Source organism: Delphinus delphis, chromosome 2, assembly GCF_949987515.2.
Source record: "Delphinus delphis chromosome 2, mDelDel1.2, whole genome shotgun sequence".
Lineage (NCBI taxonomy): Eukaryota > Metazoa > Chordata > Mammalia > Artiodactyla > Delphinidae > Delphinus > Delphinus delphis.
In genome coordinates, this window is record NC_082684.1 from 59,934,280 (window position 1) to 59,996,208 (window position 61,929).

Consider the following 61,929-nt stretch of genomic DNA (forward strand, 5'->3'; position numbering starts at 1 on the left):
GAGGATCAAGTGTATGGTGATGGATAGAAACCAGACTTTCGGTGGTAAGCACTTTGTTGTGCATAAAGTCGACAAATTATAATGCTGCACACATGAGATTTATGTAATGTTATAAACCAATGTTACATCAATAAATACACACACACACACACCAATAGAAAAACGTAAAATTACAATTAACTATCAAATATTGGTAGGAATTTGGGGGAAGGAAGGGGAAGTAACTGAATTAAATCTTCATCTTTTATAAAAGGAAGGAAATAGTGTTTAATCAATCAAGGAGTGTAGGTAAAAGCATATAATTTAAAGTTACCTAAAGAACAAACAACAAAATAGTTCAAATGTTTGTTTCTGGGGGCAGGCCTAACAATGGGAGGCAAGGAATGAAAAACTGTTGCTTTTCATCAAAAGTACTTTTGTACTACATTTTTTTGCTGCCATGTTCATGTAATACTCTAAGAAAAAAAAGTAATGAATTTCTACTAGATGCTTCTTGCTTAAAGGCTAGATTTTAGAGAGAATATTCCTGTATATAAACTGAATACCATGGGAAAAAAAACCCTGTATCCTTCAAGTGAAGGGAAATTTTGTTATATTTTCCTTGTGGGGCAAAAGCATATGAGTTCCCCCTTAATATTCAATATAAGTGAAGTAGTTCACATTCTTAGAGAATGCAGTCAGGAGCTGATAAATTTTAATATTTAGAAATTTACTTAACATCACTTTGGCTTTAAAAAATTCTTAATATGGAAAAACTTACTTATAAAACTTGAGTTATCTGCTGTTACTCACAATATAAGGAATTGATATGAACACTACCCATTGAAAAGTATATAGGTACAACAAAATGAAGGTAGAAAGCAAACACTAATATATTATTTAAACAATAATTACAGACTACAGATAGAAAATACAGGTCATTCAGGTCAACAATTCTTTCCAACCACAGCAGACATCACAAATCAAACATGGCACTCTTCCCAGCAGAACAAGAGAACAATCTCAAATTCCAAAATCCTTCCCAACACAGTAGTACTTAGCCTCGAAAACTGTTTAGAGTTGGCATATCAAGTGAAACTTTCTTGCCCTAGAGCAAAGCAACACTCCAATTAATGTTTGCTGTATGAAAATATTCACTTCATTTCACCTTTTTGGCACTTAAAAGGCTTAAAAGATTTTTCCAAAGGATTAAATATTAAATTCTGCAATTAGAACATTGTGGTAATTGACCATGAAGAATATATCTCTTCATGACAGTCTCATGGCTATTCAACTAGGATAACCTGGAAGTCTGATGAGTACTCCAGGAGTAAGGGAAGCCAAACAGACTGCCTGAACACTATTCAACTATTTAAAAGATCAATTGACAGCTTAGGCCATTTTTGTTCTATACAGAGCTCTAGGCATCTCTGGATAAAAAGTTACTGAGCCATGGTATCTAGTAGATAGATTTCAGAGTGGTCGCTGGCTCACACCCTGTTCGGAACAAAGCTCCTTCCTCTCTTCATCCAAATCCCTACATCCATCTGTCCAAAGCATTCAGCACATTACTCCATTCTCCCAAATTCAGCTAATTGGACTAGGGCAGGACTCTTTACCTTAAAGCAGCCAATCAACAGGAATACCATCAACTTTTTTTGTTGCCTATCTCCCAAAAATAACCCAGTCAGATCCTCACAAGAATTTCAACAGGAGACAAAGAACAAATTTACAAATGATACTGGATACTTGAACTAGAAGACCATGTAGACTAGTAAGGGCCAGCAGTTGGGCCCTATGCAAAATGAAAAAGCAAAGGAAGCCTACTGAAAAGGAGAGACAGACTATGGAACAATTAGTTCCTGTTTTTAGTTCCCCATGTAGTCCCTGTGAGGATCAGGTATGCTCTAATGCATGTGTATGGATGTCCTCAAAACTCCCTAAAGTAACCAGGAAAAAAGAAAAAAAAAATCCCCTCATTACTTAAGCTAGTTAAGAAACTAAAGGAATCCAGTTAAAGTGACTGCTTAGAGACAGTATCCTTGGAGTAACAGTCCTATGAGCCCCACTGTGGGATACTGCCTATATGTAATATAAGCTGTACAACTCAAACCAAGATCATTAAAATCAGCCAATTACTGATTTTGACCAGAAGTCAAGGAACACTATTGGCTGTATCAGCTGCATTAAAGATAGTGATATTCAGTTTTTAATAATAAAAGGTACCCCTAAAAATACCCATCCTCTTGAATAAAAGGCAAGAAAACAGTAATGCTATAAAATAGACATTCAAGTTAAACCTCTTTTTCTTTCTTTTTCTTTAAACTCTGAAAGGAATAAATGAAAAAAATAGCTCTGGGAGTGGACTTAAAACACAGGAATTAGCTAGCAGGCCTAGTTCTTGGAACACAAAGTGGCCCCAGCCCACATGTATGAGAGCTCTTTGGTTAAAAAGTTGTAACCAGGCATCCTGCAGACTAATCTAGTTTTGTTTGAATCTGGTTTTGTTTGCCCACGGAATATTTTTAATGTGAAAGCTAGCAATCAGGACATTTCATCTTTTAAAAAATTAGTATTTTAGTTTCTCTTGAAAAACTAGGAAATCTGGAAACAGAGCCCAGTTTCCCACTGGGAAAAGCATCCTCTGGTAAGCCGCAGTCCTCCCCACTACCTATCATATTGCTTAGGACCCAATTCTTCTCTTATTGCTCCTGTCTCCTTTAGGATATGAGCTATCAATCCCTGCTTTATTGATATAGATCCTCCAGTTCACAAATTTGCACAACCAACTTGTGAGTGGCTTGCTTAAGATCAGTTCTAACATCAACAACATGGTGCAACTAGGAAAAAAAAAACAACAGACTTGGTCCTTTGTCCTGCATCCAGCTCACCAGTGCAGACTTTCCCTACCCTAAAGACAAATGCCTTTCAATCCTTCATTTCTTTTTCCTGTAATATGACCTCACCAGGAACCATTCCAATCTGTCAGACAAGGGTGGAGAGAAAGAATCAAGTTCCCAGTTCTATTCTTCCAGGAGGCTCCTGTGCCTCTAAGTAACTTTATGGGTGCAGATAATAGATAATTGGAAGGACATCATCTCTACCTGCCGAAAGCGTCTGAAACCCACACCCTGCTCAGAAAAAAAACAACATTCTTTCAAAAAATGTTTGAATTTAGGCAGTTTGCATGTCTATTGGTAGCCTTGAACATCTTTTCATGCTGTAGCTAAAATAAAATCTGTATCACAGGTTTTTTCTGTTATGAAATGTCAAGTGATTCAGCATAATAAAAGTTATACTTTTATAACTATTGTTTGGCAATGGAGAGAAAGCTACAGTAAAAATATATTTAATATCCTAATAACCAAACTGGAAAAAGCACTAAGCTTAGTATGTTAGAAAAGGAAGAACATAAGAATATTGAATGTTTAATTTCTCTCCAGAAAAATACATTAACAGGAATTAAGGTATCTCTATAAAAAAATCAATCATAATAAACATAACAAGAAAAACGGAACGAACACTTGACCATCAACAGGCACGCATATCAACCCACCAGGGTACATATCCGTCTTGATGTTATACTCTTATCCACCATTTGTTGCCTGGGTTTCAAATCCAAATAAGCATGGGTAGTTGCTATAGTGACAATATGCCACTTTTGGAACCAGAAGCTTAGTACTACTGAGTACTTATGGGCTTCATAACGTCAGTACTTCCTCCCACACTTTGAATCATAGCTCAGACATTATAACTTCACAAAATGTGATTTCATTCTGTCCTTTAAAGAAGTCAATTTTGTTACTTTATCAAAAAGTTTACCAAAAATAATTTATAATTTACATAGTATAATAAACGTCAAGAGAAATAACCTAACTCACTTAACATGCTAAGAATATACATACTCAATAAGTACTTAATGGAATAATATTAAAGATGTTGGCTTAATAAAACAAATTGTATGCCATCATTGAAATGTACTGTGTTTTAACTGTAACTGAGCAAGATCATAACTTATTAATTCATGTCTTAGCTCATTGTTATTAATAGCAGTATTCCTACCATCCTTCATTTAATATGAAAATTAAATGAAGTTTTAAAAATTCAAAAACAACACTGAGAAGCTTAATTTTATTTTATAGCAGATTGATATAGAGGTCCTTCCTGACTTATAATGAGGTTATGTTCCAGTAAATCCATCATAAATTGAAAATGTCAAAAATGCATTTAATACACCTAACCTACCAAACATCATAGCTTAGCCTAACCTACCTTAAACACACTCAGAACACATTAGTCTACAGTTGGCTAATCATCTAACACAAAGCCTCTTTTATAATAAAGTGTTGAATAGCTCATTTAATTTATTGTATACTGTTCTGAAGTGAAAAACAGAACAGTTTTTTAGTCTATTGGTTGTTTACCCTCAGTACCATGGGGACAACTGGGAGCTGTGGCTCACTGCCACTCCCCAGCATCATGAGAGAGTATCTTACCACGTATCACTAGCTCGGGAAAAGATCAAAATTCTAAGTATGGTTTCCACTGAATGCATATTGCTTTTGCACCACTGTAAAGTTGAAAAGTCATAAGTAGAACCATCTACTTTGGAGACTATCTGTATTTTTATTTCCTTTAGGAACTACTCCTAATACTTAAAGATTAATTATTAATGGTATCCAAGGAGAAGGTAGTTTGTTGCTAGTAAAACACTAAGAATAAGGAAAAATATCGGTCTCAAATCAATCAGAGAAAATCTCCAAATCATCAAAGAGTCAGAGACTAGGAACCTTCATACATTGCTGTTAGGACTGGAAAATAATACAATCACTTTAGAAAACAGTTTGGAAGTTTCTCCAAAAGTTACACATAGAACTATCAAGCAACCTATCATTTTCACTTCTAGGTATCTACCCAAGAGAAATGAAAACATATGTTCACAAAAGACTTGGACATGAATATTTACAGAAATGGTATTCATAATAGCCAAAAACTAGAAACCTAAATGTTAATCAGGGAATTCCCTGGTGGTCCAGTGGTTAGGACTTGCACTTTCATTGCCAGGGCCTCGGTTCAATCCCTGATCAGGGAACTAAGCACGGCCAAAAAAATAATAATAATAAATGTTAATCAACTGGTAAATAGACCAAAAATAAATAAATAAAATAAAATTCTATTCAGCAATAAAAAGGAATGAATTAATGACACATGCTACATCATGGATGAACCTCAAAAATATTATGCTAAGTGAAAAAAGCCAGACACAAGAGATCATATATTGTATGATTCCATTTATATCAAATGTTCAGAAAAGGCAAATTTATAGAGATGGAAAGTGCATTAGTGGCTGCCTGGAGGAAGAAGTGAGGATTAGCTGTAAATGGGTATGTGGAATCTTATTAAAGGGATGAAAATGTTCTAAAACCGATTTACAGTGTTGGTTGTATCATTTGATAAAATTACTAAATTGTTAAGGTGTATACTTGAAATGAATGAATTATATATCTCAGTAAAATAGGTTTTTTTAAAAAGTCAGAGAATATCAGAGTTGCAGGGAACCTTGCCAAAACTCTCTACTTATACAGATGAAGAAAGTGAGGCCTCAAAGGGTTAAGCAACTTGTTTTAATGTCACCCAGCTAGATCACGACAAATGTAAAAAAGAAAAAAGACCAAAATCCAGCCTCACGTTCCCACCCAGTCCAGTGTTACCTCTACTAAAAATGCTCAAGGAATTTTTTTTAAATTATAATAATAATTACATAGATTTCTTTGTGAAGAGTTCTAGAAGTATCAAAATCTGAGAACTGAAAAGAATGATTGATTAAAACATAACAAAAATGTTATGAGAATGTGATGTTCAGAAAAAATAAAAGCTAGAAAAACTAGTTTGTCACTCTTTGAAGCCATATAACTTACTTTCAAAACTGGTAATAAAAGAAAAAGAATTCAGCATTTTTTCTGCCTTTTCAATAGGAGCTGTATTTCAGGGTAACTAAATGTTGCCAGTTTGTGAAAGAAAGCTTCTCCTATACAGAAGAATGCAAATTAATAAATGTAAATGGAATGAAAGAATTAGAAATTATCGTTTTGGAACCCATAATACAATTAAGATTCAGGCAAGAATTATCAATTATTGTTAAGGCCATTAAGTGAATGGTTGATGGAGAAGTTGGACATTTGTAAAAAATAACATCTCATAGATTTTGTTTTAAGGTTTAACAAAACACAGAACTTTATATGGAGGAAGATCAAAATTAACCTAATCAAGCCTTTAGCATTAATGTCCCGGTTTATTAGAAATTCAGGTACTAGAATAGTAAGCTAAACACCAAGAGAAAGTAGTCAAACAATTACAAAAAGGGAGATATTCTACAGGACAATAAGCCTCCTCTCTTTAGCTAATCAGAGAGGCAAAAAAAAGAAAAAACTGTGTGTTGGGCGGTGACTATTCTAGATTAAAAGAGACTTGAAATACAAACAAAAACAAGTGTGGTCCTTAATCGGATCCTGGTTTGGACAAAACAGCTATAAAGAACATTTGGGAGATAACTAGATAAATTTGAAGATGGGTTATTAGATAACAGAAGTTATTTAAGTGTAATAATATTATTTTTGTTATATAGTAATATGCTTTTAGAGATGCATACTGAAGTACTTATAAGTGAGAGATCCAAATGTCCATGGTTCACTTCAAAATATTTCATGAGTTTAAAATATAAAAAATTTAAATCCAAGTCTCAACTTCCTAATTCACTGCTGTTTCTATTAGTGCTCATTCATAAAAATATAATAATAATTACATAGAAGAATCTCTCGCAGACAAGAGGTTCAGAGAAGTGAGCTACCATGAAGGCTAGCTTTTTTCTTTTTTTTTCTACTGGTACCAAAATGAAGATAACACATCACTGGCAACGTGGTATGTGCAAGACACCAAAAGTCATCAAAGCAACATGAATGGAGAGTTTTGCCTTCAAAGAGCTAAAAATATCTAGTAGAACAGCTTATTGGAGTTAATCACTAGAAAACTAGGCTGTTCCAAGATCATAGTTAAGGCTTTGAAGCGGCAGCCTCACTGAAGCAATCCTCAATTATTACATAAAATCACTTACTCCTTTTCTGACTTCCCTGACCCTTACAATCAGTTAACTACTTCCCAAGTGCGATGAAGTTAAGATACACTCTTTCGAAAGTCCCTCTCTCAAATTAGGGGCGCCAAGCTAAAGAAAACCTTTACCCTAACAATCAGCTTCTTTACACCTAGGGCCTCAAAATCGGGAACTCGGAGCCTCCCTCAAACCGCGGAGAAGAGGCCCATTATCAACCAACAAACCTAACTCATTCGCCTTTTTTTCCTCCTCTCCCTCTAAATCCAAAGGGTGGCGCTGTCCTCACTCCTTCCTCACACACCAGGTGTACGCGCAAGTCCACTTCGAGGTCCGAACAAGGAATGGGGGGTGTCCACTCACGACCTCCGTCCGGCCTCCAGCCGCCCCGCCCCGCGCTTCTCCTCTACGCGACCCAGCCCCTCCGGGGAAGCCCGCGACTGCGCCCGCCCCCCATCCTTAGCGGCTCTCTCTCAGAAACTCCCAACAATACTCCGGGCAGGTGGAATGGCTGAGAAAGACCCAAGCCACCACTCTGGCTCTTGAGTCCTCAGCCCAGCAACAGAGAAACGTATAATGAGAAGCGTCACGAGCCCTTGCACCAACGCGAGTTCCGCCACCTCCACCGCCTGAGCGCCCAAGTTAACCGACTTACAGACTTGACGGAACTCGGCGGCCTCTGTCAGACGGGAGGGGGCGCCCATCGCCGGCACCACCAGCGCTTCCCGCCCCGCCCCGCCCCGCCCCGCCCCGCCCCGCCGGTCTGCCTGCCTGCGTCAGGGATCACATGCTGCGTCTCCCTTCCCTACCGTCAATCTGGCGCTCCCTTCTTCCGGAAGTCGCGCCCAGTCACGCAGGGCTCCTCCCACCACCGGTGACGTCAAACTCAGCTCCTACCACTGCTCTGCCTCCGCCTCCAGGCGCGGGGAGGGCTGCCATTTCCTTACAATAAATCCTGCCGCTTCCGGGCCCCTAACCAGTCCAAGCGAGGGTTTTGAAGTTCCTGAGTGTGCAGGCCTCGGATGCGCATGAGTAGAGGTTGAGAGGCCAGAGCCTGACTATCTGGAGGCCACCCCCGCAGAGGCCATTACCCCTCTCCGCAACTTGTGCTGCACTTGGTTCCGCCGAGACCCACGACGGTTCCGCCCCCTTCTTCCTTGTCATTGATGTTGTTGTTCTTGTCAGTGCCGCAGCCCCGACCACCGGGAGCCCGAACCCGAGCCGGGGCCGCCCGGGTGGCGCGGTGGCGGCGGCAGCGGCTGCGGCTGCAGCAGCTGCGACGGCTGCGGGGGCTGCTCCGGGGACTGCGGGGGCGGCCGAGGACCGGCAGCCTGCGGCGGGGCCGAATGGCTCTGTGCGGACAAGCGGCAGGCGCCGCGTCGCTGCCCAGCGAGCTAATCGTGCACATCTTCTCCTTCCTGTCCGCTTCCGACCGGCTACGGGCCTCGGCCTCCTGTTCTCACTGGCGCGAGTGCCTCTTCTACCCGGCTCTCTGGCCCCAGCTCCGCATCTGCCTCCGCGTCTCGCCCTCGGAGCAGCCACGGCTCGAATTCCTCATGCGCAAGTGCGGCTGGTTTGTGCGAGAGCTGCGCGTTGAATTCGCCGCGGAGAATTACCTGAGCGGCGGAGGCGGCCCGGGCGATGGAGGCCGCGTCGACACCAGGACTGGCGGGGAAGAAGTCGAAGCCCTGCAGCTCTCAACCCGTTGGCTGGAAGTGCTACACACCTACTTAGAGCTGGTGCTGTGCGTGCTGGTCAGCATCCGGAACAACAGGTAGGCTCTTCGCGGCCCCTGCGTTCAACCTTCTCTCCCCGTTCCTCCTCTCCGGGGCGCAGGGTCGCCTCCTTCCTCACACCTCGAAACAGATTCAGTGCGGATACGCCCCGCCCGCTTCAGCGTTGCTCGTTGCTCTTTTCAGTGACTGGGGGTGTCAGTTCTAATCCGGCGATTCCTTTGAGGTGGGAGGGCGTAATGGGACTCATAATACTTTATAAACAGTGAAGGACTTAGTGTTTATCAGACAGCACTCCTGGCGCCTTCCAGGCACTGTCTCATCCATCCTTTCGGTACCAGTAGGATGGAGTTGACAGGCGCCGTCATTCTTCTTTTTACAGATGGGAGAGCTGAAGCTTGGAGGGTGAGGCCCAGAGTGAGTCTTGGGAGAAACAAACCATAATCCGTTTTTTTTTTGTTTCTGAATCTATCCATTCAGAATAGTTTGTGGTGGAGGAAGGAGTAGGTATGCTACTGGTTTCTCATAGTTACAAGACTCTCCTTGCAAAAAATCTTTGACAGCCATTTTCTTACCGGGAATAGTTTTGATTAACTAGGGCAGGCACGAAGAGTAGGAGGAGTGTTTGTTAAAGGGATTGGGGAACAGCCTGATCATCAGGACTGGAAGTCCCTCCCCGTTTTACCTCCAGACTCAGCTTATCCCCAGTGATTCACCTAAAAGTAGCACAGTACAGCTTGGTGTTTGTGTGTGTTGGGGGAACTGGCCGGTGTCTGCAAAGAGTAAGCCCTAACGGTAGTGGTTTTGCATCAAGACTTTACTGTAATTCTGGGGCTAACTTCCTATGTTCTGGCCCATTGTCCTAATCAGTATTTTCCATTATTTATCTACCGCCCTCTCCAAAATCCTATTAATGTAGATTTTCTGTATCTGGATATTCTAACCAACCTTGCAATTAAACTATGAGGTAGAGGAAAGCTCAGAAGTTCAAAAAAGGAGCAACTTAGCAATAATAGTTTAGCAGTTTGCAAGTACTTTCACATTCACTGTCTTATTTGATCCTTTCAATGACCCTGTGAGTTAGTCGGGACAGCTATTATTATCCCTATTTTATAGAAAGGAAACTGAAACAAGTGATGTGCACATTGTCATACAGCATTGTTTTTCTCTAAGAGCAGTGTTCTTCCTTTTGCAATAAATACATTATGTTGAACAGGGTGGAGTGAAGGTCCTGGTTTAATGCTAGGTGAGATAGATAGATAGATATTCTTAATTCTGTGTTTGAATCATAAGGGTGGGAGATAAGCATATAGCTCCAAGTTGTATCTGGAGCATGGCTCCATCATTCCAGTGGGCTGTGTATTTCCCCAGCTTTTCACACCAAGCCATTTCATTTTATTACTTTGATTTTATGTGGCAAAAGAGGCTGTTCAAGGCTGTAAGTTGGTCTTGATCAGGTTGGAGACTCTTTGTCAGAGTTGAATGTATGGCTCGAGGCCCAACTGACCTAGAAGTTAGAAAGATTCAGTCAGGGAGCACTTACTACTGATGAGACCAATGTGGGGGTGGGGGGTGTGGTTTGAATTCAGCAAGTATCAATTAGATTTTTCTTGAGATCAGATAGCAGTTCTGAGCAGCCATCTAAAAATGCGTGTCTTTTGACCAAGTAAGAACAAGTCTTGCAAAGTGCCTGGTTCCTTTTAAGTGTTTTAATAACTGGATGGATAGGTTATATAGGCAAAATAGTGGTACACCACATCAACATTTGACATTGTTCTTTACATTTCCAAGTTAAATTTACAGTGGTTTTTCTTTATGATTTCTACCATTTTGTAGGTAGAAATGGGGGATATGAAACCTACCAAGTCACAAGCTTTATGTTTCCAGGCCTTGTGTTGAATTTCTTTAAACAATTCATACAATTCAGACTGTTATTTTGTTGTATTCAGTTATTTTCATGTCTTTAAAGAAAAGAACTAAAACCATAACCTTGAATTGTGGGAACTTTTCAAGGGTACTGTTCTGAGAGGATAATTGACATTTTGTTTTGCTTGATTCCTGGGTTTCATATACACACGTACTCTCAAGAGTGACTATAGCCACCTTACCAATATCTTAGGTGTTGGGAACAACTGATGAGTATCAAAGAGGTACAAAAATACCTCGCAGAGGGTAAAATACAGTCCTCTACCTTCAGAGCTCACTTCTCTACAGGGGGCTAGGATACCTACCTTCTTGATCAACAACAGTAAGAGCAGAAATAAAATAAGTACTCATTCAACTGTATTAGAGGTTAAATCGGCTGAGTTTCTTCTATAATTGTTCTACAGGAAATTGTACTTAGAAGTTCAAAACAACAAATTTAAATATGCATTTTTAGGATTTAACCTGTCAAGTTGAGTACTGCCTATTAAAATGCTGTATTTCAGACTCCTTAGGAAAAATGAGACTTCATGGACAATAAGATTTATGATAATAATAGCTAATAGACTCAGTCACTAAAAATACTTATTCTTAAACAGTAGGCATAGGTACATTGTCATCATCTGATTTATGCTTTCCTGGACTGTATAAATATTTTGCATGAACCTTTTTTGGATGAAATACTATTTGGGGGGCAGTACTTTTTTAAAAGATGCAGGCTAGAGAGATTTTGTATAAGGGTGATTTTCTTGTTACAACTCTAACTACATGTATCTAGATTGACCAATTTTATGACTGCTTGCTATATCCCCTCTTAGTAGTAGAAGGTCTATTAATAATTCTTAGATTTGTTTTGCTGATTTGGCACCTGCAGTGACGGAGAGTCTTACCTTTGTATTGTTTTTTCAACATCAGTCTACTAAGACCCAACAGCTGATAAGGCAATTTAAAAATACATCTTAAAATAGATTAAAAATTGTTTGGACATTTCATATTACTACCTAAGAAGGTAGGAAATGTCTTGAAGGTATTACCTCCAGCAACCCTGAGCCTTATTTTTCTTGAAATACTTTTCCCCATCATGGGGTAATAAATAACATGTGATAATAACATTTCACTTTTGAGAGCTTACTTTTATTATTTGCTTTAAAAAACCCATTTACAGAATATGTATACTAAAACATTGGGATTCTGACCCGTCCTCGCACTCCGAGAAATGGTTGCCTTTAGAGAAGAGATACCATACCCGACAGACTCCTTACCTTAAAACTGACAAATTTAAAGTGGCTCCATGGGGACAGCTTCAAGGTCATTGAGAAGGAAGGAGACTAACCTGCTGAAGAAACTAATCTCCTCTGAGGGCTGCTGAGAGGAATTAGGGCTCTCTTTAGTCTATAGGTCCATTCTTACCATGACTGAGAACTGATAGAGGATAGGAAGATAAAACTCAATAAAAGATTGTCAAAGTAAAGTATTTTTTGTGTTAAAAGAAGCTGTTGAGCAGCTTTTGAATGAAGGGATTAAATTATTTCCATTTTAATGTGTTAGTTCTGAGGCAGCCTTGAAAGAGTTCACCCAGTTTGATCAATTTATGTATGACCAAAGATGATAGTTACAAAAAGTCTGGTTTTTTTCCCTCCAAATATTGAGAGCTTACTATGTGCCAAAGCAGTGAAGACAAGCTCCCTGTTTCCATGGATTCAACATTCCAGAGGGAAAAGATAGGCAGAAACAAGTAAACAAAGATTATTTCGGTTGTAAAAGTAAAAGAAAATCTGAAAATAAAAGAGGACTATGTAATAGTGACTAGGTAGCAAAATGAGATAGAGTGGTGAGGGAAAAACCTCTTCTGAAAAGGACATTTGAGCTGCAGCCTGAATGACAAGAGTCACCTATCTGAAGATATGAGAAAATAGCATTCCAAGCAGAAAAAAACAGCACCAATGCCTTAGGCCAGACAAATTTTGGGCCTGTTGGAGCACTAGGAAAGAAAGTATGGCAGGACCATGTGAAGGGTGAAAAGTGGTGTCACAGTGAGCTCTAAGATGTAGCAGGAGGAAGGAATGGTGCTGTTTAGGTGGGCTTGTGGAATAAAGTTTGGACTATATCCTAAGAATAGAAGAAGTCATTGAAAAAATTTTAAGGACAAGCATAAGGTGATCTAATTTGCATTTTAAGACAATCACTCTGGTTGCTGTGTAATGAATGAATTTTAAGAATGAACAGAGAGGAAGCAGGGAGACTAAAGGGAAGCTGTTGCAATAATCTAGGCAAGAGATGATGGTAGCCTGGAGTATGGTGGAGGAAAAGAAGATTTTAAAAAGTGAATGGATTTGGAATATATTTTGGAAGTAGAGCCAAGAAGACTTGCTGCTGGGATGTAGATAGAGGAAGGGAAGAATCAAATATTTTTCATCATTTCTCTGTAAAACGCACTCAGTTTTGTTGTCCTTAGTACTGTTAAAATTATCTTTTAATAATATGTTAAATAACAATTTTAAATGTCAGTCTTATTTAAGTAAACCTTTTTTTAATAACATCTGGGATTTGAGGATGATGATAATTCTTAGATGGTAATTGAGTAAGTGAATTGGTAAAGCAAATTCTGGGAAATTACTTTTAATTAATGGATCTTAAGAAAGCTAATAAGGAATACTATTATAGGCCCGTGACTGATTTCTGGAATCTCTAAAGCTGTGCCACTAGCCACGTATAGCTATTTAAATTTTAATTACTTGAATAAAATTAAAGATTCAGTTATTTGTACTTGCCACATTTCAAGTGCTCCATAGCCATATGTGGCTAGTGGCTACCATTTTGGACAGCATAGAATAGAGCATTTCCAGCGTGGCAGAAAGTTCTGTTGGACAGCACTTCTCTAAAGTGTTTGTTTTCTTTGTTTGATTTGGCTGTGGTCATTCATTAACGTTTCTGAGAGGAGGAAATATGTTATCAAAAAGTGTTATGTGACTCTAAACACATTTGATATTGAACATAGACTAAGAAAATTAGAAGTGATCTGAAAGAATTTCATGCAATGATGTAGATTATTTTAGCTTTTTTCAGTTCAGAAAAGGAAAAAATTGCATTCTGTGAGCTCCTTTACATCATTGAGAAAGACTTCAACCGTTTTAAGTGCATCTTTTTAAAGTACCAATTTCTTATATATTCTCCTTTTCCGTAGTTAATTAAACTTAGCTGTATTAACTCTAAGGTGGCTGTGTTTCACATTTTTACACTGATACTACTTATTACATCAAATAAATAATTTTGGATCCTCTGAAATGAAAGGAAACATACTAGAGTTTCTGCCACGGATAAAGTTTGCCAATTCTGAACCACAGAAGAGAGAAAAGGTCTTCATGACCAAGACATCAGAAGCCTTTGGGTCTCAGTTGTACTAAACAGTCCAATAGAAATCCCAGAGAAAGATGAAGAGTGTTCAGCACTCTGCAGTTAGACCTTGAGGAATCTTTCTTAAGCTCATAGGATGTTAATATTGTTTTCAAAGAATAGTCCAATCTAACACATTGAATCTATATGTTGTAGGTTTTTGTAAAAGGCTGTCAGAAATTGTGTTGGTTGTTTGATTCACAGGGAAATTCTTACGCTAGAAAGAGAATAAGATATCTCTTTTCAGTGATTTTTTTTAAAATTTTTATTGGAGTTTAGTTGATTTACAATATTGTGTTAGTTTCAGGTATACAGCAAAGTGAATCAGTTATACATATACATATATCCACTCTTTTTTAGATTCTTTTTCCCATATAGGTCATTACAGAGTACTGAGTAGAGTTTCCTGTGCTATACAGTAGGTCCTTATTAGTTATCTATTTTACTGAATATATATAGTAGTGTGTATGTGACAATCCCAGTCTTCCAACTCATCCCTGCCCCCCCCAATCCCCTGGTAACCATAAGTTTGTTTTCTACATCTGTAACTCTATATCTGTTTTGTAGATAAGTTCATTTGTACCCTTTTTTTTAGATTCCATTATATAAGCAATATCATATGAAATTTATATATATATATTGAAGTGGTGTGTGTTTTTTTATTTTTTAAATTTTTTTATTGAAGTATAGTTGGTTTATAATATTGTTAGTTTCAGGTGTGCAGCAAAGTGATTCACTTGTATATTTTTTCAGATTATTTTGTTATAGGTTTTTACAAGATATTGAATATAGTTCCCTGTGCTGTACAGTAAATCCTTGTTGCCTATCTATTTTATGTATAGTAGTTTGTATCTGTTAATCCCATACCCCTAATTTATCCCTCCCCGCCTCCTTTTCCCCTTTGGTAACCATAAGTTTGTTTTCTATGTCTGTGAGTCTGTTTCTGTTTTGTTTTGTTTTTTTTTTTTGCGGTACGCGGGCCTCTCACTGTTGTGGCCTCTCCCGTTGCGGAGCACAGGCTCCGGACACGTAGGCTCAGCGGCCATGGCTCACGGGCCCAGCCACTACGCGGCATGTGGGATCTTCCCGGACCAGGGCACGAACCCGTGTCCCCTGCATTGGCAGGCGGACTCTCAACCACTGCGCCACCAGGGAAGCCCTGTTTCTGTTTTATATATAGATACATTTGTATTATTTTTTAGATTCTACATGTAAGTGATAACATATAATATTTGTCTTTCTCTGTCTGAATTACTTAGTATGATATTCTCTAGGTCCATCCATGTTGCTGCAAATGGCAATATTTCATTCTTTTCTATGGATGAGTAATATTCCATTGTGTATGTATGCCACATCTTCTTAAACCAATCATCTGTTGATGGGCACTTGGGTTGTTTCCATGTCTTGGCTTTTATAAATAGTGCTGCTATGAACATTGGGGTGCTTGTATCTTTTCAAATTGGAGTTTTCACTTTTCCAGACATATGCCTAAGAGTGAGATTGCTGGATCATATGGTAGATCTATTTTTAGTTGTTTTTTTTTTTGTTTTTGTTTTTGTGGTACGTGGGCCTCTCACTGTTGTGGCCTCTCCCGTTGCGGAGCACAGGCTCCGGGCGCGCAGGCTCAGTGGCCATGGCTCACGGGCCTTGTCGCTCCGCGGCATGTGGGATCTTCCCGGACCAGGGCACAAACCCATGTCCCCTGCATCGGCAGGCAGAGTCTCAACCACTGCGCCACCAGGGAAGTCCCTATTTTTAGTTTTTTAAGGAACCTCCCATACTGTTCTCCATAGTGGCTGTACCAATTTACATTCCCACCAACAGGGCAGGAGGGTTCCCTTTTCTCCATACCCTCTCCAGCATTTACTGTTTGTAGACTTTTTGATGATGGCCATTCTGACTGGTGTGAGGTGATATCTCAATGTAGTTTTGATTTGCATTTCCCTAATAATTAGTGATGTTGAACATCTTTTCATGTGCCTCTTGGCCATCTGGATGTCTTCTTAGGTCTAAGAAGAACTCTACCGAACTGTCTGTTTAGGTCTTCTGCCCATTTTTTGATTGGGTTGTTTGTTTTTTTTGATATTGAGTTGTATGAGCTGTTTGTATACTTTGGAGATTAACCCCTTGTCAGTCACATCATTTACAAATATTTTCTCCCATTCTACAGGTTGTCTTTTGGTTTTGTTTATGGTTTCCTTTGCTGTGCAAACGCTTTTAAGTTTGATTAGGTCCCATTTGTTTATTTTCGCTTTTATTTCTTTGCCTTGGGAGACTGATCTGAGAAAATATTGCTACAGTTTATGTTCGAGAATATTTTGCCACAGTTTATGTCCGAGAATATTTTGCCTATGTTCTCTTCTAAGAGTTATATGGTGTCATGTCTTATACTTATGTCTTTAAACCATTTTGAGTTTATTTTTGTGTATGGTGTGAGGGAGTTTTCTAACTTCACTGATTTACATGTAGCTGTCCAGCTTTCCCAACACCACTTGAGGAGTCTGTCTTTTCTCCACTGTATATTCTTGCCTTCTTTGTCATAGATTAATTGACCATAGGTGCGTGGGTTTATTTCTGGGCTCTCTGTTCTGTTCCATTGATCTATATGTCTGTTTTTGTGTCACTACCATTGTGTTTTGATTACTGTAGCTTTGTGGTATTGTCTGAAGTCTGGAAGGGTTATCCCTCCAGCTTTGTTCTGTTTCCTCAGGATTGCTTTGGCAATTCTCGGTCTTCTGTAATTCCATAAAAATTTTAGGATTATTTGTTCTAGTTCTGTGAAAAATGTCATGGGTATTTTGATAGGAATCACATTAAATCTGTAGATTGCTTTGATAGTGTGGCCATTTTAACAATATTAAGTCTTCCAACCCAAGAGCATGAGATACCTTCCCATTTCTTTTAAGCAACTTCAGTTTCCTTTATCAGTGTTTTGTAGTTTTCAGTGTATAAGTCTTTCACCTCCTTGATTAGGCTTATTCCTAGATTTTTTTTTTGTCACAATTTTAAATGGGATTTTTTTTACTTTCTCTTTCTGATATTTCATTGTGTAAAGGAATGCAACAGATTTCTGTAAATTAATCTTGTATCCTGCTACTTTGATGAATTCACTTATTCTAATAGTTCTTGTATGGAGACTTTAGGGTTCTCTATGTAGAGTATCTTATCACCTGCAAATAGTGACAGTTTTACCTCTTCTCTTCCAGTTTGGATACCTTTTGTTTCTTTTTCCTGTCTGACTTCTGTCACTAAGACTTCTAGTACAATATTAAATAGAAATGGTGAGAGTGGGCATCCTTGTCTTATTCTTGAATTTAGTGGAAAGGCTTTCAGCTTTTCACTGTCGAGTATTATGTTGGCTGTGGGTTTGTTGTAAATGGCATGTATTATGTTGAGATAAGTTCCCTGTATACCCATTTTGGTGAGAGTTTTTATCATGAATGTGTGTTGAATTTTGTCAAATGCTTTTTCTGCATCTATTGAGATGATCATGTAGTTTTTGTCTTTCCTTTTGCTAATGCGGTGTATCACGTTGATAGATGTGCATACATTGAACCATCCTTGTGACCCTGGAATGAATCCAGCTTGATCATGGTGTATGATCCTTTTTATGTGTTGTTGGATTTGGTTTGCTAATTTTTTTTGAGAATTTTTGCATCTATATTCATCAAAGATACTGGCCTGTAATCTTTTTTAGTAGTGTCTTTGTTTGGTTTTGGTATCAGGGTGATGGTGGCTTCATAGAATGAACTTGGGAGTGTTCCCTCCTCTTCAATCTTGTGAAATAGTTTGAGAAGGACAGGTATAAGTTCTTATTTGTATGTTTGGTAGAATTCTCCAGTGAAGCTGTCTGGTCCTGGACTTTTGTTTGCAGGGAGTTTTTTATTACAGGTTCTGTGTTCACTTTTAGTGATCAGTCTGTTCAAATTATGTTTCTTCTTGGCTCAATTTTGGCGGGCTCTGTGTTTCTAGAAACTTACCCATTTCTTCTAGGTTGTCCAATTTTTTAAGTTGTATGTTTTTCGTACAACTTAAGTATGTATATTAATATACTATGTGTATAAAAACTATGGTTGAAAAGATAAGTGCAAATCACAGGTCTTGAGAAGAGAATTTTCACTTTTCTGAGCAAATATGTTATTTTAGAGGTATTCCTAGTATATAATGTACCTGAAAACTGATCTACATTATAAATCCATGATGTGTGAGGTATAGATAAAAAGCCCCTAGTTTTTGTCATGAATTAAGGTAAATAAACTATTAAACATATTTGTTGAATGCCAGGCCTTGTTCTAGTGACTGGGGATACAGCATTAATTAAAAAGCTGTGCCATCATAGAGCTTATTCTAGTGGGAAAACAAGACAAATAAATAAAATATATAGTATTACAGTTGGTAATACATGCTATGACACAAAATGAACCAGTGAAGGGAGATGGGAATGGTGGAGGTGGGAAGGAGGGTTGCTGTGTAAAATGGGGAATTTAAGGAAGGTCTTAACTGCTGAAGTAGTATTTGAAGGAAGGGAGGGACTAAGCCATGTGTGTCTCTCTCTCTGGAAAGTGATTCCTGGGAGAAATAGCAGTAAGTGGAGGAGTGGCTCTGCAGTGGGACTATGACTGGCATGGTTAAGTAAAACAGCATAGAACCAATGAGATGTAGAAAAGGTCAGCCAAGTAAGAGGGAGAGGTGATATGGAAATCAGTAGGCCTTTATTGGGCTTCTATAAAGACTTTGACTCTAACTGACATGAGGAGCCATGAAAGGGTTTTGTGACAAGGAGTGACATGACCTAATAGTTCAAAAGGAATATTCTAGCTGCTGTTTTGGGAATAGTTTGTAGCAGGATAAGGGTAGAAGCAATGAGCTGGTTATGAGGCTATTGCAGTAACCCAGACAAGACATGATGGTGGCATGGACCAGGGTGGGAGCAGTGGAAGTGATAAGTAGTCTGATTATTTATTTTTATCTGGAGGCCTTCTAGAAGTAGAATGTAAGTATGAAAAATTAGATACGATTGTTCAGCTAACATTACAGTGCTCTTTTAATTGCTACTTCCTAAATATATCTATAAAGATATTTCCTTTGGCTGTTTTTATTCATTTTGTTTTCCTTTTGTGTTTAAAAAAAAAAGAAGAAGAAAAGAAAAAAAAGGAAATACCTAGGCTTTGGACACAGTTTATTTTCTGAAAGCATGGCTTATCTTTGATATTTAGCTCCTTTACCACTGAATACTTTCAAGCAGGGCCCGGTTCATATAGGCCTTACGTAAATTAGAATCAGTTTGTTGAATTTCCTCAGGAACTTCTTGGCCTTCCTTACTGCAGTCATTCGGATTTTTTTTTTTCTCCTCTTCTCCTCCCTCACTTTCCTGCTTCATGTGAACCCATTACTCCTGGGAATTTGCCTAAGTCTGGCCCACATATGGGCTGTGGGTTCAAGATGGTAGGACTAAGTGGAAAAGAATAAGTAAGTGGTACTCTGCACAAGGCTTCTTCCCTTCCTTTGTCCCAAATCACTGGTCTTATCACTGTTAATGCTATGTCAGGTAAATCTGTTTTTCTATCGAGAAACTCATCATGTGTACTCTTCTATTACATCTCTTAAGTGGACAAGGAAAAAGCAGGAAACGGGCCACACTTGAGCTAACTTTTAACCTGGTTTGTTACTCAGATGTTGCTGGTAACTTCCAAAAAGAATCTCATTCTTAGAAACCTCAGAAAAGCAACTTTGGTTTAAGGCAAAGAAGAAAGGCTTCACCTGAGGCAAGAGACTTTGATCTTATGTATCTTAGATTCACCTTCTCAAGCCACACACCTTCTCCGTAACAAAGTCCTAGTAGAGTCACCACCATATTCGTGGGGCAGGGCAAGGTCCAGTCATATTGCCAGTACTGCAGAGAGCTGAGTGGATGTGTTCTTGATGGTCCTTAAAATCCTAAACTAGTTCTCCCAGAGAAACAGCAGTACTGAACAACCATATGAGGTAGGCAGCAGTATTATCTCTATTTTAAGGATGGTGAAACTGAGACACAGAGTAGTTAAGTGAGCTTGCCATTTACACAATTAGAGAAATGACTGCCTTTTTTTTCTAATTTTTTAGTGAAATTTTTGAACACACGCAAAAACTAGACAATGAACCTATCATCCAGATTCAGTATTTAAAGGTTTTTTGCCACGTTTGCTTTCTTTTATCTGTACTGAAGTATTTGAAAGGAAATCCAAGATATAGATGTCATTTTATACTGCACACTTCAATATAAAATTCTGAAAATTATGGACATTTTTATATATAACCACAGTGGCATTAATACACTTAACAAAATTGTTGATAATTCTTTAGTCTCACCTGATTTTTTTAATTAGTCTTTTTAAAACCTTTATTTCCACTCCAAGAGTCTAAACTCATAGACATTTGTAATTTAATCACAATAACTTTTCATGTAATTGGCACACAATACATATTTTGACAACTGAATGAGCAAAGAGTAGGAGAGCAGTCTGTAGACTAAGTTTCTAAATTATAAGTACTTAACAATCTGACTTCACTCTGAATCTGAAACTGATGACTTTTAAAAATAGGATTAAAGAAGAATGCAATTAGGTTGAAGAAATTTATTCTCTTTTTGCAATAGTATTAGAAAGATTGATTATCAAACACTTTATGATTTTGTGCTCTTTCACAGCATATCTTAGGATTTGCAAAGGGACTATTAAGTAGGTTGTATCCTATTAATATTACCATAGGAACAGAGCTAAGTTGATTTGAAGAATTAAGGTGAAAGAAAATATTTCTAACCAACTGAACTGTTTTCCCAGTATGTTTTTGTTACCTGCCTTTTGAGCAAAGGCATGTTGTGGACATTGTGCAGGAAAGAACTCAGTATTGTATACCTGGAACTAAAACAGAGATCTTCCAGACAGTCTCCTTATATTAACTTGTTAAATTTTACTAACATGCAGGGCATTAACTTTTTTTTTTAAGATTTTGATGTGAATTAAGCTTTTATGAAGGTGAAAGCTATGTAAAGCTAATCTAAAGTAAAAATTCACCAGAGGTAATTCTAGTAAAATGTGAAACATCCTTTTACAAAATTGGAATAATAATATATATGTGGTTTTGAATAAACCTTTAGCCAGACTCATCAAGAAAAATCTCAAACAACCTAAACTTATACCCAAAGAAACTAGAAAAAGAAGAAAAAACAAAACCTAAAGTTAGTAAAAGGAAATAAATAATAAAGGTCAGAGCAGAAATAAATGAAATAGAGACTGAAAAAACAATATAAAAGATCAATGAAACTAAGAGCTGGTTCTTTGAAAAGATAAATAAAATTGATAAACCTTTAGCCAGACTCAGCAAGAAAAAAGAGAGAGGGCCCAAATCAATAAAATCAGAAATGAAAAAGAAGTTACAGCCAAACACTACAGAAATACAAGGATCATAAGAGATTACTACAAACAACTATACACCAACAAAGTGGACAAGCTAGAAGAAAAGGACAAATTCCTATACACGTGCACTCTACCAAGACTGAACCAGGAAGATATAGAAGATATGAAAGGACCAATGACTAGTAGTGAAACTGAATTTCATTTTTTTAAAAAACAGCCAATAAACAAAAGTCCAGGACCAGATGGCTTCACAGGTGAATTCTACCAAATGTTTAGAAAAGAGTTAACACCTATGCTCTCAAACTGTTCCAAAAAGTTGCAGAGGAAGGAACACTTCCAAACCCATTCTCTGAGGGCAGCAGCATCCTGATACCAAAGTCAGAAAAAGACACCACCCTGATACCAAAACCAGAAAATGACACCACAAGAAAAGAAAATTACAGGCCACAGTAATTTTCAAATTTCTGTGTTGATCACTGATCAACATAGATGCAAAAGTCCTCAACAAAATATTAGAAAACTGAATTCAGCAATACATTAAAAGGATCATACACCATGATCAAGTGGGATTTATCCTAGGGATGCAAGAATGGTTCATTATCCATATATCAATCATTGTGATACAACGCATTAACAAATTGAAGAATAAAAATCGTGTGATCATCTCAATAGATGCAGAAAATGCTTTTGACAAAATTTAACATCCATTTATGGTAAAGAAAAACTCTCCACAAAGTGGGTATAGAAGGAACAAAGTAAAGGCCATATATGACAAGCCCACAGCTTATCAGACAGTGAAAAGCTGAAAGCATTTCCTCTAAGATCAGGAATAAGACAAGGATGCCCACTTTCACCACTTTTATTCAGCATAATATTCAAAGTCCTAGCCACAGCAGTCAGACAAGAAAAAGAAATGAAAGGAATCCAAGCTGGAAAAGAAGAAGTAAAACTGGCACTGTTTGCAGATGACATGATACTACATATAGAAAATCCTAAAGACACCACCAAAACCTATTAGAACTCATCAATGAATTCAGTAAAGTTGCAGGATACAAAATTAATGTGTAGAAATATGTTACTTTTTTATATGCCAACAATGAACTACCAGAAAGTGAAATTAAGAGAACAATCCCATTTACCATCACATCAGAAAAAATGAAATAACTGGGAATAAATCTAACTAAGGAGGTGAAAGACCTGTATTCCAAAAACTATAAGACATTGGTGAAAAACATTGAAAAATGACACAAAGAGAAAAATATACCATGCTCATAGATTGGAAGAATCAGTATTGTTACCATGCTACCCAAAGCAATTTACAGATTCAGTGCAATCATTATCAAAATACCAATTACATTTTTCACAGAACTAGAATAAATAGTTCTAAAATTTGTATGGAAACACAAAAGACACCGAATAGCCAAGGCATTCTTGAGAAAGAAGAACAAAGCTGGAAGTATCACACTCTTTGATTTCAAACTATACCACAAAGCTACAGTACTCAAACCAGTATGGTACTGGCACAAAAACAGACACATAGATCAATGGAACAAAACAGAAAGCTCAGAAATGAGCCCACACTTATATGATCAACTAACCCACAACAAAGAAGCTAAGAATATACAATGGGAAGACGTATAAAGGCAGCCTTTTCAGTGTTGGGAAAACTGGACAGCAACATGCAAAAGAATCAAACTGAACTATTTTTTCACACCATATACAAAAGTAAACTGAAAATGGATTAAAGACTTAACTGTAAGACCTGAAACCATAAAAAGTCTAGAAGAAAACATAGGCAGTATGCTCTTTGATATCAATCTTAGCAATATTTTTTTGCATATGTTTCCTCAGGCAAGGGAAACAAAAGCAGAAATAAACAAATGGGACTACATCAAACTAAAAAGCTTTTGCACAGTGAAGGAAACTATCAACAAAACAAAAAGGCTGCCAACTAAATAGGAGAAGATATTCACAAATGAGATATCCCATATGGGGTTAATATCCAAAATATACAAAGAATTCATAAAACTCAACATCAGAAAAACAAAAAACCCAATTATAAAATGGGCAGAGGAGCAGAACAGACATTTTTCCAAAGAAGACGTACAGATGACCAACAGGTACATGAAAAATGGTTCAGCGTCACTAATCATCAGGTAAATGCAAATCAAAACCACAATGAGATATCACCTCACACTTGTCAGAATGGCTCTTATCAAAAAGGCAACAATAACAAGTACTGGCAAGGATATGGAGAAAAGGGAACCCTCCATGCACTGTTGGTGGGATTGTAAATTGATGGGGCCACTATGGAAAACAGTATGGAGGTTCCTCAAAAAATTAAAAATAGAACTATGATATGATCCAGCAATTTCATTCCTGGGTAACATGGTAAAGAAAAAAATTTTAAGGGTATCGTATATATGTTGTATACATACATATGTGTGTATATATGACAACTTATTTTAAAGTTTATAAGAAGAAGCAAAAGATCTAGAATAGCCAAGACAATATTGAAGAAGAAGAACAAAGTCAGAGGACTGAGACTACCTGACTTGAAGACTTACTGTAAACTATACTAATCAAGACTGTGGAATTGATGAAAGTCTAGATAAATAGGTGGAACAGAATAGAAAGCCCAGAAATAGACACACATAAAGTCAAGTCATCTTTGACAAAGGAGCAAAGGCAATATAATAGAGAAATATAGTCTTTTCAACAAATAGTGTTGGAACAACTGGACATCCACATTGGGGGGAAAAAAGAGAATCAAGACACAGACTTTATATGTTTCATGATAATTAGCTCAACTTAGGATCACAGACCTAAGTGTAAAACATAAAACAACTCGTAGAAGATACCAGGAGAAAACTTAGATTATCTAGGGTTTGGTGATAACTTTTTTGATACAATATCAAAGGGATGATCCATGAAAAGAAGAATTGATAAGGTGGACTTCATTAAAATTAAAAATTTCAGTCTGTGAAAGACACTGTCAATGGAATGAAAACCCACAGACTGGGAGAAAATATTCATAAAAGACATCTGTTAAAGGCCTATTGTCCAAAATATACAAACAGCTCCTAAAGTTCAATAATAATAAAGCAAACAACCCTGTTAAAAAGTGGGCCAAAAAAAAAAAAAAAAGTGGGCCAAAGACCTTAATAGACATCTCATCAAAGAAGATATATAATTGGCAAATAAGCATGTGAAAAGGTACTCCACATCATATGTCAAATTAAAACAGTGAGACGCCACTACACACTTATTAGAATGACCAAAATCCAGGACACTGACAACACCAAATGTTGATGAGGATGTGGAGCAACAGGAACTCTGATTCACTGTTTGTGGGAATGCAAAATGGTGCAGCCACTTTGAAAGACAGTTGGGCAGTTTCTTACACCACTAATTCTCCTCCTACCATATGATCCAAATATCATGTTCCTACCCAAAGGAGTTAAAAACTTTTTTTGTCCACACAAAACCCAGCACACAGGTGTTTATAGCAGCTTTGTTTCTAATTGCCAAAACTTGGAAACATCCAAGATGCCCTTAAGTAGGTGAATGGATAAATAATCTGGTATGTCCAGACAGTGAAATAATATTCAGCACTAGAAAAAAAAAAAGACCTATCAAGCCGTGAAAAGACATGGAGGAAACTTAAATGCATATTAGCAAGTGAAAGAAGCCAGTCTAAAAAGGATATATACTGAATGGTTCCAACTATATAACATTCTGGAAAAGACAAAACTATGGAGACAGTAAAAATATCAGTAGTAGCCAAGGGCTAGAGGGAATAGAGGGAGGACTAGGTGGAGCACAGAGGAATTTTTAGGGTGGTGAAGCTTTTCTGAATGATACTGTAGTGATGTATACATGTCATTTTGCATTTGTCCAAACTCATAGAAGGTACAGCATGGAGAGTGAACTGTAATGTGAACTATGGGCTTTGGATAATATTGATGTTTAAATGTAAATTCATCAGTTGTAACAAATATACCACTTTGGTGGGGGATGTTGATAATGGGAGGTTATGTGTGTATGGAAGTAGGGGGTATAAACATGAGAAATCTGTACTTTCTGATCAATTTTGCCATGAATCTAAAATTACTTTAAAAATAAAAAAAGATGTGTATGTATGTTTAAAATTCTTCTCTAAAAGATGATTAGACCAATAAAGCATCTTCTGATAGTTTGTTTTCAGAGAATTAAACTTAGTATACCAAAGCATGATTAGCCTTGATATTGTTTATATCGCAGTCAACTTTGTGTATTAGTCCATGACATGAGAATTATCTTGGTTTTATCTGAAGAAACTACGGGATTTTAAAATACCAGGATTTAACTAGCCTGCGTTCTTAATAGACAAAAGAAATTTATAAATTCCATATGCTTTCCACCCACTTCCCCACTTGAATCTGAAACAAATTACCCTCTATTTCAGCAGTACTCCTTTGCATTTATAATTATTTTCATATGCGAAGGGCTTCTGACTCAGAAGCAAGAAGATTCTGCATTAAAAACAAAATAGGGGGACTTCCCTGGCGGTCCAGTGGTTAGGACTTCACCTTCCAATTCAGGGGGTGAGGGTTCAATCCCTGGTCGGGGAGCTAAGATCCCACATGCCTCACGGCCAAAAAACCAAAACATAAAACAGAAGCAATATTGTAACAAATTCAATAAAGACTTTTAAAATGGTCCACTTCAAAAAAAACTTTAAAAATAAAGAAAAGAAAATAGGAAACAATTAAGGCTTCCATTATTATATTTATCTTATACCAGGTTATCTGTGAAAGAATCCAACAAAGTAAATGAAATTTGCCCATTTGCTTAGAGTTTTACTTGGTATTTATGTAGGTTTTACAGGAAAATACAGCCTAGAAATATAAATTATCCTTAGAGAATCCTAAATTGAAATCACCCTGGGAGCTAGTGTGAACAGTACCAAAAAAAAAAGTGCCAAATATAAGAGGCCTTTTTATTTATTTATTTATTTTTTGGTCTTTGTTGCTGCTCATCGGCTTTCTCTAATTGCGGTGAGCAGGGGCTACTCTTTGTTGTGGTACGTGGGCTTCTCATTGCAGTGGCTTCTTGTTGCAGAGCACAGGCTGTAGGCGCGCGGGCTTCAGTAGTTGTGGCATGCGGGCTCATTAGTTGTGGCTCGCAGCCTCTAGAGTGCAGGCTCAGTGGTTGTGGTGCACAGGCTTAGTTGCTCCGCAGTGTGTGGGATCTTTCTGGACCAGGGCTTGAACCCGTTTCCCCCTGCATTGGCAGGCAGACTCTTAACCACTGCGCCAGCAGGGAAGTAACTAAGAGACCTTATTTTCTTTGAGAGGTTAACTGAGCAGACAGTCTATCACTTTTGTGAAGAAAAGGTTGGGCTAGAATTTTTTGAGGATGATTAAACACTATATATATGACAAAGTTCTTTAAGAATTTCCAAAGTAAAGCATTTTAACTTTCACCAGAAACAGGGAAACTCCATGTAATTTATGGGTTTTTGTTTTTGGTTTGGTTTCAGTTTTTGACAGCTTTGCCTTAGGTTGATTAAAAAGTAGCATTTCTGATTTAAAAAAGTCTTTTTCTTAGAATTTGAAGGCTTGCCAACAAAATTGACAAACACTCAACACTCTAGGCCCCAAACAAATTAGGTATTGGTCCTAACATAAATGTACTTAAATTTTGCTTCTCCTTTTACTACTTTTGTGTTAATCTTTATAGTAATCTCTGTCATTAGCCGATGGCTGCTTGTTCTTTCTTAAATTACAGAGAAAAGTAGCTCTTAGAACTTGGCAGTTGTGAGAAGGGGTATACATTCGTAAATGTGGTTAGTATTACATTTTAAGTGTGGACGGGTCATGTATGTAAGTCTAGAGTTTTTGTTGTTTTACTGTTGTGTTTTTTAACATCCCCATAGGACTCTAGGCCTAGGTCAATGGTTCCTGATCTTTTTTGGTTAATCTTTGAGGAGCTGATGAAAGCTAGTGATCCTTCTCCAGAAAGTGCACATAAACACAATGTTTTGTCAACAGTTTCTAGGATGGACTTCAGCTTAAGAGCCTATAAATCCTTTGTATCATTTGGATGTATTTCTTTATGTAATATTGGGGGGGTATTTTTTTATATTTCTTAAAAATTTTTATCACAGTATAGTTGATTTACAATGTTGTGTTAATTTCAGGTGTACAGCAAAGTGATTCAGCTGTATATATACATATATTCATTTCAGATTCTTTACTTATATAGGTTATTACAGGATATTGAGTAAAGTCCCCTATACTATACAATAGGTCTTTATTGGTTATCTATTTTGTATATAATTGTGTATGTTAATCCCAAGCCCCTAATTTATCCTTCCACCTGATGTTTCCCCTTTGGTAACCATAAGTTTGGTTTCAAATCTGAGTCTGTTTCTGTTCTGTAAATAAGTTCTTTTGTATCATTTTTTAATTGGATTCCACATATGAGTGATATTATCATACTTCATTTCATATAATAATCTTTAGGTCCATCCATGTTGCTGTAAATGGCATTATTTTGTTCTTTTTTATGCCTGAGTAATACTCCATTTTATATATGTACTACATCTTCTTTATCTATTTATCTGTCAATGGACATTTAGATTTCTCCCATGTCTTGACTATTGTAAATAGTGCTGCAGTGAACACTTGGGGTGCATGTATCTTTTCGAAGTAAGGTTTTTCTCCGGATATATGCCCAGGAGTGGGATTGTTGGATCATATGGTAGCTCTATTTTTAGTTTTTTAAAGTAATCTCCATACTGTTCTCCATAGTGGTTGTACCTATTTACATTCCCACCAACAGTGTAGGAGGGTTCCTTTTTCTTGACACCCTCTCCAGCATTTATTATTTGTAGATTTTTTAATGATGGCCATTCTGGCCAGTGTGAGGTGGTACCTCATTGTAGTTTTGATTTGCATTTCTCTAATAATTAGCGATGTTGAGCATCTTTTCATGTGCCTCTTGGCCATCTGTATGTCTTCTTTGGAGAAATGTCTATTTAGGTCTTCTGCCCATTTTTTGATTGGATTGTTGCCTTTTTGATATTGAGCTGTTTGCATATTTTGGAAATTAAACCCACGTGGGTCGCATTATTTGCAAAAATTTTCTCCCATTCCATGGGTTGTCTTTTCATTTTATTTATAGTTTCCTTTGCTGTGCAAAAGCTTTTGAGTTTAATTAGGTCCCATTTGTTTATTTTTGTTTTTATTTCCATTATTCTAGGAGATGGATCCAAAAAATATTGCTGCAATTTATGTCAAAGAGTGTTCTGCCTATGTTCTCCTCTAAGAGTTTTATAGTATCCAATATTACATGTAGGTCTTTAATCCATTTTGAGTTTATTTTTGTATAAGGTATTAGAGAATGATCTAATTTCATTCTTTTACATGTAGCTGTCCATTTTTCCCAGCACCACTTACTGAAAAGACTGTCTTTTCTCCATTGTATATTCTTGCCTCCTTTGTCATCAATTAGGTGACCATAGGGGTGTGGGTTTATCTCTGGATTGTCTGTCATGTTCCATTGATCTATATTTCTGTTTTTGTGCCAGTACCATACTGTTTTGTTTACTGTAGCTTTGTAGTATAGTCTGAAGTCAGGGAGCCTGATTCCTCCAGCCCTGTTCGTCTTCCTCAAGATTGCTTTGGCTATTCAGGGTCTTTTGTGTTTCCATACAAATTTAAAATTTTTGTTCTAGTTCTGTGAAAAATGCCATGAGTAGTTTGACACGGATTGCATTGAATCTATAGATTGCCTTGCGTAGTATGATCATTTTAACCACGTTAATTCTTCCAATCCAGGGACACAGTATATCTTTCCATCTGTTTGTATCATCTTCAGTTTCTTTCAACAGCTCCTTATAGTTTTCGGAGTACAGGCCTTTTGACTCCTTAGGTAGGTTTATTCCTAAGTTGTTTTTTTTTTTTTCATGTGATGGTAAATGGGATTGTTTCCTTAATTTCTCTTTCTGCTACTTCATTGTTAGTGTATAGAAATGCATCAGATTTCTGTATATTAATTTTGTATTGTACAACTTTACTGAATTCATTAATTATTAGAAAGGTACAATCTCCCAACTGAACCAGGAAGAAATAGAAAATATGAACAGACCAATTACCAGTATTGAAACTGATTCAGTAATTTAAAGACCCTCAACAAACAAAAGTCCAGGACCAGATGGCCTCAAAAGTGCATTCTACCAAACATTTAGAGAAGAGTTAACACCTATCCTCTGAAATTATTACAAAAAATTGCAGAGGAAGGAACTCTTCCAAACTCATTCTATGAGGCCACCATCACCATAATACCAAAATAAGACAGAGGTATCAGACAAGAAAAGAGAACTACAGGCCAATATCACTGATGAGCATAGATGCAAAAATCCTCAACAAAACACTAGCAAAATAACTCCAACAATACATTAAAAGTATCATACACCATGATCAAGTGGGATTTGTCCCAGGGATGCAAGGATTTTTCAATATCCACAAATCAATCGGTGTCATACACCACATTAACAAACTGAAGAATAAAAACCATATGATCCACTTCCGGGAAGATGGCAGAAGAGTAAGACGCGGAGATCACCTTCCTCTCCACAGATACACCAGAAATACATCTACGCGTGGAACAACTCCTACGGAGCACCTACTGAACGCTGGCAGAAGACCTCAGACCTCCCAAAAGGCAAGGAACCCCCCACGTACCTGGTTAGGGCAAAAGAAAAAACTAAACAGAGACAAAAGGATAGGGACGGGTCCTGCACCAGCGGGAGAGAGCTGTGAAGGAGGAAAAGTGTCCACACACTAGGAAGCCCCTTCGTGGGTGGAGACTTCGGGAGGCGGAGTGGGGGAGCTTGGGAGCCGCGGAGGAGAGCACAGCAACAGGGGTGCGGAGGGCAAAGCGGACAGATTCCAGCGCAGAGGATCGGGCCGACCGGCACTCACCAGCCGAGAGGCTTGTCTGCTCGCCCGCCGGGGCGGGCGGGACTGGGAGCTGAGGCTCCGGCTTTTGTCGGAGCGCCGGGAGAGGACTGAGGTTGGCAGCGTGAACACAGCCTGCAGGGCGTTGGTGCGCCGCGGCTGGCCGGGAGAGAGTCCGGGGAGGGGTCTGGACCTGCCGAAGAGGCAAGAGACTTTTACGTCCCTCTTTGTTTCCTGGTGCGTGAGGAGGGGGATTAAGAACGCTGCTTGGGAGGGCTCCGGGGACGGGCGCGAGCCGCGGCTGGGAGGGCGGAGCCCAGAGACGGACATGGGACGCTGAGGCCGCTGCTGCCGCCGCCAGGAGGCCTGTGTGCGAGCACAGGTCACTAGCCACACGCCCTTCCGGGGAGCCTGTGCAGCCCGCCACTGCCAGGGTCCCGGGATCCAGGGACGGCTCCCCCGAGAGAACGCACGGCGCGCCTCAGGCTGCAGCGTCACGCCGGCCTCTGCCGCTGCAGGCCTGCCCCGCACTCCGTGACCCTCCCTACCCCCCGGCCTGGGTGAGCCAGAGCCTCCGAATCAGCCGCTCTTTAACCCCGTCCTGTCTGAGCAAAGAACAGACGCCCTCCGGCGACCTACACGCACAGGCGGGGCCAAATCCAAAGCTGAGCCCCTGGGAACTGTGAGAACAAAGAAGAGAAAGGGAAATCTCTCCCAGTAGCCTCAGAAGCAGCGGATTAAAGCTCCACAATCAACTTGATATACCCTGCATCTGTGGAATACCTGAATAGACAACGAATCATCCCAAATTAAGGAGCCCTGTGGATGAAAGGCTCTTGGTGCTGCAGCCAGGAGTCAGTGCTGTGCCTCTGAGGTGGGAGAGCCAACTTCAGGACACTGGTCCACAAGAGGCCTCCCAGCTGCACATAATATCAAACAGCAAAAATCTCCGAGAGATCTCCATCTCAATGCCAGCACCCAGCTTCACTCAACGACCAGCAAGCTACAGTGCTGGACATCCTATGCCAAACAACTAGCAAGACAGGAACACAACCCCACCCATTAGCAGAGAGGCTGCCCAAAATCATAATAAGTCTACAGACACCCCAAAACACACCACCAGACGTGGACCTGCCCACCAGAAAGACAAGATCCAGCCTCATCCACCAGAACACAGGCACTAGTACCCTCCACCAGGAAGCCTACACAACCCACTGAACCAACCTTAGCCACTGGGGACAGACACAAAAAACAACAGGAACTACGAACCTTCAGCCTGCAAAAAAGGAGACCCCAAACACAGTAAGATAAGCAAAATGAAAAGACAGAAAAACACACAGCAGATGAAGGAGCAAGATAAAAACCCACCAGACCTACAAATGAAGAGGAAATAGGCAGTCTACCTGAATAAGAATTCAGAATAATGATAGTAAGGTTGATCCGAAATCTTGGAGATAGAATGGACAATAGAATGGACAAATTGCAAGAATCAGTTAACAAGGACCTAGAAGAACTAAAGATGAAACAAGCAACGATGAACAACACAATAAATGAAATTAAAAGTACTCTAGATGGGATCGATAGCAGAATAACTGAGGCAGAAGAACGGATAAGTGACCTGGAAGATAAAATAGTGGAAATAACTACTGCAGAGCAGAATAAAGAAAAAAGAATGAAAAGAACTGAGGACAGTCTCAGAGACCTCTGGACAACATTAAACGCACCAACATTCGAATTATAGGGGTTCCAGAAGAAGAAGAGAAAAAGAAAGGGACTGAGAAAATATTTGAAGAGATTATAGTTGAAAACTTCCCTAATATGGGAAAGGAAATAGTTAATCAAGTCCAGGAAGCACAGAGAGTCCCATACAGGATAAATCCAAGGAGAAATACGCCAAGACACATATTAATCAAACTGTCAAAAATTAAATACAAAGAAAACATATTAAAAGCAGCAAGGGAAAAACAACAAATAACACACAAGGGAATCCCCATAAGGTTAACAGCTGATCTTTCAGCAGAAACTCTGCAAGCCAGAAGGGAGTGGCAGGACATATTGAAAGTGTTGAAGGAGAAAAACCTGCAACCAAGATTACTCTACCCAGCAAGGATCTCATTCAGATTTGATGGAGAAATTAAAACCTTTACAGACAAGGAAAAGCTGAGAGAGTTCAGCACCACCAAACCAGCTCTACAACAACTGCTAAAGGAACTTCTCTAGGCAAGAAACACAAAAGAAGGAAAGGACCTACAATAACGAACCCAAAACAATTAAGAAAATGGGAATAGGAACACACATATCGATAATTACCTTAAATGTAAATGGACTAAATGCTCCCACCAAAAGACACAGATTGACTGAATGGATACAAAAACAAGACCCATATATTTGCTGTCTACAAGAGACCCACTTCAAACCTAGAGACACATACAGACTGAAAGTAAGGGGATGGAAAAAGATATTTCATGCAAATGGAAACCAAAAGAAAGCTGGAGTAGCAATTCTCATATCAGACAAAATAGACTTTAAAACAAAGACTATTAGAAGAGACAAAGAAGGACACTACATAATGATCAAGGGATCGATCCATGCGGAAGATATAACAATTGTAAATATTTATGCACCCAACATAGGTGCACCTCAATACATAAGGCAAATACTGACAACCATAAAAGGGGAAATCGACAGTAACACATTCATAGTAGGGGACTTTAACACCCCACTTTCACCAATGGACAGATCATCCAAAATGAAAATAAATAAGGAAACACAAGCTTTAAATGATACATTAAACGAGATGGAGTTAATTGCTATTTATAGGACATTCCATCCAAAAACAACAGAATACACATTTTTCTCAAGTGCTCATGGAACATTCTCCAGGATAGATCATATCTTGGGTCACAAATCAAGCCTTGGTAAATTTAAGAAAATTGAAATTGTATCAAGTATCTTTTCTGACCACAACGCCATGAGACTAGATATCAATTACAGGAAAAGATCTGTAAAAAATACAAACACATGGAGGCTAAACAATACACTACTTAATAATGAAGTGATCACTGAAGAAATCAAAGAGGAAATAAAAAAATACCTAGAAACAAATGACAATGGAGACACAACGACCCAAAACCTGTGGGATGCAGCAAAAGCAGTTCTAAGGGGGAAGTTTATAGCAATACAAGCCCACCTTAAGAAGCAGGAAACATCTCGAATAAACAACCTAACCTTGCACCTCAAGCAATTAGAGAAAGAAGAACAAAAAAACCCCAAAGCTAGCAGAAGGAAAGAAATCATAAAAATCAGATCAGAAATAAATGAAAAAGAAATGAAGGAAACAATAGCAAAGATCAATAAAACTAAAAGCTGGTTCTTTGAGAAGATAAACAAAATAGATAAACCACTAGCCAGACTCATCAAGAAAAAAAGGGAGAAGACTCAAATCAATAGAATTAGAAATGAAAAAGGAGAGGTAACAACTGACACTGCAGAAATAAAAGAGATCATGAGAGATTACTATAAGCAACTCTATGCCAATAAAATGGACAACCTGGAAGAAATGGACAAATTCTTAGAAATGCACAACCTGCCAAGACTGAATCAGGAAGAAATAGAAAATATGAACAGACCAATCACAAGCACTGAAATTGAAACTGTGATTAAAAATCTTCCAACAAAGAAAAGCCCAGGACCAGATGGCTTCACAGGCGAATTCTATCAAACATTTAGAGAAGAGCTAACATCTATCCTTCTCAAACTCTTCCAAAATATAGCAGAGGGAGGAACACTCCCAAACTCCTTCTACGAGGCCACCATCACCTTGATACCAAAACCAGACAAGGATGTCACAAAGAAAGAAAACTACAGGCCAATATCACTGATGAACATAGATGCAAAAATCCTCAACAAAATACTAGCAAACAGAATCCAACAGCACATTAAAAGGATCATACACCATGATCAAGTGGGGTTTATTCCAGGAATGCAAGGATTCTTCAATATACGCAAATCTATCAATGTGATAAACCATATTAACAAACTGAAGGAGAAAAACCATATGATCATCTCAATAGATGCAGAGAAAGCTTTTGACAAAATTCAAAACCCATTTATGATAAAAACCCTGCAGAAAGTAGGCATAGAGGGAACTTTCCTCAACATAATAAAGGCCATATATGACAAGCCCACAGCAAACATCATCCTCAATGGTGAAAAACTGAAAGCATTTCCACTAAGATCAGGAACAAGACAAGGTTGCCCACTCTCACCACTCTTATTCAACATAGTTTTGGAAGTTTTAGCCACAGCAATCAGAGAAGAAAAGGAAATAAAAGGAATGCAAATCGGAAAAGAAGAAGTAAAGCTGTCACTGTTTGCAGATGACATGATCCTATACATAGAGAACCCTAAAGATGCTACCAGAAAACTACTAGAGCTAATCAATGAATTTGGTAAAGTGGCAGGATACAAAATTAATGCACAGAAATCTCTGGCATTCCTATATACTAATGATGAAAAATCTGAAAGTGAAATCAAGAAAACACTCCCATTTACCATTGCAACAAAAAGAATAAAATATCTAGGAATAAACCTACCTAAGGAGACAAAAGATCTGTATGCAGAAAATTATGACACTGATGAAAGAAATTAAAGATGATACAAATAGATGGAGAGATATACCATGTTCTTGGATTGGAAGAATCAACATTGTGAAAATGACTCTACTACCCAAAGCAATCTATAGATTCAATGCAATCCCTATCAAACTACCACTGGCATTTTTCACAGAACTAGAACAAAAAATTTTGCAATTTGTATGGAAACACAAAAGACCCCGAATAGCCAAAGCAATCTTGAGAACGAAAGAAGGAACTGGAGGAATCAGGCTCCCAGACTTCAGACTATACTACAAAGCTACAGTTATCAAGACGGTATGGTACTGGCACAAAAACAGAAAGATAGATCAATGGAACAGGATAGAAAGCCCAGAGATAAACCCACGCACATATGGTCACCTTATCTTTGACAAAGGAGGCAGAAATGTACAGTGGTGAAAGGACAGCCTATTCAATAAGTGGTGCTGGGAAAACTGGACAGCTACATGTAAAAGTATGAAATTAGATCACTCCCTAACACCATACACAAAAATAAGCTCAAAATGGATTAAAGACCTAAATGTAAGGCCAGAAACTATCAAACTCTTAGAGGAAAACATAGGCAGAACACTCTATGACATAAATCACAGCAAGGTCCTTTTTGACCCACCTCCTAGAGAAATGGAAATAAAAACAAGAGTAAACAAATGGGACCTAATGAAACTTAAAAGCTTTTGCGCAGCAAAGGAAACCATAAAGAAGACCAAAAGACAACCCTCAGAATGGGAGAAAATATTTGCAAATGAAGCAACTGACAAAGGATTAATCTCCAAAATTTATAAGCAGCTCATGCAGCTTAATAACAAAAAAACAAACAACCCAATCCAAAAATGGGCAGAAGACCTACATAGACATTTCTCCAAAGAAGATATACAGAGTGCCAACAAACACATGAAAGAATGCTCAACATCACTAATCATTAGAGAAATGCAAATCAAAACTACAATGAGATATCATCTCACACCAGTCAGAATGGCCATCATCAAAAAATCCAGAAACAATAAATGCTGGAGAGGGTGTGGAGAAAAGGGAACCCTCTTACACTGTTGGTGGGAATGTAAATTGATATAGCCACTGTGGAGAACAGTATGGAGGTTCCTTAAAAAGCTACAAATAGAACTACCATATGACCCAGCAATCCCACTACTGGGCATATACCCTGAGAAAACCATAATTCAAAAAGAGTCATGTACCAAAATGTTCATTGCAGCTCTATTTACAATAGCCCAGAGATGGAAACAACCTAAGTGTCCAACATCAGATGAATGGATAAAGAAGATGTGGCACATATATACAATGGAATATTACTCAGCCATAAAAAGAGACGAAATTGAGCTATTTGTAATGAGGTGTCTGTCATACAGAGTGAAGTAAGTCAGAAAGAGAGAGACAAATACCGTATGCTAACACATATATATGGAATTTAAAAAAAAAAATGTCATGAAAAACCTAGGGGTGAAACAGGAATAAAGACACAGACTTAGTAGAGAATGGACTTGAGGCTATGGGGAGGGGGAAGGGTAAACGGTGACAAAGCGATAAAGAGGCATGGACATATATACACTACCAAACGTAAGGTAGATAGCTAGTGGGAAGCAGCCGCATAGCACACGGAGATCAGCTCGGTGCTTTGTGACCGCCTGGAGGGGTGGGATAGGGAGGGTGGGAGGGAGGGAGACGCAAGCGGGAAGAGATATGGGAATATATGTATATATATAACTGATTCATTTTGTTGTGAAGCTGAAACTAACATACCATTGTAAAGCAATTATACTCCAATAAAGATGTTAAAAAAAAAAAAACCATATGATCGTCTCAATAGATGCAGGAAAAGGTTTTGATAAAATTCAACATTCATTTATGGAAAAAAAAAAAACTCTCCAGAAAGTGGGCATAGAGGGAACATACCTCAACACAATAAAGGCCATATATGACAGAGCCACAGCAGCTTGGAAACCCTTTCCAGGCCATTATCTGAAGCAGTCATAGTGCTCATCTCATTTTATTCCATTCTTCAGTGATCACATCCTATATTGTTTATTGTCCAGTGTGTGAAAACAGCTGTCTCACATATTTTGTCCACTTTTCTTGTTGTTTACAGTGGGAAGGCAGTTCTTGTAGCTGTTTAATCCTTTGTGGAAGAAAAGCTTCTCACACATGTGTTTTAATACCACAAAGGACAGTGTTACGGTTATACAGTGATAATTAATGGAAACTGGGTTGGAAGGAGAAAAATACTAAGATTGTGTGACTTGTTTAGGACGCTCTGAACATTATTAGAAATCGAATGTGATATCTTTATTTTCTACTTTATATAAAAACTTGTTCTCCAAAAATAAATACTCTTTTAGATACAAGGTCTTAAATTTTCCTTTCTAGAAGAGGCTATCAACATCTGCTCTGAGAAGCAAATCAACCTCTTTATAATTCATGGATGTGGTGGCAACTTCAGAATAAAGAAAGGGTAAAAGGGAAAATACTTTAAAAGCAGTCATAATTATATATATAGCAGTGTACTTTGGAGTCTGATATGGTAGCCATGCTCTCAGGAACAGTTTTACAACCTTTTTTTAAATGGGAAAAAAGATTTAAGTAGGTGTCTTCCTTTGAAATGTTTTTAAGAATACAGTTTCATTGGTAATCACATGGAAAGTTCATTAGGTTTTTTAGAGTGATTAAATTTTTTTTAAGTCAAGAAAATATTAGATTTTTTCCATTAGCAATCCTAATATATTCCTTGACATGTTCTACATTGGTTATTTTATAAGCTTTTACCATTTACCAGTATGATTCTTAATGCTTTTGTTCTTGATTTATGTGGAGTTCTCTTATATCTTAAATAATGACTGTAGCATTTGTTACAAATTTTTTTCTCATTATGTTGGTTTGCCATTTTTAGTATACTATTAAATATCAAGGTTTTTATTTATATATAGTCAAAATTTTACCTCTTCCTTTCTGATTTATTCTATTATTTCTAGGCTTAGAAAGCCTTATCTCAGAAATTAGATTAAAATTCATTACATTTTCATGTACTTTTCATGTACGGTTTTACCTTGACTTTTTAGTATGTAATAATATCTCTGCAAATTATTTTGGTCTATTGAGTCAGAATTGGCTCTAATTTGATTTTTCTCCAAAACTGCTAATCACTTATCCCAATGCCATTTATTAAATATGCCTTTCCCTATTGATTTGTAATACCTTCTTTATCATTTATTAAAATCTTTCATGTAACAGGGTCTACTTTTAGCTATCTGTTCTATTCCATTGATTTGTCTTCTTGTTTTTCTGCTAATACCAATACTGATTTTGATATTGTTGGCCACATAGTACGCTTCACTATCTGGTATGAAAGTACTTCATCCTTCCTTATCTTGCTAATCAAGAGCCACATCCATTCTCCTCTACCTTTACCTCTCATCTGGAGGCTTTTATGTATTCTCTAGTCCCTTCTGTTACTCCTTTTCATAGCATATTTTTTAAAATATTTGTATCCACTATCTCTATTTCTAAACATCCAATCTGACCTCTTCTCATCACACTGTACAAAACAACTTCCATTCTGATCACCATGTTGCTAAGCCAAAGGGACATACATGTCTAGTCCTCATCTTATGAGACCTCATGACTCTGCTGTGGATCACTTTATTCTCTGTAAAATACTTATCCCTTGGTTTCTGTGACTTCCGTATTTCTGGCTTTTCTCCAACTTCTGACCTCTTCTTTTGAGCCTCATCCTTCTCTAATTATTGGAATTCCTCATAACTTAAATTTTTGCCTGCTTTTCTTCTCATTTATGCTCTTTTCCTAAGCCCCATTCCCCCCATCCATGACTTCAATTATCATCCAGATAACTGCTCAGCTCTAGAACTGGAATAGCCTACTTGACATCTTAATTTGACTATCTTAAAGGCACTCAAGCTCAACATGTGCAAAATAGAGCTCATACTCTAACTATTCTACCACCTCACCTCCACCCCGTAAGCCCCCCAAAGCCCTAATTAATTTCTGATTCATTTCTATGAATCCTTGTCTGAATGAAAAGCTCTACCAGCTATGCAGTTCCACAACCTCAAAAATTTAGGAGTTATTCTTGACTTCTCTCTCCCTCACCCCTTTATAGCTAATCCAGGACCTTTTCCTGTCCATTTTAGTAGCTAAATATAGTTTTCAGACTGTCTTTTTTCCTTCACCTCTACCACTAAAAATCCAGTTCAGGATACCATTTTTTAATCTTTATTACTAAAATACGCTCTTAACCAGTTTCCCCACTTAGACTCTGCCTCCTGCCAGGCTATACCAATGCTACAGCAATATTTTCCAGACACAAATTTAATCATTATTATTTCCTGCTTAAAATCATTTGGGGGCATCTCATTATTTTGAAGGCAAAAACCAGAAATTTTTATTTAGCATATAACTCAGTCTACCTCTACAACCTCATTTCACTTTATGTTCACACTCTCTGTATTCCAGATTCCTTTCCTTGAGTGTCTCAAGCTCACTTTGTTCCTTTCAACTTCAGGGGCTCTGCATATGCTTTTCCTTTTCCCTACAACAGCCTCTCCTCATGCTCCTTCTCCTGGTTAGCTCCTACATTTCCTTCAGGTCCCGTTTTTCATCAGTTTATTTAGGGAAGCCTTTTCTGACTTACACAGTGTCAGATACCCCCATTAAGATGTGACACCATGTGCTTGTCCTTCACAGCGCTTGATCCCTGTCATGTCTCTGATGGAGCACACAGTGCCTGGTATTTAGTAGGCCCTCAGAGAAAATTTGATTGAATGAATAAATGAATTAATGATTTATTCTTCAAGCTAAGTTTTAGAATCATCAGGTTTTTTAGTGAAACTAGGGCTATTAATTTGGGAAAATGTGACATACTATCAAGAAGTATTATCTTTCGTTTACTTAAATCTTCTTTTGTCACTCTTGTGATTATACATTTCTTATTAAAGTTATCCCAAACTTCTGTGTTACAGATGTAATCTCTAGTGCTTATGTTAAAAAGGAAACAGCAGACCCAAAATGGAGTCACTTATGCTAAACCCTGTGTCACCAAACTAAGACTTAATACCTAGCGCAATTGCAGTTTCAGTCTACCCCAGGAATGTAATCAGTCAACCTGGTCAGCATTAGTAAGGTAATCTGCCCTATAGGCCCTTCAGTTCCCTTTAGGAGGGTGACCATTGCCTGCAACAGTGCATTATTTGCTAATAATTTACTTTTTCTGCCCCCTTTCCACCTTTAAAAGCCTTTCCTTTTCTACAGCTCTGCAGAGCTCCTTTCTGTTTGCTACATAGGATGCTGCCCAATTCATGAATCTTTTTTTTTTTTTTTTTTTTGTGGTACACGGGCCTCTTACTGTTGTGGCCTCTCCCGTTGCGGAGCACAGGCTCCGGACGCGCAGGCTCAGCGGCCATGGCTCACAGGCCCAGCCGCTCTGCGGCATGTGGGATCTTCCCAGACTGGGGCATGAACCCGTGTCACCTGCATCGGCAGGCGGACTCTCAACCACTGCGCCACCAGGGAAGCCCCATGAATCTTTTAATAACCAAGTTGATCTTTAAATTTACTCAGTTGAATTTTTGTTGTTTAACCATTATTATTAGCATTTAGGAATTTTTAATCTTTATTCTGTAACCAACTTTCTCCTACTTTATTTAGAATTTTACTGTTAGAAAAATATGTTTTGTAGCTAAAGTTACTAAAATTGAAAGATTTTTACATATTTTTTTTGATAAGCTGTACATTTGGTCATAAAACTGGGGAAGGTTCTCTAGATTTTAGTTAAAGAATATTTCTTACTGAGACGATATCTCCGGGGCAGTGCCCCACCCTTGAGCATTTAACACACTAAGTTAACTGGTTTGGGGAAATTTTATATTACAGTTAACATATATATAAAACTTAGAGCTTAAATAGTTCTTTCATGTGTCATTTTGTTATTTATTCATCCCTAAACCTTTAAGGTAGCTAGTATTATTACTGATAAAGAATTGAGTCCCAGAGACTTTAAGAAGACTTTTTCCTGGTCACTAAAACATTGAGTTTCTGAACTAATTGTTATGCCTCATTCTTTAACGCTTATGCTATTTCTCTTGTATCACATTGCTTTTCATTGTATGTTAAAAGCAATCTGAAAGTACTTAATTGGATTCTAAATTATAAGATAGGAACATCTCTAGAATATTGGATTCTAAGTTATAAGATAGAAACATCTCTAGAATATCCCTTCTGCATATTTTTATTTTTAACATTTATATTTTTATGTTAATTATTTAGACAATTACTTTAAATTACTTCTCTTGTAGGAACCTCCAGAAGTTTAGCCTTTTTGGAGACATAAGCGTTCTACAGCAGCAAGGAAGTTTGTCAAATACATACCTCAGCAAGGTGGACCCTGATGGCAAAAAAATTAAACAGTAAGTTATATAGTTAGTGGAAAGGGACTCATATTAATAACAATTACAGTTTTTTCTGAAAAATTAGAAGATACAATTAGAAGAGTAATGATACTTGTTTCTGAAAAGAACATCTACCCTGGAAATGTCTTAACTATGAAATACAGTGATCAATACATGCCATTCCATGTCATAAATCTTTCAGACATATCAAAGAATTTACTGGGTAATTATTGCTATTTAAGACTGTTATTACTCTACTTGTCTTTGCTATAACATAAATTGTAAATCATCAGTCTTTTCTGACGTACTGGTGTAAAATGCTCCTTTACTTGAAGAACATATTTCTATATGTTTAATACATCTATTTGTTTAGTACTTCTTATTCATTATATTTTATAACTTTTTTTTTTTTTTGCGGTACGCGGGCCTCCCACCGCTGCGGCCTCTCCCACCGCGGAGCACAGGCTCCAGACGCGCAGGCTCAGCGGCCACGGCTCATGGGCCCAGCCGCTCCGCGGCACGTGGGACCCTCCTGGACCGGGGCACGAACCCGTGTCCCCTCTGCATCGGCAGGCGGACTCGCAACCACTGCGTCACCAGGGAAGCCCCCCATTATATTTTTATGTGAATTTTAATGATAATATTACTTGTAGGTTGAACAGAAATTAACTAATGAGAGCAAATGGATCTCAACATTGTATGCCATTTAATTCCCTATTTTCAAAAATCAGTGTTAAAAAAAAATCAGTGTTAAAGATTAGAGCTAAGCCTTAACAGGATCGTGTGGCATGTGTTTTCCTTACAGAATTCAGCAGCTGTTTGAAGAAATACTTAGTAATAGTAGGCAACTGAAGTGGCTGTCTTGTGGGTTTATGCTGGAAATAGTAACCCCAACATCACTGTCATCTCTCTCAAACTCTATTGCCAACACCATGGAGCACCTGAGTTTACTGGACAACAATATTCCTGGTAACAGCACCCTTATCACCGCAGTAGAACTGGAGCAATTCGTGAATCTACGCTCACTTGCCCTGGATTTCTGTGACTTTACAGCTGAGATGGCAAGAGTCTTAACCGATAACAACCATGTGCCTTTGCAGCGACTTTCTCTCCTGGTCCACAATGTTTCCGTGATGCACAAGTCTCTGGACAACATGCCAAATGATGAGCATTGGAAAGCCTTGTCAAGAAAGAGCACCAACCTCCGAGTCTATATAATGGCTTTTGATATCAAGAGTGAAGATATGTTAAAGATTCTGAAACCCAGTATACCACTAGAGAGGATTCATTTTGACAGCTACATCACTTGTGTTTCAGGAGCTATTGTTGATCTTATATCTAGGCAGTATGACAAGTTCCTCACTCATTTTATATTAATGAATGATGTGATTGACACATCTGGTTTTCCAGATCTTAGTGACAACCGAAATGAAGATCCGTTGGTTTTATTAGCATGGAGGTGCACAAAGCTCTCTCTTCTGGCAATTCATGGTAGGTGATTTTTGTTCACTATAATTTGATATTGATATTACACCTAAAACATTTTATACCAGTAAAAAGATAGCACTGGCATTTATACTGTCAAGAACTCTTACTAACAAGTTGATATACAGATTTTTATACTTTTTAACGTGTATAAGATATACCACTTTTACAAGTGGAAAGTCATATTTTACCCTAAGTGTAGTGTTTTGTTCCAGCTCTCATGTTACTTTTTTCTTTTACCATGTGATTGATGGTATTCACAAAAATGGCATTTGAAATTATCTAAGAAAATATACATACATATCCACCTGCAGTAGATATATTTCTTTCTCTAATCATAAGAGCTCTTAAAAATATAACACAGAAGGAAGAAGAAAGTATGATTTCTTTCATGCTCACTGCCTAATCTTCTAGATTCTAGGTATCAACATGTTAATTTGTACAGTATTTTTTAAATGATGGTTCTCTTGGCTGGGATATGTTCTTTTCTTACTGGCGGGCCTGTCATCTTGCTGTGAACTGTTTTCATTTGGAGAGCATTCCTCTTCTTACAAGTTTGAAGAACATAATACTTCCTTTCTGTAACTTATAAGACATTTAAAGAATACAAAATAGGAAGTCTCTATGAACATCTTAAACATACTTTATTATCTCTGTTTCATTATTTTTGAATTAATTTTTTAGCTGCATTTGAGCGGGAGTATATTTTGCTTTTCAAGTTTTGCTTTATGATTTGGCCAGTCATCAGAGGTAATAGCAAAGAATAGATCAGTATTGAAGGTAATAAATAAATAAGGATTTTTTTAATAGGATGAAGAAATGGCAGGTTATTGAAAATTAATTTAAGCCAGTCTTTTTAAACCTTTTTTTTTGGGGGGGGGGGTGCTGTGCCACGAGGCTTACGGGATCTTAGTTCCCCATCCAGGGATTGAACCCGGACCCTGGCAGTGAAAGTGCCAAGTCCTAACCACTGCACCACCAGAGAATTCCCTAAAGCTTTTTCCTTTTCTTTTTTTTTTTAAACAGGCTATTTTAATATTTTTATTAAGGGCTATAAAAATATCCAGAAAGATAAATAAATGTGATGCAATGATATATGTCCTAATATGAAGAACTTTCTTTCACTGCATTGTTTTCCTTCACAATGGCCTTCAAATCACAGGAGGCAGTGATTCCATGCCATTTCCTCTTCTTTCATTACACGCTGCAGAATTTCTGAATCGGTATCCCGCCCTCAGTCTTCTCATTTATAAATCAAATTCATTTTCAATCCATTGTTTAGAGGGAGCGTATTTTTTTCTGTTCCACAAAGAGGACTTTTTTTTTCACTAGTGGATCATAATGCAAGACAGTTTCTCCCGCAGTCGGCTTCTCTTAGTGTTGAAGGAAAAACCTCTTCCAGCTTGGCTCAACATTTTCACCAGAATTGTTTTTGACTTGGTCTTGACAAAGGTGACCGCAGACAGGAACATGGCGACAGCAGCCTCGGTAACAGGTCCAAATTCCTAAAGCTTTTTTCTTTTTTAAGAAGTAAAATGTAGCTACAGCTAAAGCTCCTCCATCTATTCAACTTTATTCCTTTCCAGAGGTAACCACTATTCTAAAGTTAGTACCTATCATTCCTATATCTGTTTTATACTTTACATATTTGCTACTGACAATTAACAGTTTATCTTTAAAGTATCACTTTATAACTTTGGACTGTGAAGCACCATAGGAGATGACTTTTACTAATGAAAAATACCAGTTTACTATGTATTGTTTTGTTTTTTAATTTTTATATATTTTATTTATTTATTTTTGGCTGCATTGGGTCTTCGTTGCTGCGCACGGGCTTTCTCTAGTTGCAGTGAACAGGGGCTACTCTTCGTTGCGGTGCACGGTCTTCTCATTGCAGTGGCTTCTCTTGTTGCTGAGCACGGACTCTAGGCACGCGAGCTCAGTAGATGTGGCTTGTGGGCTCAGTAGTTGTGGCTCACGGGCTCTAGAGCGCAGGCTCAGTAGTTGTGGCGCACGGGCTTAGTTGCTCTGCGGCATTTGGGATCCTCCTGGACCAGGGCTTCAACCCATGTCCCCAGCATTGGCAGGCAGATTCTCAACCACTACGCCACCAGTGAAGTCCCCTATGTATTGTTAATAGATACATACATATGAAATAAAACTCTTTTTTTTGATACGACACTGTCAGAAGCTATAAAATGATACTTTAAACTTTAAATGTCTTCAGTTTGACTAACTAAAATGATATCAGAATACGATTACAGCACCTATCTGTTCACCAGTCACAGTAATATTCTTGGAGACAGTATCAAGTTTCTAGTCTTTTTTTCCCTGAGCTAAGCAATCATACTTCCTTTCAAATTTCAGCATATTTTTAAAGGCAAAGGACCCCCAAAGTGCTAAGTGAGATACAAATTTGTGGAAAAGACTAACTTATAAAACAGACAAAATAAAATGCAAGGAAATGACTGCTTCTCTTTTGCTTATTTTTAAGGTTACACAGTGTGGGCACACAACCTCATTGCCATTGCTCGTCTTCGTGGCTCTGATCTAAAAGTACTTGAAGTCACTGAAGAAAGCATTGATTTTGACCAAGGTGAACTGGCCGACCAGGATGTGGATCCAGTACATAACCTTATTGAGCAGGTATCCCTGGGCCTAGGTCAACCTTGGCACGCGATCATGGACATCGAATCACTCAGTGTCTTCACTGAACCAAATCGTCATTTTTACAGAGAGATGCAAAGCTTCAGCGAAGACATTTAGCTTTTTTTAAATGTACAATTCCTGTGGTTACATATGCAAGTAGGGTCCTATTACGTTTTTTTTCTTTCAGTAGTGTGAATTAATCCCTTTGTGCTGTGTTTAATCAGTATTAGCTTTATAGAATTATATATGTATATTCTACTTCTTGATCAAAGAACGTAGTCAGGTATTGGTTTAGAAGTTCAAAGTGACAATGTATAGGGCTTTCACGGTTAATGGACTTGTTACCAAACCTTAAGAATATACAACCGAAGGTTGTCTGAGGTTGCTGGCTAACTTTATTTTTTCACTGAGTTACTCTGCCTTTTGATGTTTTTATTCTTTGTGTGTCAGAGCTCAGGAGCCAAAATATTTTTATACATATATAGATATATATCCATAGCCTGGTGGATTTGTATGCAATGCACTGCATTCATTCATTGTGTGATAGCATTTCATTAATTTTTCTTTGAAATGGAAGGAGGGAGGATAATACAATCCCAAATGAGTTATCTTTAACAGAAAAGCCAAGCCTTTAACTTTCATTACATATATAATAGTTGATATCACCAATTACCATTCTCAATTTTGTATAGTACTAGGTTAGAACACTGCTGAATCCTTTTTTAAATGCATTTACATCAATACAAATACTCAAATTATTGGATTTTTTTAAACTATGTCTGACATAATTTAATTCATCAATTACATCATACATTCAAGTTAGCTTTTTAGCCAAGATTTCAAATAGTGGAGGAAGAAAGAAACAATATTCCAGGGTAAAACCTCCTAAATGAATATCAAAACACAGAGTTTGTAAACACACATGGCTTGCAAACAAACATTAGTCGTGAAATCCCTAGCAACAAGTCACTGGATTTTTCTCTGTCAGCGCGCGTGTCAGCTGCCAAAGAATAGATTTAACTGAAGAAGTGCCCACATGCTGGCAGGGGCTGGCCCACTCTGGCCAGCCAGATACTGCTAGATTGTAATATTTAAGGTCGAATTTCGACCTGTGGTACACAGCTGTGCTGTGGCTCAGTCAGCAACCTCAGAACTCTGAAAAACAAAAAAAAAAAACAAAACAAAAAAAAAAGAAAAAAAAACCATGCACCTGTTTCACTGTGAATAGTGAATGTAAAGGAAAGAAAGGAAAAACTGAAAGCTTGTTCTATCACAGGTATGAGCTGCTATGTTACATGAAGAACATTCCATGAAGTATGTTTTAAAACCTTGTTATATCTGAGAGGCTTTAAAAGCCGACTTAACTGTTTCAGGGCAACCGCGGTACAGACGTGGTCTCTGTGAGACTTCCACCTGACCCCAGTTTTAAGTGGTACGAATGTTGTGCATTTAATGTTAAAGGACAGTCTGCAATAATAAAGTAAGTAGCCAACGTGGGTGCCCAGCAGTGCTGAGACCTGGCTGCTCTAGTGTAAGCTTTGGAAACACAATTTATGCAACAAATGTCCAGATATGATTCTATTTATGGAAAAAGTTTATATGTATTTTACAAATGGTTTTACCATCTTATATTAAAATGACCTTTTGACAGGTGTGCACTGTTTTGTCTCCAGTGAGCACATACCATGCGGATTTTATATGTACATCAGTAGTGTGAATCCACTGGCACAGTGTGTGTAAATGCCAGATGTGGTGAGATTTTATCTTATAAATGTGATCAGATAAAATAACTCCTGACAGAAACTGTAAGGAAACCAGCTGAATGTTTGACCTGATGACTGATGTTGTTGTATGGTTTATGTTAAATGTATATTCTTTTAATCAATGAATAAAGCATTAAAAAGTGATCACTGTAACATTTTATTGTTCATGAAGCATGAAAACCTTTAGTGTTAAATAAACTGCAGTAATCCTTATAATGTGTATAGTCATGTTAGCTCCTATTGTATTCTGATGCTGCAAAGCTTAAATTTGAGAATATATCATAAAACCTATAGGCAGAATAATTTGGAGGGTTTTAATTTTTTTTAACTCACTATGGCAAAACATAAGCTTAAAAGCAAACAACAGACTGTTTAGCACAAAATCCAAGTGTATTATGCATTTAGAGTACATTATTTATATTGTAAAACTTAATTTATAGACTATAGGAACTTCTTACTTTTAAAAATTCCTCTACTGGGTGAAGAAAGTACTTCAGTATGCCAGTACTGAATAGTTCTTAAACCCTTATACTGCTTTAGTGTGGCTTTGTCATCTCCATTCTTGGTTGCTGAGGCAAACTGCTGTGGTTGATGAGAAAGAAAATGGCTGCTTTTCTTTCTTCCTTCTCTTCTTCCCTAATCGTTCCAGACACTGCCTCTTCTAAGCACTGCCTCATCATGGAATAATCTGGTGTTCACAAAGAACTGTCATTATACCTATTGCTCCCTTATTTCATGGACATATCTAACCCCTTTGGATGAATCAACATGTCTATGTATTTAAGGACTTCCTAGGTGGCTCAGTGGTTAAGAATCCACCTGCCAGTGCAGGGACACGGGTTCGAGCCCTGGTCCGGGAAGATCCCACATGCCGCGAAGCAACTAAGCCCTTGCACCACAACTACTGAGCCTGCGCTCTACAGTCCGCGAGCCACAACTATTGAGTCCACGTGCCATAACTACTGAAACCCACGCGCCTAGAGACTGTACTCCACAACAAGAAGCCACCGCAATGAGAAGCCCACGCACAGCCACAAAGAGTAGCCCCCCGCTCGCTGCAACTAGAGAAAACCCGCACGGAGCAACAAAGACCCAACACAGCCCAAAATAAATTAATTAAAAAAAAACATGTCTGTGTATTTAAAATACCAAAACAGTACCCAAAACATATGAAAAAAGAAAGTCTATTAATATATATATATGTAGTATACAAGTGAAGTTGCACATAGTAAAGCACTAAACTGGGAGTGTCGACCTCTGTTTTCTCCACTAAGCTCTGACTCTAATGCTACATGAGCACAGACTCTTCCTTGAGCCTCACTTTCCTCATCTGTGAAATGAAGGATTCACCTTGGTTACCTAAAACTGATTCTTTATTGAAAGTTTCAGCTGTTAGTCTGACAGCTTATAGAAATGTACAAGGTCATCTTTGAACAAACGTATTAAATATTTTCAAAACACAGCTTACTATATGAAATTTATGTATCTAAAATTACTTTCCCATTTCCTCCACCACCCTGGGAATAAAGAAGTTAGGGAGCTGGTAGGGTGGGGCTTGGGAAGGACAGTGTGCTTATGACTGAAACACACAGATTCAGCAACTAACTTGCTTGAGGCTTATACAATAGCATGAACCAAACTGGATTGTTATGAAGCCAGTAGTATTAAATGGTGCTGATGGAGTAATATAGAGCAGGTGTGACTAATACCCAAGAGTCACACCACATTGTCTATATCAATGCTTCCTAAGCTTTTTCATGTCCTGACACATAGAAAATATTATGCAGCATACTCGTTTAAACTAGAAGGAATTGAAGCAAAAAAAAACCCCAAAAAACATTGTTTTCTTTATTATATAATTGATGAGAAAAATAAAATGCAGAGGCTTGGAGGAAATAATTGCTGAATGTGTATAAAACTTTCAAATAAAATCTTGTCAAATGTTTTAACTTATAACCTATTAAAAATTTTAACATTCCTACCAAGAGAAACACCCCACAAATGGGTGATAATTTTTAAACCTTTCTGTCCACAACATTCAAAAATTTATGCAGCTGAAATTATACTTATGAAATCTAACAGCTTTAAATGTAATGGTAAGTGTGATGTTGAGATTTCCTATGTAATGTAAATTAATTTCAAATTCAAGTGATTTTTTTCACTACAAATATTTCAAAATAATGATGAAGCTCTAATTTTTACATACATAACCCTGCTGCTAGTTTAGCCACCGTTGAGAACACACATCAGCCACCAACATGCAGAAGTATCTGATTTATATGCAAGCAATTCAAGGCCTGCAGGGAGCCCTGCTCCCCCCTCCATCTTGCGACCCCCTCACACCCACCCGCTCCATCTGGAGCTTCACACCTGGGCTTCCTACCTGCTCTTCAAACATTTGCAGCATACTTCTCTCACAGCTTCATAGACCCCCGTTGTCCACGATGGACAGTGGAACACTCTGCATCTGGCAAGGGAGAAGTGAGTGCCTGGGTACAATTACAAGTACACATCACTCTGGTACACTTATGATTACATTGCCATAGTCATTCCATACTTACTACCATTCATCTATTTTAAAGATGCCCTAAGCTCCTGATCATCTATTTTAAAGATGCAATAAGTTCCTGATCATTTGGAAATTTTATATCATTTTCCTCCTTAAACCCATATATTGTATCAATTATTAATTTACTGCCTCAGCTCTGAAGTCACCCTTCAATATATTCCCTCCAATAATGGAACTCCTTTAAGTAACATACCTTTAAAGTCAGCACAATGTTAAGTTTTTTCAGTAAGGGCCCTGGGGGATATGGTAGAAGGCAGAGGTTCTCCTGTAGTTCCCAGGGCAGGCCAAGGTAGGCCATGGTAGGCAGCCTAGATATAAGACTTGCGGTGGAGCCTCCCCCAGCCATGGTCCCTCTGCCACCTTGCAGCCTCAGCCTGACCTTCCTTCACACAGAAACTAGAGCTGCTATATAGCTCATATGCTTTGAAGGCCTCCTGCCTGCACTGGACTCCCATTCCCTGCCCTGAGCAGCCTGCATGTCATGTGTGGCCCACCCACTGGCTCTGAAGACCTCCCCATCCCTGGCATCCACACTCCCACTGCACACCCAGTGCCAACGGTTGCTGTTCACCTGCTCCCCACGTGCACCCTGGCCAGTGCCTATTGCTTGCTCAGCATCTCCAGACCAGCTCAGGCCTTGTGGATTCAGCAATCTTCTCTGCTATCCTGGGAGATGAAGTACACCTTCACCAAAGAGGGCTGAACCCCTTCCAAGTCTGTCCTACCATGAGTGACCTCCCTCAGCTCTAGGGGGTTATATACAGTTTCCTCACATTTTGTAATTATTCTTGCCACAGTTAATAATTCTTTATATTAAACTTTCCCACTTTGAACTACTGTGTGCTTTGTCTCCTGATTTGACCCAGACTGCTACATATATCCTTTCCAACTATCCCACAGCTTTTTATGCAAATGTAATGCTTTTTGTTAGTCTTTCATTGATTACTTACATATTTTCTGCAAAAAAACCCCATAGAATTTAAAATGTGTGATTATTTTCTTAAAAGCCATGTTAAATTTTTTCTCTTACTAGATTTCATACATATTAAATATAATTGATCAAAAATATTATAAATTTAAATTAGTATAAAGAAACTTATTAGAACTGCATTTCTTAATGAAATGGATAAGGCTGGGTCTTTTTTATTTTACCCAAATAGTTCATATTCCATGGATGAATATTACTTGTTCCTGACATGAGTCAGGTCCATCATTCATTCTATTCCTATTTTCATTTTTATAAAAACAAGTGCTAAAAATCTTTTTCACATAAAGTAGATAAGAAGAGAAAGTTTTGTTACAGCAATGTCACCCATTCTTCGAACTTCTGAGCTTTTAGGACCAAAAAAAGCACTGGTCTATTACCAAAAATTATTTTAGATAAGTCAACTGGTTGAAAGCAATCACTAGAGTTATTCACTTTCTCAGCACTGACACCAATATTTCATATTGTCTCTTGAACTCCAGAGGTTTACACACCTTAGTATGATGCATCATCATAAGACTAGGACCAGGTTAAAGGTGTGTGCTCATTTTATACATGCGAGAAGGGTAACTGCAAAATGAACAGTAGGAAAGGAGAATCTGCACCTTGTTCACAAGTTCTTCCTTAGGCAGAACAACTTTGAAGAAGAATATACATGGAAGGTGAAATTCTGTGAATTTGCCTAGAAGCATACCTGTATACTGCTCGGAAATTCTTTGCATACTCTGAGGGGGTGTACCCCAGTTTGAAAACTACAGCTCTAGAAAACTGCTTCTGTGACAAATATTAAAAGGCTTATTTCCACATTATTTATAACAAAAAGTCAGCAGCAACCTAATGACCATTAATAACAGAATAAAGTTATTGTGGCAAAGCCACACAGTGGAATACCACACAGTGGTCAGAATGAATTAACCTGACATACATTTCTTAACTTTGATGGATCTCAAAAAATGTTGAGTAAAAAAAGCTGACTTCTAAAGGATATATATATATATATATATATATAAAAAATGAGGCTATTGATGTACATTTTTAAAAGGCAAGAAAAATAAACCTACATACTATACATAAACTCATTTAACTGGAAAAACAAAAAATATTCACATCATTTTCACAAGAGTACTTACCTCTGCAGCATGAGGACAACTATCTGTAATGTTTTTTCTTGAAAAAAATTAAGGCAAATGTCAAATTTGCTCTCTAGGTAATAAGGAAAAGAGTATTCTTTATATTATTTTGTTACAGAAAACCTTACAGAAAAAAACCTCAGCTATTTGGGGTGTGGCCAAGAATACACAAGTAAGTAAAAAAGGCTTGTGGAACCAGGTTATTCCCTGCATTAATGCTTAAAAGGCATCAAATTCAGAAGAGCCACTTGTTTCCTTTTAGCTCATTTATTCTTATGTTCAGCATAATTCTAATAAGCCTGTTCGTCTTGTTTCTCAGTCTCCAGTAGATTAGAAATGGAGAGAGGTGACTGTGAAAGGCATAGAAGTTTACAATCCTAAAAAGAGAACATAACTAATCTTAAGCCATTTGTAAAGGAACTTGAAACAGAATTAAATACCCCTATAACAAGCTTGAAATACACAGCAATGATAAATGTTTGTAATGACCCTGAATCAATAGGAAAGTATATTCAAAATATCTCTGCAGTGAGTTAATAGAGCATTTAATACATCTTAGAAATCTTTTCACATAAGATGGTTAAAATAAATATTTGTGTTTAAAAGAATGGATTTTAGTTAATCAAGAAACATTCATTTAAGTGAAATTTTCTGAGAAAACACAGATAAATTAGCTAAGAAATATCATGACTGACAGAGAATATTTACTGTGTGCCAAGCATGATTTTAACCAGGTAATTAACACATTATCAGTTCACTGATTTGATCATGTTTTCCACTAAATTAATAAAATCAACAGAGTATTTGGACATTTTGTAATCCAAGGGGTCAACAAATTCACAGATCCAAATTTTTCAGACCTAGGTAATTACCTGACTCCTTTCACCAAAAAAAGAAAATTAAGTTCTCTTTTTATCATAGTGCATTCATTCTTTGATAATACTTCCTATTATACTAATAAGTATAACTTTATGAAAGTATCAGTTAGTTAAGTGAGACTTTAAGATTTCTTTATATAAGTTTAAAGACTAAAATAAAACAGACTCTGAGGGCAAACTATTTCAAAATATAAAGTTAACATAAATATCTAGCAATTTGAAAAACTATCAAAAAGACTTGAACTTAAGTTGAGAGAAAATCAGTTAACTTTGGTTGAAATAACCATAATTCAAAATGACAAGTTCCAACAAAGAAGTGGTAATAAGTCTTAGAACATCACTTATATCATTTCTAAATAAAGGAGAATCAATATAATTATAGGTTAATGAAAGAACATATGCCAAAAATTGGAACAACCAAGCAAAACTAGAGGGAATGTACCTCAACTTTAAAATACCCATACATGACAAGCCCACAGCTAACATCACACTCGACAGTGAAAAGTGGAAATCCTTTCCTCTAAGATCAGAAACATGACAATGGTGCCCGCTCTTACCACTTCCATTCAACATAGTACTGGAAGTCCTAGCCAGAGCAATTAGGCAAGAAAAAGAAATAAAGGATATCCAAATCAGAAAGGAAGAATACTCTGCATTGAGATGACATTATATATAGGCACACCTTGTTTTAGTCACTTCACTTTGTTGGGCTTTATAGGCACTGCAGTTTTTACAAATTGAAGGTTTGTGGCAACCCTGTGCCATTTTTCCAACGTTTGCTCACTTTGTATCTCTGTGTCACATTTTGGTAATTGTCACAATATTTCAAACGTTTTCATTATTATATTTGTATGGTGATGTGCAATCAGTGATCTTTGGTGTTACTATTGAAATTGTTTTGGGGTGCCATGAACTGTGCCCATAAAAGATGGCAAACTTAATTGATAAATGTGTGTTCTGACTGTTCCACAGACCAGCTATTCCCCTATCTCTCTCCCTCTCCTCAGACCTTCCTATTACCTGAGATACAACAATACTGAAATTAGGACAATTAATAGGCCTCAAAGTCCTCTAAGTGTTCCAGTGAAAGGGAGAGTCATTCATCTCTCACTTTAAATCAAACATGTCGAAAGATGAGATAGGCCAAAAGCTAGGCCTCCTGGGAACAAACAGTTAGCCAAGTTGTGAAGGAAAAGGAAAAGTTCTTGAAGGAAATTGAAATTGCTGCTCCAGTGAATACACGAATGATAAGAAAGCTAACAGCCTGATTGCTGTAATAGAGAGCGTTTTAGTGCTCTGGAAAGAAGATCAAACCAGCTACATCATTCCTTTAAGCCAAAGCCTAATCCACAGCAAGACCCTAACTAATTTCAATTCTAGGAAGTCTGAGAGAGGCAAGGAAGCTGCAGAAGAAAGTTTGAAACTAGCAGAGGTTTGTTCATAACGTTTAAGGAAAGAAGCCGTCTCCATAACATAAAAGTACAAGGTGAAGCAGCAAGTGCTGATATAGAAGCTGCAGCAAGTTATCCAGGAGATCTAGCTAAGACAATTAATGAAGGTGACTGCACTAAACAAAGGATTTTTAATGTAGATGAAACAGCCTTCTATTGGAAGATGCTGCCATAGAGGACTTTCATACCTATAGAGAAATCAATGCCCGGCTTCAAAGCTTCAACGGACAGGCTGACTCTCTTGCTAGAGGCTAATGCAGTTGGGGACTTTAAGTTGAAGCCAACGCTCATTTACCATTCTGAAAATCCTAGGGTCCTGCGGTAGATTATGCTAAATCTACTCTGCTTATTCTCTATAAATGGAACAAAAAAGCCTGCATGACAGCACTTCTGTTTACAGCATGGTTTACTGACTATTTTAAGCCCACTGTTGAGACCTACTGCTTAGAAAAAAAAGATTCCTTTCAAAATATTCCTGCTCATTGACAATACACCTGGTCACCTAAGAACTCTGATGGAGATGGACAATGAGATTAATGTGTTTTCATGCCTGCTAACACAACATCCATTCTGCAGCCCATGGATCAAGGAGTAATTTCAACGTTTAAGTCCTACTATTTAAGAAGAACATTTTGTAAGGTAGAGCTGCCATAGAAAGCAATTCCTTTGATGAATCTGTGCAAAGTAAAGTGAAAACCTTCTGGAAAGGATTCTTCATTCTAGATGTCCTTAAGAACATTCTCATGGTTCATGGGAAGAGGTCAAAATACCAACATTAGGACCTCCCTGGTTGCCCAGTGGTTAAGAATCCGCCTGCCAATGCAGGGGACACGGGTTCGAGCCCTGGTCCAGGAAGATCCCACATGCCATGGAGCAACTAAGCCTGTGAGCCACAACTACTGAGCCTGCGCACCTAGAGCCCGTGCTCTGCAACAAGAGAAGTCACCGCAATAAGAGGACCATGCACCATAAGGAAGAGTAGCACCCGCTCGCCGCAACTAGAGAAATCCTGCACACAGCAATGAAGACCCAAAGCAGTCAAAAATAAACACATAAATAAATAAAAATTATTAAAAAAAAAAAAAAATATATATATATATATATATATTTATATATATATATATATATATATATATAAGAATTACATGAAAAGGACTCAAATTCCCTAAGGGCAATTACTTTAAAAATTGAGATATTTAGGAAAGAAAGAAATTTTTTTAAAAAATCAACATTAACGAGTTTGGAAGAAGTTGATTCCAACCTTCATGGATGACTGTGAGGGGTTGAAGACTACAATGGAAGAAGTCACTGCAGATGTAGTGGAAACAGCTCGAGAACTAGAATTAGAAGTGGAGCCTGAAGATGTGACTGAATTGCTACAATCTCATGATAAAACTTCAACAGATGAGGAGTTGCTTCTTATGGATGAGCAAAGAAAGTGGAGATGGAATCTACTCTTATGAAGATTGCTGAAATGACAACAAAGGATTTAGAATATTACAGCAGAGTTTGAGAGGATTGACTCTAATTTTGAAAGGAGTTCTACTGTGGGTAAAATGCTATAAGACAGTGTTGCATGGCTAGAGAGAAAACATTCATGAAAGGAAGAGTCAATTGATGTGGTAAACTTCATTGTTGCCTTATTGTAAGAAATTTCCAGTCACACCAACCTTCAGCAACCACCACCCTGATCAGCCAATAGCCATCAACATAGAGGCAAGGCCCTCCACCAGCAAAAAATTATGATTTATTGAAGGCTCAGGTGATGGTTAGCATTTTTTAGTAATTAAGTATTTTTTCATTATGGTGTGTACTTTTTTTTTAGACATAATGCTATTCCACACTTAATAGACTACAGTATAATAGAAACAACTTTTATATGCACTGGGAAACAAAAAAAATCATGTGACTCTATTGTGATACTCACTTCACTGCAGAGGTCTGGAACCAAACCCACAACATCTGCAAGGTATGCCTGTATAGTATACCTTAAAGACTGAACCAAAAAACTGTTACAACTATAAAAAAAATTTAGTACAGTTACAGGACACAAAATTAATATACAAAAATCAGTTGTACTTCTAAACATTAACAATGACCTACCTGAAAAGGAAATTAAGAAAGCATTAAGAAAACAATCCCATTTACAACATCAAAAACAATAAAATACTTAGGAATAAACTTATCCAAGGAAATGAAAGATCTGTGCACCAAAAACTATCAGACACTGATGAAAAAACTGAGGAAGACACAAATAAATGGAAAGATAGTCCATGTTCATGGGTTGAAAGAATTAGTACTGTTAAAATGTACATACTACCCAAAGAGATCTACAGATTTAATGCAATTCCTATTCAAAATTCCAATGACATTTTCCATAGAAGCAGAAAAAAAAAAAAAACTAAAATTTCTATGGAACCATGAAAGACTCCAAATAGTCAAAGCAATATTGAGAAAGAGGAACAAAGCTGGAGGCATCACATTTCCAGATTTCAAACTGCATTACAAAGCTATAGTAATCAAATCAGTATGGTATGGGCAAAAAAACAAAAACATAGTCTGATAGAATAGAATAGAGGACCCAGAAGAATAAGCCCATGCATATATGGCCAATTAATTTTTGACAAGGCACCAAGTATACACAACAGGGAAAGGATAATCTCTTCAATAAATGGTGTTGGGGAAACTGGATATTCATATGCATGCAAATAAAACTGGAACCCTGTTTTACACCACACATAAAAATCAACTCAAAATGGATTAAAGACGAACATAAACCTAGAGCCATAAAGCTAGAAGAAAACACAGGTGGTAAGCTTCTTGACGTTGGTCCTCGGAATGATTTTTTGGATTTGACACCAAAAGCAAAGCCAAGCAAAATAAAAAATAAACAAGTGGGGGCTTCCCTGGTGGCGCGGTGGGTGGGAGTCCACCTGCCGATGCAGGGACGGGTTCGTGTCCCGGTCCAGGAAGATCCCACATGCCGTGGAGCAGCTGGGCCCTTGAGCCATGGTCGCTGGGCCTGCGCATCTGGAGCCTGTGCTCCGCAACGGGAGAGGCCACAACAGTGAGAGGCCCGTGTACAGCAAAAAAAAAAAAAATTTTTTAATAAAATAAAATAAACAAGTGGCATTACATCAAACTGAAAAGCTTCTGCACAGCAAAGGAAACCATCAACAAAATAAAAAGGCAACCTATGACATGGGAGAAAATATTTGCAAACCATGTATCTGATATGGAGTTAATATAAAAAACACACAAGGAACTCATACAACTTAATAGCAAAAAAACAAATAACACAATTTGAAAAGTGGGCAGAGGACCTGAACAAGCATTTTTCCAGATATACAAATGCCAACTGATACATAAAAAGATGCTCAGTATCACTAATCATCAAGGAAATGCAAATCAAAACCACAATGAGATACCACCTCACACCTGTTAGGCTATCTATTATGAAGAAGTCAAAAGATAACAAATGCTGGTGAGGATGTGAAGAAAAGGAAACCGTGTACACCGCTGGTGGGACTATAAACTGGTACAGCTACTATGGAAGAATTATGAGGAAGTCCCTCAAAAAATTAAAAGTAGAATTGCTATATGATCCAGCAATCCCCACATCATGGTATATACCCAAAGAAAACGAAATCAGTATCTTGAAGAGATTTTAGTACCACCATGTTCATGCAGTATTATTTACAATAGCCTATATATGGAACAACCTAAGTGTCCATAGACAGATGAATGAATATACAATATACATAATATATAGAGAAACAGTTATCAGATAGCTCTCGTGTTCCACGAAAAAACCCACCATCTCTTTTGTAGCACTTGTATCAAATTCTGTCAAAGTAGCTGCTACTTCGAAAGAAACAGGAGATTTAATTTGAAAAGGTTATCAAGCTAGATGCTTATTTAAGTAAACTCATGATGAACCCTGAACCACACCTGCAGAAACAGACTAAAAATCACCAACTATACTCATAAAATAATTTTATAGCATCTAACCACATCTACAAATTGTCTGGGTTTTAAAAAAAAAAAAGTCAATTTTTTTTTCAACCAACCTGGTTCCAAAGAATGTGATCCTTCCTCTTAACGATCCTCTCTCCCCTGCCCCAAATACTGGTCCCAGAATATATTTTAAAAATATATCCCTAAAGAATTATCCTAAATTCAGGGCGGGGGGCATGGGTAGAGTGTATATACTTCTTAGATGTTATACTATCATATATAATTCTTTAAAAATTCTAAAGAGAAAAAGAAAGAAAACAGCTTTAGTGCTCAGCAAGAATAGTCAAGTAAACTATATTCACAAAAGGGAAACTTAGACAACCATTAAAAATGAGCTTTACCATGACTACATAAAAATTATTTATATTAGGAGATTACATTTAAGAATATAAAATTATAGACATAATTACAACAATACAAAAGATACTTGAAGGATAAAAGGCCTGACAAACTACAACATAAATGCAAAAAGTGATTTTGTTTTGGTGATGACCCTGGATGATTGTTTTTTCTTCGGCTTTTGAACATTTTCTAACTTTTCTTATAGGACCACATTTTACTTTTCTATTTAAAATATTATACAGAGGGGAAAGTTATCCAGCCAGGACCAAGAAGCATTCTTTCTTGAAATGTCCAAGCCTATTGCATATCAGTCCAAAATAATGCTCCGTTCAATATCTTGAATGTTGCCTTATCCCTTTAACTATCCCTTCAGATGCTGTCCTGATGTTATCAGGGGCTGGGAGTCAGTCTGCCTGATAGAACCTGAAGCTGGGCTCAGAGCCAGTCCATATACTATGTATAGAACCGAGGTATGAGTGTGAAAACAGGGAGATTAGCTGAAAATCTGTATACAGATAACTAATAGTTGCTACCGCCATTCCCCTGACACAACCCCAAGCACAAGGTAGTAAGCCAAGATTTGGCTCCAGCTAAAATAATGTATAGATATTCCCTAAAGATACTAAACTGTCTGGAACAAGCAAAAGCGTCTAGTGTGAATGGCGGTGTCCTAGATGAAGTCCTTCTAATTCTGGTATCTGGAGGGCCTACACACAGTCAGCCAGATCCCTATCTGCTCATCCTAAGACAAAGCTCGTCAGTCACAGATGCCCTGTCTCCACTCCTGCCTGCCTCCACACAAAGATCTCCCAGTCTGAATCCTCACTCAAGAAAGAGATCTAACAAGAAAACCGTCTTTCTTACATACAAAAAGGTTTAAACTACAATCAGCTGATCAGTTCATCTTTATTAAACGTGGACGACTTTATGAGGCATATAAGGAGAGAAAGGCCAAGATAAGCAAACAAAATTATTAACGTCAGAGAAAACAGATAATTCAGAAGAACGCTTTTAGAAACCTCTAATTTACTATGGAGAAATTCAAGGTATTAGATCCTTACAAAAAAGACAGAATCTAAGGAAAAGGAAAGAGGTATAATAAAAAATGCTCTTAAAGATTAAACATCATTGGTGGAAACAAAAATTTTAAATGAGTAGAATACACAGTTAAGAAAATTTTCCAGAACAAAAAAAAAGGAAAGAGAGAGAGGAAAATTATGAGAGAAAAGGAATTTACCAAAGATAAAGAATTTCCCAGGGTTTTAGGATGTGAGACATGAGTCTTCAGAGTTTACGTGCCTAACAATGTGGGAGCCAGGAGTGCACAAGTCAAATATGCCCCCAGGAGAGAGATTGCTGTGAGGAGTCTAGTTAGCTGACAGCCTCTGGCCAATGCAGCTTCAGCATTCATGCCAAGCCCAGGTCCTCCCTGGTGTCTGCTTCTGGCAAGGAAGAACATGCAGGGGTACTAGGTACTAGAGCAGACCATTCCTACCCAATGAGGAACCCTTCTAATAGGCCGTCTCTGCCCTGGGGACTGCCACTGCCCCAGCTCGGGCTTTCTTGGAGATGCACTGTAATCTGAGGCTCTTCCTACCCAACCTTCCTTCCTGCCCTTCTCTCTTTTCACAGATGTGAATCTGAACCACAGTCTGAAGGTTTTCTCCACCTCATTCTGCATTCTCACCCCTTAATCCTTCACAGGTGTTCTCCCTAAATAAATCTCTTTATGTCTAATTACATCTTAGAATCTGCTTCTCAGAGGACCTTCTCACAGAAATGAGTGAAAAAAGTCTTACTTGTAGATGCATCAAACTGTGATTTTTTAGAATACCAAGGATAAAGAAAAAAATCCTAAAAGTTTCCACAGGAAAAAGGTCACCAACAAAGAGAAAAGAATCAAATTCCCTTCAAACTTCTCATCAGCAACAACAGATATTACAATATACTGACGCTAATTAACTGATATTAAAAGAACAATACATTCAAAATTCTGACACAGAATTCTATACCCATATAAACTAACCCCAAAAAAGGGGTTGGAGGGCTGAATTTTCAGACATGCAAGGATTCACAAATTTTACATTCCCTACATCCTTTCCTAGGAAATTACTTGTGAACTCCAGCAAAACAAAAGACTTAAATTTAAAAAACGGCAAGATAGAGGGTTTATAAAACAGGAGCAACCCCAAGAAATCAGTTAAAATGCAGGCTCTATTCCCAGGCCTAGAGAGCAGGCAGTGTGGTTTGCAGCAGGAGGACAAAGGCCTGCAAAATAAAAGTCTTTAACAAATGCATATAGAATAATATATCCAACAGAAAAGATATGAAAGGAAATTTTTTTAATTAGGGTATGATAATGGCAAATAATATGAGGGGGAAAAAACTACATTAGGAAAGTGGGTGGGGGGGTTGTATTCTTGGCCCAAGTATAAAACTAACCAAAATATGTCATTATTTTAGGATATTATTGGTAAATGGGGGAAGAGAGAATAGGTAAGAAAAAATTACTCATTTGACCCTGATGTTTAAAAAACAGGCTCTTCAGAGTGGCCCAGAAATTATGATACTGGCATTCATAGAGAAGGAAATGCAAACTTTGTACAGTTGACCCTTAAACAATGTGGGTGGCAGGGGTGGGGGGCAGTTAAGGGTGCCGACCTTCCATGCAGTTGAAAATCTATGTATAAACTAGAGTCAGCACTCCTTATCCGCAGTTCCTCCATATTCAAGGTTCCTCCATATCCGAGGTTCTGCATCTGCAAATTGCAACCAGCCGTGGATTGTGTAATACCGTAGTATTTACTATCAAAAAACATCTGGGTATAAGTGGACCTGCACAGTTCAAACCTATGTTGTTCAAGAGTTAACTGTATATGATTTGGCCTGCTGGTGAACAACATTTAATGATGATAATGTTATAAATGCTACTTATGATTTTCAAATTTTATTTTATGTTTTGAAAGATTTATTTATTGTTTACTTATTTATTTATTTTTGGCTGCGTCAGATCTTACTTGCAGCACGCGGGACCTTCATTGAGGCATGCAGGATCTTTCATTGCAGCGCGCAGTCTTCTCTCTAGTTGTGGCGTGCAGGTTTTCTCTTCTCTGGTTGTGG

At 37.7% G+C, this 61,929-nt stretch overlaps 1 protein-coding gene across 2 annotated transcripts; it reads left to right on the plus strand.

Annotated features, from left to right (window-relative positions):
* Positions 1–8,029: 8,029 nt before the first annotated feature.
* On the plus strand, positions 8,030–49,783 carry FBXO33 (F-box protein 33). 2 transcript variants are annotated; one of them, XM_060004637.1, is made up of 4 exons: positions 8,030–8,858; positions 41,448–41,558; positions 42,346–43,031; positions 45,520–49,783. In XM_060004637.1, the coding sequence occupies exons 1-4, from the start codon at positions 8,251–8,253 to the stop codon at positions 45,789–45,791; spliced, it is 1,677 nt and encodes a 558-aa protein (XP_059860620.1). In that variant the 5' UTR covers positions 8,030–8,250; the 3' UTR covers positions 45,792–49,783. The 2 variants fall into 2 exon arrangements, with proteins under 2 accessions (XP_059860620.1, XP_059860621.1); XM_060004638.1 differs by lacking the exon at positions 41,448–41,558.
* Positions 49,784–61,929: the final 12,146 nt, after the last annotated feature.

Bases quoted from the DNA above. Each gene is read 5' to 3' on its own strand.
- FBXO33 (XM_060004637.1), top strand. From the start codon at position 8,251: ATGTTGTTGTTCTTGTCAGTGCCGCAGCCCCGACCACCGGGAGCCCGA. The intron at 8,859-41,447 runs GTAGGCTCTTCG...CTTCTCTTGTAG, and splicing joins GTCAGCATCCGGAACAACAG to GAACCTCCAGAAGTTTAGCC. The intron at 43,032-45,519 runs GTAGGTGATTTT...CTTATTTTTAAG, and splicing joins CTCTCTTCTGGCAATTCATG to GTTACACAGTGTGGGCACAC.